This window comes from Talpa europaea (genome assembly GCF_964194135.1).
Source record: "Talpa europaea genome assembly, chromosome: 4".
Lineage (NCBI taxonomy): Eukaryota > Metazoa > Chordata > Mammalia > Eulipotyphla > Talpidae > Talpa > Talpa europaea.
This window is the reverse complement of record NC_140070.1, coordinates 22,948,867-23,020,955: the sequence shown is the minus strand read 5'-3', so window position 1 is coordinate 23,020,955 and position 72,089 is coordinate 22,948,867. Positions and strand designations below refer to the sequence as shown.

Sequence of the window (72,089 nt, the reverse complement as noted above, 5' to 3'; positions counted from 1 at the left end):
TTGAGTTTGAAATCTGTTTTATCTGATATAAGTATAGCTGTTCCTGCTTTCTTTTTTGGTCCATTTGCTTGTAGGATTGTTTTCCATCCTTTAACTTTGAGCCTATTTTTATCTTTTGTAGCTAAATGTGTTTCCTGGAGACAGCAAAAGGTTGGGTTTTGTTTCTTAATCCAGGCTGCAACTCTGTGTCTTTTTATTGAAGAATTTAGTCCATTTACATTTAGAGTTAATATTGATATGTTAACATCTGTATTTGCCATTGTGTTTGTCTTTCCTTTGATTTTATTTATTTATTCTTTTAATAACTTTTTTTTTTTTTGGGCCTTCTTTCATTGTTATTCGTCCCTCTGAGGTTCTGGCTTTAGGACTCCTTGTAGTATTTTTTGGAGTGGGGGTTTAGTTGCAATGAAATTCCGGAGTTTCTGTTTGTCTGGGAAGGTCCATATTCTTTCTTCAAAGAGGAAGGAGAGCTTTGCGGGATAGAGTATTCTTGGTTGGCATCTGTTTTCTTGGAGTCTGTTGACTATGTCCCTCCACTCTCTCCTTGCCCGTAGTGTTTCTTCGGAGAAGTCTGATGTCAGCCTGATTGGTTTTCCTTTGAATGTTATCTGTTTCTTCCCTCTTGCCAGCTTCATTATTTTTTCCTTGTCCTGGATTCTTGGGAGCTTTACTATTATGTGTCTTGCTGTATTTTTCCTTTCGTCGTGGAAGTTTGGTGTTCTTCTTGCTTCTTGTATATCAATTTTCAGCTCCTTCTTCACATTTGGGAAGTTCTCTTCTATTATCTCTTTGAATATTTTCTCTGTTCCTACATCTCTCTCCTCTCCTTCTGGTATTCCTATAACTCTTATATTTCCTTTCCTCATGGAGTCAGATAGTTCCCGAAGTCTTTCTTCGTTCTTTTTCCTTCGTACTTCTCTTTCCTTCTCTGTTTTGGTTCTTTTTATTTCTGTGTCTTCAAGATTACTTATTCGTTCTTCCATTTCATCTATTCTGCTTTCATTGCTTTTCCCAGAATTCTTTAGTTCTTCCATTAATTCTTTGATCTCCTGCATTTCTTTTACTTCCCTCTTTAGGGACTCAATTTCTTTCTTCTGACCATTGTTTTCCCTCTCTAGGGACTCAATTGCATTCTTCTGATCGTTGATTATTTTTCCCTTATCATTGTTTTCCTTTATGACTTCTGTCAGTTTTTTAATCACGGCAATTTTAAATTCTCTTTCTGGAAGGCTCAGAAATTCTTCCAAGTTATTGTCGTTGCAATCTGGGGGCTGGCTTTCTTTTTGTGGTGTGCTTTTTCTCTGGAGAGTTGCTAGGTTGCGTGTGGTTCTTCTCCTCCCTACTGTCTGTTTTCTAATTTGCCGTATGCGTTGGGACACTGTGTTGTTGGGACTGGCCGGCATCTTGGGTGGGCTTCTCTGTTCCCCTCTGGTTCTTCCAGGAGTCATCTGTCAGTTTCAAGCAGCCTTTACTGGAGAAAGGTCCCTGTTCTAAAATGCCGATGTGGGACACACTCCCCTGTGCGCCTGGTCTGCCCCGGCGGTGGGTTCCTGCTCCCCTCTGGGCTTGGACTGCAGGCCAGAGGGGGTCTGGCGTGGGCGAACTTCCCCCGCTCACCTCTGGCTCCTGAGGAAGCCTTCTGCAGGTAGTCTTTACTGAAGAAATGTCCCTGTTCTAAAATGGTGATATGGGACACACTCCCTGCGCTTCTGGTCTCAGGCACACTATTCTGCGCGCCTGGTCTGCCCCGGCTGTGGGTGCTCGCTCTCCCTGTGGGCTCAGACTACTTGTTCAGAAGGGGCCCGGTGTGGGCTAACTCCCCAGCTGGCCACTAGCTCCTTCAGTAGCCTGTGCTGGGGTCAAGTCGCTAGGTGGCACCAGAGATCTCTCCTAGAGCCCTTGGGGAGCTGATTTTCCACCCCGTGGGACAGGGAGCAGAGCGGGGATGGTAGGGTACACCTCAACGGCTTTGGGGTGCTGTGTCTGCCTTGTGCCCCACCGTCGTGGGGAACCCACGCCCCTAATTTCGTGCCCCGGGTCTCAGTTCCAAAGCCCTCAGTTCCAGGACGCGGGCTGTAGCCCAGATCAGTGGCGCGGGAATGGCGCCTTTTGAATCCCGCTCCCCTGCCTGGGCGCCTTGTTCCTGCTCACTCAGGGAGGGCCTCCGCCCGGGTCTCAGTTCCAAAGCCCTCAGTTCCAGGACGAGGGCTGTAGCCTAGATCAGTGGCGCGGGAATGGCGCCTTTTGAATCCCGCTCCCCTGCCTGGGCGCCTTGTTCCTGCTCACTCAGGGAGGGCCTCCGCCGTCTCCCCGCAAGCCTAGGTCGCAGGCGCGGGGACCTGGGCAGCTGCAATCCGAGCGCCGCTTTCGCGCAAGCTTACCGGGCGGCTGGGGCTGTGTGCTGGTGCTGGTCTCCTCCTGGTGGGCGGGGCTCTCTTTAATGGCGCCTGGAGCTCACCTCCGCGGCGGATCCTGCAGGGTTCGCCTCAGCTCCCGTTCACGGGGTGTGGTGGCTGAAATAGTTCCTTTCCACTCACAGTCCCACTTGCTGCATCCGTTTTCCTTGTTGGGCGTTTTGGTTTGTTGTTTCCCTCGTCTCTGCCGGTCGGAGAGTGCCGCCTCTGTGGGCGGGGGAGGGGAGCAGGGTTCTGCGCTTCCCTCCCTTCTCGTCCTCTTTTATGGCAACTTTCTTCTTTGGGCAGTTTGCTGGAGTCGTCCGTTTATCTTCCGTGTCCCAGTTCTCACTGGGACCTGCCGCTTTTCCTCCCTATTAACTTTTTTTAATGGGAGATCTTACTCGCAGCGTCTCCTCGCCGCCATGTTGCTCTGCCCCTCTGCCACCATTTTTCTGTAATTGTCATTCTTTAAATCTAATAGTGAAAACCCCTTTCTCTGCCAGAAAGCCCGTGACATACTAACATCAAGGTACACTAGTCAGATTTTGTCCACTGGTTTAGTATATGACAATCAATGTCTAGTTTTAATCTTTTTAGCTATCGCAAGTCTCATTTGGATTCCAAAACTCAGTTCTGTGATAACAAGTTTTTTAAAATGGTCTGATAGGTTTTAAACCAAATTCCTTAAAGGGACAAGTATATTTTATGCCTTTTCCAACAACCCATTCTCACTTAGAGAATATCACATTCCTATCAGGTTGCTTTTCTATTCTCTCCCATTAGATGCACTCTAAGGAATCAATGAAGTCAAAATTTTCTAAGCTCATTTGCAGCCTTTTCTCATTTGGGAAATCTAGTTAGGACATGTTGGTATTGACTTCTTTGGGTACACCGACATCTGTCAGTTTCAATAATCAAATAGGTAAGTATGATCAAATTATGTTATTAGAAGTTATCGCAATAGTTAGTAATCATCTTTTAATATTAAAAAGTTGAGAGCATCCTAAATCAAAATTTCACAGAAAGATTTCATTCAAAACCTTTCCTGCCTTATGACTATATACTCTTCTGCTTCAGATTTCTTTAGAGCCTGATTATGGCAGATTATGGCAGCCATAATTCATCCTGCCATTGTCCCTGATCTTAGACATCCAGTAGGTGGCAAGCTTTTTAATAGTAGCCTATGTGACCACAGCTATGAAAATTTCGGAGGTGGTCTAAGAAGTGTCCTCATAGATTTGTCTGGTGTAGGTCTTGCACTTTGCAATGGACTTTTCCTGACCACTTTACAGTTCCAGCAATCTCTTGGGGTCTTCTTACCTAGAATAATGTCCTGTAATTGGGGCTGGTAAAATGACTCAAACCTCATGTACCTGGAGTGATGGGAAACTCACTAATTCTTGTCACTGCCACTGCTTCTTCTGGTATCTTTGCTACCATGGACTAACTCAACAAGCTTTTTATCTGCTCAGTCATTTGGATAAGAAACAGTTTAAGTCATTATAGTCACAGCTGCATTTGAACTTCCAGAGACATATGCCATACTTGCCATGTGATCACGATCCTTATTTGGTTCTCTACTCCAGATCCTCCTTTAAGGAGATAGAAACTAACTGGGTTCAATATCAGACAGTCCTGTCTGCTGTGGCCAAAGAGAAATGGTTATGTAGTTATATATATATTAAAGGTGCACAGGGCAGAGCAAAAAGCAATGATTTCAGGTCCAATAGGAATGCAAATATCTTATTTAATAAATTGAAGAAAATGTTGTGAATAGTGAAACTGATACTTTTTAAGCAACTACCAAGTGTCTGACATTCAGCTTTATTCCTTCTGTTGTGTAATATAGTTTAGAGAAAATAACCTTGCTTGTTCCTTCTTCTTACCAGTTGCTGCCCCAATTTCGATCCATAAAGTAAGTAGCTTTCATCCCCTTGGGAGAAAGCAAATAAAGCTGAGAAAGAGGAAATCAATTGATTTCCTGAAGGGATATGTTCAAACCCCTATGTGCCAGGAATTTTGAAAGTCAAGCCTTATAAGAGCCAAACTTTTTGAGATCATAAAGAATTTTTAAGCTACAAAAAGCTAAGCCTCTGGGGACTGCTGAACTTAGAGTCTTGAGGATACAGTTGGGGAAAAAATACATGCTGAGATGAGTATTTTCTCACACAAAAGGAGACAAAGTTTAGTAAGTGAGTGAGAAGTGAAATCTGGGGGGAAGAGGCTAGAATTTGGAAACTGAGTAAGTGAAATGGCTGAAGTTACCCTACTTTCTCCTTAGCCAAGTTCCAGATGGGGTAAATGCTGAGTGCAGATGGATTTTGGTAGATATCTTGGATTGTTATCAGGCAGAATAAGGGGCACGGCAAGGCCCCCCAAATTGCACTTTCTAAAGGGGTTTGCATTCCACTGCATAAAGACAAAGCATGTGGTTAGTGTATATGACCTCTAATAGAATGATTGTGCATAGCGGGGGAAGAGAAAGAATATAGTTTCCCAAAGAAACACCCAGAGTAACCCATCCCCTCGTGAGTAAATGCCCAAACAGAATTGGCCCAAAACAGGGCTGCTGGGGCCCAAAATCTTGTCATAAATCTAAGGTACTTTGTGTTGGGAAACCATGGGAAACGTACAGAAGGGGCCAGGTCAGTCTGCAATGAAAGGAGCAAAATTAAAACAAGATAAAGCCTGCCATTGTCAGCCTCCCCATGTGCCTCTTGCCCACATGCTTCGACTCCATGTGTCTCCTGCAGATGCCCCAAATCCCTGGTGTAAATCCACAGTCAAGAAGCAGCACACACTTTATCTTCACCGTTCTCTCTGCCACAAGAGTCTCCCCTCCTGTGTCTCCTTTCCAGTTTCTCTTCTGTGTCTCAAGCTTCCCCTTGCTGCTCAGCTCTATCCCTCCTTAGGTGGGGCAGGGAATGTGGAATCTTCCTTTTTCATGGAGATGCCTCTGTGGTAGGAACAGAGGAGACAGGTTTTCTATGGTACCCGGGAAAAAGCAAGCCTCAAAGAACTCTCAGTGTACATGTTCCCAGCCAAGTCATGATCACCTAGCAATGGAAAAGTGGAATCAGAGATTTTCTTTGTCAGAGTTGACCACAGATACTTTAGCTTAGTTAGTTCTCTTATAATTTTGTACTAACACTGACAAGTTTTCAATTTTTTTTCTTTCCTTCACACACACACACACACACACACACACACACACGCAACAACTGAGAAATTAAACCGAACTTACAGGATAAGGAGAATTCAAAGTGTTAAATAACAAAAATCTTAACTAGTTAATTTAAAAAATTGAACTGGTTCAAGAATCAAGCAGCTTAATATCTAGGAATTAGAAAGATATTAAAGAAAGTTATTCAGAATGGAAGGCATTTAAAATCAGAAAGGGATTTGTTTAAAAATGAACAATGATGTAAAAAATTTAAAAAATTAAAAAAATAAAAAATAATAATATTTTAAAAATCAGATAAGGATGGGACAAGGTCATTAGCAAAAGAATAATATATTACTTCAGGGAGAACCACCTTCCTTTAGGTGAAGGTCCTTATGATGCAGTCTATCTTGTTAATGTTGACCTGGAATTCCCAGATGACAAGTTTAAACTTTCACTTCTGGGAAAAATTGAAGTTACATTTAGGTATTAAGTTTTGGCAGGATGGGATTGTAACAGGGATGAATAACTCCATTTTTGATCTGCTTTATCTTTTATTTATTTACTTACTTTAACAGACGTGCCCTTAGACACTAGACACGGAAGAGGCAAAGTAGAGGGAGATGTAGATGTTATCGCAGTGCATACCAGAGGGTTAGAGGGTGATGAACAAATACCAGGACACTGAAACGTAGGCCTGAGAGAAAGTAAGGGAAAAAAAATAGACATATCTGCTCTTCAAAATACACTGTTTATAGAATCCCCTCCAAAAAATAAATTATATTACCCCCTAGAAAAAGAAGAAAAGGCACTGAAAACAATCTGTAACTGACTATTTACCATAAAAACAGAAAAAGAAAAAGAAAAAGGAAAACCTCATAAGCTTTTCCATAAATATACAGTGACCTCCAGTGGAGGAAAGTGAGAAAGCTTTCAATTATTCACAAAACTTGGGGTGTTTTGAAGAAATGGATTCTGAATAAAGATAATACTTTCCAAATTCTAAGAAAGTGCTAATGAAATAAAATAAATATCCTTTGAAGATGGCATAGAGGGAGAAAGAGTATAGGATAAATTGGGGTGGGCGGGGGTGGGGGTGATACCGGAAACTTGCCACCACCTTCCCAAAGGATCTGGATGCGCCAACCATGAAATCTGGGCATTTATTGCCACAGATGGGAAATGGACAGAGTTGAAAACAAGTTGTCCATTCCTACAAATGGTTAAGGAAATCTTATTACACAGGTCAGGCTACTGAAATCTAAATTTCAACAGGTCCCAGAGCTCTGTGCAATAAATAAAGCCTACAGAACCAACACCAGCAAGAGTGGTCAGGGTCACAAAACAAACAGCTGATACAGAGAAAGAGGTGGCAAGTGGAATAAAAATATTAAAACATCTGTAAAGAAAGTTTAAATATGAACTTTCAAATATTGAAAACTACAGAGAAGAAAAAGACCCCAGTGTAGCTTTTATAGGGCAACCCCCAAAGGAAACGCACCCAAATTAAAAGTTTGCCTTATTAGCACTATAATTAAAAAAAACAACAACATTATTCAACTATACCCCTACAGCCGTACATCTAGGTCTGGGTCTGGATTGGGCTCAGGGATCAGAGAGAAGCTGGAGCTTGACTGGGAATGGAGATCTAAGCTTGGGTTTAATTGTACCTAGTATGAACAGATAGAGGCCCAGAGACTTGAGCATGGGGCTAGAATGGAACTGGGCCTGGTCTGGATCAGAAGGTGGGTCTGTGTTTAAGTCTGGAACTGGGTCTCTGTTTAAGCCTGGGCCTGGGTCTGGACCTGCGCCTGGGATTGGAGCTGTCCCTGGGGCTAGGTTTGGGTCTGGATCAGAGCCTGGGGCTAGTCTGAGACTCTGGCTATGTTTGTGCCTGAGTCAAGGTGATAGGTCAAGTCTACTGATAGGGCTAGGTCTAGGTCTGGTGCTAGACTTAGGTGTGAAACTGGGTTTATACCTGTGGCCTGATCTGAGTTATGCCTGGGGCAGGGTTCAGGGTTGGGTCTGGAACTGGGTTTGCAACTAGGACCGGGGCTGGGCCTGAATCTGGGTCAGGGTCTGGGGCTGGGACTAGAACCTAGGACTGGGACTAAAGCTGGCAATTTTGCTAGGTCTGAGCTTTGGTTTGGGTTTAGGCTGAACCTTACGTTGGGGTTAGAGATGAAAGTTTCTGTCTATAAAAGGGAGTCAAGGCTACGAAAGAGTTGCAGAGGTATTTCTGACAGCATCCATGTATTTCAGGATTCACACCTAGACCACCTCTGATGTGATCACCAAACTATTAGTGACTAAGATTTCTCATCAGCAAAGCCATTAGCAATTTTATTCTCAGACATCCCCTTATTTTTTTTTAAATTAAATTCATTCTTTTTTGGAAAAAAATTATTTATTTATTTAAACAAGGGCTGGGGTACAGGTCAGAGGCGTGGAAGGCCCTCAGACATCCCTTTAAATACAGAAATCTTAATACCTGAATTAAATAAATGATTATCAAGAGAAGTAAATATGAAAAATACAGTTTTAGTTATGGCAGAGTCTTAACAATTTGGTTAGAAAATAGTTAAGTTTTTAGGCCTTTTAAAAAGCAAACACCATCTACAAGTAACTTTGTAAAAGCAACCAAGTAAAAAGCAAACATCAAAGAGATTAAGTCCCTAGATTTAAAATCTAATTTATAAGAAATTTAGTAATCAGAGGAACATGTTAAATGGTAGTCATGGCTTTGTTACCAGCAAAATTCAGGCCACAGTAAAATCTATAGGACAGATAACCTAATTTAGTCAACTAATAAATTGCAATAAATGAAAGCAACGGAGAGGATGCCTAGCAATTTTAGAGACATTACACAATTATAATGTGTGATTACATTAATTTGAAAAGGTGAAAAAGTATTTGGTTTACATACAACTACTATACATTGTGTATATGTATGTATATACAGACACATAATACATTTATTTCATGTATACATATCACATGTTTTGATAGAGCAGAAAATTTTAAAACTGGAGATTGATGTTTGACAAAATTAAAGAAATATTTTAATTTTTGATGACATAATTGCAAATCATTTTCAAACCTCAAGTATTTGTTTCTTTTTCACTGAGGCATTATCTGAGTTCTGCTTTAGACAAATGTATTTCACAAGTTTCTCAGTTTCCCTAGATTGTATGTTCCTTTAGTGGTCGGTGTCAAGAGCACATAGGCTAACCTTAATCATGCAGCTCTGCTGTTGTCATCAGCATTAAAACATCCACACGTGGGTAAGCAGATGCTGTCCCCAGGAGAGAACCTATAAAGTCACATGGCAGATGTCACACTCAGAATTCCCTAACAGTGCAAGTGAGGACACAGGACAGTAAGCCATTCTACATACACTGACAGCGATTTAAAAAACAAGTTCTTATCTTTAGAGAAAAATATTAACATTTATGGGTCAATTGATACAATATCTGGCATTTACTTTAAAATAATACAGGAGAGGGTACAGGCAAAACAAAATCTTCCATCAGTTGATAAATATTGAAGCTGCATCATGGAAAGCGTGCATTATGCGCTTGCATATGTAAGGTAATTTGTTTTTTTATTCCAAAATGAATACTTAAAAGTTTCAGAAAAATTGAAAACCAAATAGTCAGTATTCTTCCATCATTATTTATAGACCACAGAATTGAGAGCAAATATTTACAAATGTTTTTAGATACACAAATCATTGTAAATTCTATCTTAGGGAAGAAGGGCTTCTTAAAAATGAAATAATTTTGAGTTGTGAAAGACCAGATGACAAACTGCATGTGTTATTCTTTGAGAATTTTTGAGTTGTACTTGTTGAAACTATAAATGACTCATGTTTCTGCCCCCTCCCCCCCAAAAAAAAACCACTTCAGCCCTGATTTAGTGATTATTCAGTGAATAATTATTTATTTTTCAGCATATCCCAATTACTGGACACAACAACAAAATTCCTTCCTTCATGCCATGTAATCAAATTGCTGCCTTTCATTCCATTCACTCATTACATTTTGTTCCCATGATTGTCCAAATCACTTCATTGTTTGTTTAATGATATGATGTTATAAAGATTATTTTGCCCTTCATTTCTCTAAATTTCAAGACATGTTATCTCTAATTTATCATGTCCTTTAAGCTTATAAAAGCCCTTTAGGTATTGTTATTATTATTATTATTATTAATTTTTATTATTGAGGTGACATTGGTTTACAACACTGCATATGATTCAGGGTGATAGGCTCACACTTCCTCAGATGTGTATAGCCATACAACACTCACCCCCAGAACAGCCATGTCCCTTCATCTTAAAATATTGGGTCCCCTCCCCCTTTGTTCCCAACCCCACTCGCCCCCTCTAGTAAGCTCAATGCTTCAGTCATATTTCTCAGCTTTGTTTTGATTAATTTTTGCTAATTTCCTTATTTTGTTTCTCCTTATCCACATATAAGTTAAATCATGCCCTATTTGTCTTTCTCCTTCTGGCTTATTTTACTTAGCATAATCCCTCCCAGCTCATACATATTGTTGAAATGGCAAAATTACATCTTTTCTTATAGCTGAATGGTATTCCATGGTATATGTGTACCAGTGTACCACATCTACTTAATCCACTCATCTGTTGTTGGGTACTTAGGTTGTTTTCATAACTTGGCTAGTTTAATATTGCTGAAATGGACATAGGAATACACATATCCCTTGGAATTACTGTTTTAGCACTCTGGGTAAATACCAATGAGCAGAATTGTTGGATTATATGGTATATTGATTTTTAATATTTTGAAAAAGCTCCTAATTGTTTTTCACTGGTCCAGGGGCTGAACCAGACTACATCCCCAACAGTGTATGAGGGTTCCTTTTTCTCAAAATCCTCTTCAACACTCGTTTCTGGGATATTAGATATGGATCAATCTCACCGGAATGAGGTAGCAGCTCTCTGTGGTTTTACTTTGAATTTCCCCAGTGACAGCTGGTGTTGAACATTTTTTTCATTGCCCGTTGGTCATTTTCCTGTCTTCTTTGTAGAAATAGCTATTTAGCAATTCTGCCCATTTTTTTATTGGATTATTTGTTTCTTTTTGTTGAGTTGTATGAGTTCTTTGTAGATCTTGAATATTAGTCCCTTGTAAGATTTGTGGTGTGCAAATATTTTTCTCCCATGTAGTGGCATGTCTTTTCATTTCTATGATAGTTTCTTTCACTGTGCCGAAGTTTTTCAGTTAGATGTAGTCCCATCTGTTTATTTTTGTGCTTATTTCCTTGCCATTGGAATAAAGTCCCCAAAGATATCACTGAAGCTAATGTCATGGAGTGTTTTGACTGTTTTGACTGTTTTCTTATGAGTTTACTTGTATTTCTTTGACTTGCCTTTCTGAGTTTTCTGCTATCTCTTTAAGTATCTTTACGGTAGCAGTTACGAACTTGCTCAGATTGGTGATATAGTCTTCCATTCTTTGTGTTTGAATTCTGGAGTGTTGTTCTCACCTTGTGATGTTATGCTCTGTTGAGGTCTTGTATTTCCATGTTATATCTTTTTCTCTGCCCATTTCCTACTTGATCTTTCCCTATTCTACTATGTTTATTGCCTTTAACAGTAGTTTATAAGGTTACACTAATTTGCTTTACCTGTATGGTGGTGCATGAGTGCCTTGGGGAAGGAAATTCTATGGGGACTTAATCTGAGGGGGTTGGGGGAAGCAAATATTGTTTAAAAATAAAAAAAATAAAAATAAATAAAAATAAATTGCTTTACCTGTAGGTGGTATTGCAGATCTGATACTCTATTCATCCTTGCTGGCTTCTGTGTGTACTGGGATCTGTTTTGTAGTTGCTGAGTGAGCAAGGTGCAGGAGTGGCTTGGAAGCACCCAGATGTTGGAATTGATGTGTTGTGGTGGGACTGGCTCCTGTTTGTGGCACCTCCATTATCCCTCCTTTTTGTGGTTTGGGATGAGAGATTCAACAGTCCCTGTAGTCTTCATGTGCCTCACATGGTAAGCACCAGTCTTAAGTAGGAAGAGGGAATTCAGAATGCCTGCTCTGCTATTATCTCTACTAGAGACCCAGTCTGTGCAGAGAACCTGGCTCCCCACAAGGCTTTCCTCTTTTTTAAGAGTGTGGGTCTTTACAACAAGTGCGGCTCATCCTCACCCCCAGGGAAATTGGCTGAGCTGAGAGCCCTGACACTGGTGTTCTCTACCCCAGACCACAACCTCCTCCTCTCTCCACCCATCTTCTGCTCAATGTAGTGTGAATCTCCTCCGTGTTGACCTTGTTGAATTTTACACTGGTCTCTGCTATCCAAAGGATAATCAATCCCACCCAAACACGGGACTGTTTCTCAGACCTGTGTCCTCTGGCCTGCAGCTCCAAGAGCCTTAGCCAGCAGGGCCCAGGCCCTGCTGTTGGCTGCTGCAGCTCATAACGGATGTCCAGGAGTGGCTGAGCTCTTGCTGCTGGTGTAGGTATCATTTTATCAGCTTTATCGTCACTATTCTGTAAAAGGTCATTATGTCCTCCAAAGATACAGAAAAGAAAAATTAAAAAAAAGTTTTAAAGACTTTATTTTCCTAATTGTTAGAAAACAGAGCCAATATTTCTTTCCAGCTCATGAAATATATCAGAATGCCTTAAATGAAAATAAAAGTAATAAAATAATACAATATTCTAACAAATTATTACATTTAAAGTAGGGAGTATTTTGTGTAATAGAAATGATTTGAATAATGCTGATTTGAAAATAAGTTGTACCTTTGACTCTTACTTGATTCTATATGTGATTTGAGTATAAAAATTTATATTTATTAATTTATAGCATTTACAATTGTAAGTAAATTTGTGATTGACATAGTAGTGAGCTTTACTTTCTGTTAAATGTATTGAGTATGTGGATATTTATATTTCCCTATAGCAAATGTATATATACATGTCATATATATTGGTTCACCAATTTGGGAACACAGATGGAATCATTGAATACCAAAGCTTGTACTAGTGCATACTCCACTACTCAGCACGTCTAAAGTCCTGCCCAGGTGTGTGTATTTTTGTAAAGCCAGTAGGACATGTCTCACTGAATATGAATATCAGTGAATATGCTCATGAATATGAGCATGAATATACACATATACACATGAATATGCTCATCCAGCCATCCCCTCGGCTTTTGCAAATTTATCATACTAGGATTGTTGAACAGGAAGATCTGACTAACCACTTTGTTCCTGATGGGTACTCTTAGATCTAGCATTTAAGGTTCCTGTAGCACCACCAACATAGCCAATAACTATTATAGAATTTGCATTAGAAAAACAGTTCCATGACTGTGTATGGGAGAACTTTTCGTCTGTATTTTTATCTTGCACTCTATGTGGGTGTTGGGTAATATGTGTGAAAGGAAGTTGTGCAGCATAGTTGAAAGCTATGCTGCTTATTCCCCCAATGTTTTAAAAAGTTTCTAATAAAACACCCCTTCTTGAATTAACTTATATCTACTCTTCTCTGCAGAACTCAGACATGAAGCAGAAAAAAATCCAAGTGACCCACATTGGCTGCGCACAGAATCACACATATCCTTTTTAAGACTTTGTTCTGGACAAGAATTGGCTGAACTTGCCTGCTTTTAACTATGGGTCCAGAGAGTTCCTCATACCTATAAAAGGCATGCTGCACCGCCCCACATTTTTCCATGCACATTCTTTATTCTAGCTGTGGATTAACTGACGCTAAAGCCGAGATAATAGTTTCTTATGCATGCATTAGAAACTTGTAGATTATGCCAATATTCTAGCACAACAAAATATTTCTTACTTAGTTGTTATCCGTTAAAACCCACAGGAAGTCTGTACAATGTAATAATGGCAAGCTGGGACCTCAACTGTTTCAGCAACTGCTTGTAAGTCTAAGAAAGTATCCCCTCATATTTTCCCGTGAGAATAATTTTCAAGATTAGCACAAATGAATTTAAATGCAGACTTTTAAAATATGTATTTTTATATATTTTAACTTAGCATATTTTGACTATATAATTCTGAAATTAGTTTTCATTAAATTAATTAGAAAAATCTTTTGCATTCTCTGAAGTTAAATCTTAGATTAAATAAAGTACATAACTTGGGAGGAAAAAGTTAAACATGTTATTTCCATATCAATGTTTTACTGCTGGAAAATTCTGACCCACGGTAGTTTTGAACAGATTTTTTTTTTGTTTATATCTTAGTAGATTGAATATTGTGTTATTTACCTTCACTTCAAAAGACATTGTCATCGAGAGTTCACATCTCTTTGGATTTAGAGCTAATTTTTAGACAGTTCTGACACTTGCTTTGAGGGCTCTAATAGTGGCTTTTTTAAATCCTGTTTCCTTAATAGTATTTTGGGGACAATATCGCAACTTTCTTGGGAGAGCTAACGAGTTACCATGACAGAGCTATTAATCTTATATAGCACATTCCTTGTTTCTTTTCTGTATGTGAAATACCACACACATCAGTATGACATATTGTTCTACATGAATTTAAATATGACATGAAAATTAGTATGATTTATTATCTTTAGGAAACAAGTTAAGTCAATATTTTTACTGCTAGATTTAACACATCTAATTGAATATTATATACAGGACAAGAGCAAATTTTGCATTTGAATACATTGCTATTTTCAATGGAAAGTTATCAGAGTAAATTTTCCAATAAAACATTTCTATATTATTAGCATTTTGATAAAATATGAATATAACTCATTGATTCTGATGGTAAATCTCACTAAAATATACAGTGTTCTGAGTCACAGAACTTAATACTACATCACAAAAATACTATTATAGCTTCCTAGAAACATCACATGCCTGGTCTATTCTGTTATGATATGTTATGTATTCTTAGTTTTATTCTATCTTGTGAAAATAATATTCATGGATTCCATACCATGTGATTAAATTCAAGATTATAAAAGCATCCCATATCTTATTCTTATAAATAAAATGTGACTGTCACTCAATACCTTATCCTAAAAGTCATTTTGCATTATCCTAGAGTAGTCTTCCTTAGAAATTTTATAAAATAGCACTGGGATCCAACCATATGACAGATTATGAAATAAATATCCTTGGACAGATCCTAAAAATTCTATGCAAATTCTATGCAATTGTGGTTTACTGCATCGGGTTAAATCTGTGGTCTCTGAAGATTGTAGTACCACTTACTGACTGTGTAACCTGGAGCAACCCAACAAATTCTCTAAACCTTGGTTTCCTCGCATGTAACCTTGATAGGTTTTGGTAAGTATTGAATGAGTTAAAATTTACAAACTGCCACAGCAACTGTGTCTGACACATTTTAAATGCCAGTTAATGCCAGTTAAGTGTTTGCTTTGCTATTACTATTTCTGGTATTGAAGGTTTAGGGTGGAATTTAGGGCCTGAATTTCTTCCCCATTGTGGCTCTGACAAAAAGAGTAATTCCATAGGAATCCATAGCAAAGGAAGATCAAAGCTTGAACTCAAGGCCAAGTGAAGTTTATCCAGGAATTTGAACATGTGTATCTAGTCAGAGATGTGACAGTTGGGAAACCTACACTCTTTACTCATGGGGATGGTTGGCTTTAGGACTAAGAATTTCTTTCTAGTGATGGAAGACAGGTATGAGAGGAAAATATTTATTTTTTATAACTATATTTTAAAACATGCATTTGCATATATAATGCATAAAATGCAAATATATGAGTTGTTTTATATCCTGACATATTCAATATTTGTAGTTAATAATGTTTATTCCTAAATGACTGACTAAACAAGTGATAGGGTGATGACACTTGATAGAAGAGAAGTGCTAGAAAGAAGTGAGAAGGAACTCTGCTGGGCTTAGGTTGCCATCTTAGTAGGAAGTGTATGTGTGTGTGTGTGTGTGTGTAATATTTTCCTCAACTGTAATAACTAATCACTAAATTCCCATCACTCTTATGTTATTCTAGTATGCCTTACTCCACTGCCTTCCCTCTTCCGAGATAAAAGAGATATGTACATGTATATATAATGTATATACATATGTATTCAGTATTCTTTAGATAAAATAGATTACTTATAAAACTAGTGGTGACAGAAAATAGTTTGATTATGCAGACTGCAAAGGAGCACTGAATCCAAACTTGTTCTCTAAGGCACTCATTCATAATTGACAATCATTTGAAGTGTTTGGTGCTAGGTGTTATGCTATGAGGGTAATAAAAAATTAGCTATGTTTTACATTCACAGAACTTGGCGTTTACTGGAACCTAAACAACTATAATATAAGATGAAAGAGCAGGCATTTCATAAAACCAGCACTTAAAAGTAGCCTGGAGACTCAGAAGTGGACATATTTACTTTCAGATTATGGGAGGAGATCTAAAGGAAGGCTTTAAGAAGGAGTGACAGGGGCCTCCCTGGTGGCACAGGGGTTAAAGTCTCAGCCATATCAAGCTTTCACCAGCCACTGAGGACTGAGTTCAATCCCAGGCTAGGGAGCTGACCCACATGGTGCAGCAGACCTCTTCCGACTTGCCTGCTATTCCCCTCAGCAGTGTATTTCAGTAGATCTGCCTAGTCTGCTCCCCACTCTATCTCTGGTGAATCCTCTCACCTCACCTCCCGCCCCTGCACCTTTGGCCTATACCCCAGTGCTTGTATGCATAAATAAAAAAAAAAAAAAAAAACCTCTAAAAAAAAGGAGTGACATCTAAAATAGACATACAAATAGAATTTTATAATGTGGAATACAGTGAATAATGTTCTGAATAGAATGAAATGAAGTAGCTCTCTTGACCGGTGGGAGAATAGGTGGATTCAAATTGCAAAGTGCTGGATGGGACTCTGAAGACACCAGAGGACCCTTAAAAGACAATTTGCCTCATTGTTTTGAAAACCATAAATTCAGGTAAGATTTCTACTATTCATTGTTTGTGATTCTTACAATTACCTATAACAAAACACAAGGGCATCGGTCTTAGAATTTTAATGCACATTCCTTTACTCTTTTAAAGATTAAGTTTCCACAGTACAAATTTGAGCAAGACAAGAATTAAGAAATGGGCTACAAAATTATGTAACATTTTGGTTACAAGATATGTGTAAGAGTTTATGGCTTTACACAATATTTCTCTCTACTATTAGAGTCCATCACTACCTCCCTTGGAGTAGAAGTGGGAATTTAAAACAATGCACAAAATACAAATTATACTTAAATTTTATGTTGTTGTTAAGAGAGATTAATAAATACTTCTTTCCCAAGGCCCTTTCAGTAGTCCTTTCTAATGAGGCAATTCAGGAATGTCTGTTTTCAGTTTATTATCAAGCAGTTATAAAATGACACAGAAATAAAAAAAATTGATAAAAAATAGGTATGAAACATATCTTACAGTTGAATGTTAGGTAAGAGAACAAATGTTTTATGAGTAATGCATTTTTATGTTCCAGTTGCTGCAATATACAAACATTTAACTGAGAACATTTTGGGTTTTTGTAATATCAGAATATAATGTTGCCAGAGCATCTCAAAGCAGGCTGATGCTTATTTTATCCTTCAGGTCATTTACCCCTTTTAGTTAAACATTTCAACAAAAGGAGTTTATGGACATATTTTTTTAGCATATAATAAGTGAATTATTATTATGTGATACTTGTCTGACTTTGAAAAGCTAATACAACACTTGTTTTTTGTCCTAAATTTATTTTATGCCCTGAAATGGTGTCTAACTAAACTTCTTCAGAAAAAAATATATAGATATGCACATAAATATTCCTTATAGTCTACAAATCACAACGTGCATTTTATTTAGAACATTTCCTCCAATGCTTTATATCCTTTTCTGTGAGAACAAGGGCTCACTCCAGATTTAAATTATTCTCTCTCTGAGATAAAATTGTCCTTGTAAATTAACCAAGTGTGGTATGGAAGGGCAGGGAGAAAATATTATGACTTTCCCTCCAAAAGGAAAAATTAACCCAACTAATTTGGGCATTAGCATTTCATTTCCTCTTATTTGCTGGTTTTATGATATTAATATATTTTAAAGTTTACTGTTTAATCAAAAACAGCAAGGCTAATGAACTTTAATATATTTCCATGCACTGAAAATCAAATTGTGATAATAAAATGCCAGATGGCAGAATCATAACAAATGCAGTGTACTCTCTTTTCCTTTGTCTTGTCTTGCTTTTGGGTTTCTTGATAGGCACTTTGTGTTCTATAGCTGAGTTTTTTTTTTTTTAACAATAATTCTTGTTATTTCTATTTACTATTTTGATAAATTTATTTATATCTAAATTTCCTGCAATCCAAGCTCAAAAGTATCTCTCTTTTTCTTGAACCATCTTTTAAGGTTCTATTTAGTATGGTTTTTTGCACTATAAACCACACAACAAACAACAAAATAAGCCCTGAATTCATTATATTGTTTTCTTGTTTGCCACTGCTATTATTTACTTTAAGTTGTCTCAAGAGCTAACAATGGTAAAATTAATAGCATCTGTTTAATCTTCTGCTATTCAGTTCTCACATTATATTATAGAATCATATGAATAAGAACAAAAAATGTTTAACACAGATTTCTTTTCACGCAATTTGACCAATGATTAAAATGCTGTTCTTTTAACTTTTATTCCTCTTCCCCCTAGGATATTGAACGCATCTTTTCAAACATTAGATGGTGCTAACCCAATGCATTTCCGTTTTGAGATGAACAAATCAAATTCTTCTCACGTCCTTCTTTTCACACACCTGGATCCAAGTCTTTAAATCAGGGTCAGATTTGTGACCCTCTCTTATATACATCTATGAGTTTATCAAACTCGAACTGGCCTATAGTTGCATGTGTGAGAAACAATGTCTCCGCAGGATCTCATTTTTCTCTGAATGAAAACATTAGTCCATGAGGACATCATCTAAAGCATGTAAAAGATTTGAAGTAATGCCTCATTTTATTGATGAACATCTCCCTGAAGTGGTCTCCCATAAGGAAATAGAAGACAGGATTGATGACACTGTTCAGAAAGGCCAAAGGTCGAGTCACAATGTATAAGGAGTTGATGATGGCCTCTGCGCAGGGTAACTTCTTAAAGCTCCGCAGGCGGGAAGCTATCCTCATGTTCCTCATGACATGGTAGGGAGTGAAAAGCACGGAGAAGATCACGACCGCCATGATGACTAAGTTGAGAGGCTTTTCAAGGGGCAAAGCAATGGTAGCCTGCCTGTTCCTCTGCTTTAGGAAGAGAGCCATCTTGAAATAAAAAAAGCACATCACAAAAAGAGGAATAAGGAATCCCACGAGGGTTAGACACAGGCTATAAATGAGGTTGCTTTTGGGATCCCCAGAACTTGCGTAATCAGTACAGATGGTGCCATTGACTAATGCAGGACTTAGAAAAGGAAGTATGGGCAGTAGCTCTAAAGTCACTAGAACCCAAATGGCCAAAGAGAATATGATAGCAAGTTCCTTCTTTTGCAGAACGTGTTCCCGGAAAGGATACCTCATGAGCATATATCGATCGATGCTGATCAAAGTGAGGAAAAGAATGCTGGTATAGAGATTGGCATGAAGGATGTATCGGTTAATTATGCAGAGCACGCCCCCATATAGCCATTCTTTCAGGGCATAACTCTTTATCAACAAAGGGAAGGTGCAAAAGAAGATCAAATCAGAGATAGAGAGGTTAAAGAGATAGATGTTGCTACTATTCCAGTTCTTCAGGCAGAAGAGATAGCCAAAAACAACAACTGTGTTCCCAATAACTCCCACAACAAACTCAATCCCATAAAAAATGGGAAGGTAGTAGGTTTCCAGGGCAGACTCTGTGGCCAGCCAGTTTTTACAAGTTGTATTCCATACCTAAAGAAGAGACATAAACATATGAATATAACAAACTACAATTAAAGACAATATTGTGCTTAATGTGATAATAAAAAGTTCCACTTGAAAGTTAAACTGAGAGTAGCTTACATCACTAAATAGTATATCTGCACACCCATACTTATGCCACTAATATATAATTTCAACAAATATTTACATTTTTTTCAATTTCACATGTGTATTGGAAATGCACATAGGATTAAAACAATGAACAATTTCTTCAGAATTAAAGCTCTGAATTAGAGAGGGGGCAAATAATTGTAACAAGCTCTGAATTATTAATTTTTATTTATACAAGTTAGCAATTTGTTGCCTTATCTCCTGGAAGTTAAAACTAATGAGAGGCTGAATAACTTCACATAGGTCAAGAAAGTGGAAACTAGATATGTTTTGAATAGTCATTACATAAAATATGGTTATTTTTATTGCTCTGAGAACCTCTGAAGTATGTGCTGAGCACTGGGGATAACAGCCAATATAAGTAAAACAAAGTCGCTAATCTCAGAAAATTCATTCTCTCAGGAAGAATTAGGGCATAAACAAGCAAAGGCATGCAACAGAATGACAAAGGGTGTTCCAGACATCATGAAAAGTACATGCAAATGCCCTGAGATAGAAACACACATGGAAGATGACAAACAGCAAAAAGGTTAAGGAGAAGTATCCCTGTTCTCATTGTACTGGAGGGGTGCAGATCTTACCCCTGGGGCCCTGCCCCCACTGTAATGCCAGGGTGTGGGATCCTCCATGTTTTCTTTCCCCCTTAGTGGCCCTTCCCCTTAGTGTTTCCCCATCACAGAGCCATGAGTGAAAAGCTGCTTTGGCTTTGTTCAACCTCAAAGGCACTGACACTGCAACCTGACAAAGTGAAGAGGTGTCTACTTTCATTGTTGTGTCTCCAGGACCCACCATGGTCTCCAGCATATTGTAGTTTCTTGACAAATTCTGTGAGTTAAGTAGAACTGATTCAAACCCAGAAGAGGAAACTGGGATTGTTAGAACTCTAGTTTTGCTCTTATAATAGCATTTATTTTGTTTCCATGTTAATAAAGAATCATGTTTATTATATTAAATTTATAAACTACAAATTCATTTTAAAGGATATTTAAAAAAATTTAATGTGGAGAAGCTAAAAATATTAGCAATGATAACAATGGCTATTATTTACTGAAAGCTTATCATGTACAATGTGTTTGCTCAACACCGGCTAAGGATTAATTCCATTTAATGCCCAAGATGACATACTGAGGTGACACTGTTACTACTTTCACTTTACTTGTGAAGTCACTGAGGCTTGGAAAATTAAGTATTTTGCTGAGGTTATACACATAGTAAAAGACCTTATCCAAACAGGGGCCATGAAAATAAATAATCATTCACCCGAACCTCAAGTGCCTTACTCACCTGCCATTTACTCTGGCAACGAAGTCGGACTGTGGTGGGGCCAGGTATCTCAAAAACTTGACTTTCATAAAAATGTATGGGATCACTATTGTTAAATATGCCACTTATTTCTAATAAGGGAAAGTGAGGCTGAAAATAAAACTTTCTAAAAATCTCCCTGACAGATTGCCTTTGAGCAAGGCATTTTGGTACACAGAGGCAAAGAAAAACAAATGCACCTGCGCTTCCTTGGGGGTATGCTTGCCAACAATGAGCAGAATTCATTATGGTGAAGGCATGTGGAAAACTCTTATCTGCTTTTGACAAAGTCAAGTGATTTACTCCAACTAAAGATCATTGGTATTTTGAGTGGGTTTTATTTATGAAAATCTGTCATGGAATTGTAAACATGTTATGTTCAATATTTTGATAAGCTATTTTTAATTACTTTAAAACCTCCTAAGTTCCTCTGAGCTTCTCCCCATATCTTTCCATGGAAACCTGCCACTAAGTCCAACAATAGGAGAAGCTAGGTAGGTGCTTCCTCAGGCAGCAGATGGCACTGCCAAGGAACCAAGCTTCACTTTGTTTTTGGGATTATCTTATTCTACTGCTCTCTTCATTCCCAGCAATAAACCTCATTTCTCAATCTCATATGCTGTACAATTTTTTCAAACCTCTCCCACCTACTCTTCCCTACTCATCATTAGTAGATGTTTTTGCCTCTATCTTCTCTGAAATAAAGCTCATTTGTCAGATATCCACTCTGATCCCTGTCTCTGTATGTGTCCCTCTGCCAACAGAGGAAGTCTGTTCTTCTGGTCTTACTCCTGATTCAACTGATTCTCAAATTCCCATCATCCTATGTGATACACTTCTTTATCCTCTCTATTCAGACTTCTCCAACTCAACTACATCTTTTCCATCAGCATTTAAACCTTCTTGCCCTGTCAATCTTAAAAATAAGGACAAACCTCCCTGGTTTCTCATGTTTCCCTCCTTGTCATCACTTGACATATAAAAAGGCTATTTTCACTAATTGTTTTGACATCTTGACATCCATTCCTTTCTCAGTCTACTCCAATTTGGCTTCAGGCCCGCCGATCCACCAAAATAGCATCTATAGTTCTCAATCTAATAGCTATTTTTTTCTAATTTTATTTGCTATCTCACCTGTTTTTCATACAGTGACTTTAGGAGCACCCTCTTCCTTTCCTTTCTGTTACATAACAATCTCCTAATTTTCCTTCTTTCTGCAAGCATTTCTTCCATGCCTTCTATGACATGGCAATCTCCTTGCTGTCTGTCCTCTTTTCTCTCTGTAAAATATTTTGGTGGGCTAATCCTTCTTTGCCCAAACTTTAAATGTTAGAGTTCTTCAAGGCTCAGTGTGGGTTCCTTTTTTATTTTGGAAATATTCAAAAAGCTGGTGCTCACACTCAAATGAATATTAAGGCAACAGAAAATTTTCTTCACTTAAGAAATTCATTTGTTTCATTTTTGAATTTCCTCCTGGTCATAATTCTTACCTTTCTGCCTTATCATTTCTTACATATACTGATGGATGTCAGTAGCTTATGTGCAGCAGAAAGGTTTGACTGCCTCTGAGAGAAAATACTTCATAAAGACTGAAGAAGTCAGATTAACAATTGCACCACAAAGCAAGCTCAGAACCATGTTGAAGTCTTAGAGAATTCTTTTGCCTTTGAGTTGTCTACAGAATGAAAGATTAATGGAAATAGGGATAGAGAATACCAGGAATGGAATAAGGAAAATGAATGACTGGTCTCCTTTGTCCTACTTCTCCGAGTGACTGTTTCATTTTTTTTCCAAATAATGTTTTAAAGTACATATTATATAACACTCACTAAAAATACAGATAGGCAAAAGATGAAATTGTCCATAAACCTAGCACTCTTAATACTTAGATAGCTTCCTAGACTATAAATAACATTAATTTGAATTTATTTTTACATGAATGAGAGTATATATTTTGTGATTTTTTTAGTCTTCTTTGTTTAATTTATTTCATTTAAAAATATTTTTTTCTAAGTTCATAATATGAATAAATTGTGGTTTTCTAAAGGCAAAACTGTTTAATATTTGCTAGTCAATTTAACCTCACCAAGACCCACAATTTAGATTCTCAAGTGGATCCAAATTAGATTCCAAATTACAATTAAGTATGTTTTTAGTGCAGCCATCACCATTCCACAAATTGATGAAGTAAGCTACCTTAAGAAAAATTCCCAATTAAAGGAGAAACTGTCTCATGAAAAGTTCATATTCTCTCTTTTGCTTTCTAGTGCTTACAGACTTGATTTTTAGAAAATACAAATTATGGTACATAGACTATGGCTGATTTGAATGAATTTCTTAAAACAGATTTTTAAAGCATATTGCCAATTCTGATGAAATTTTAAATTATATATATAAAAATATATCTAAGCCTAATAGAATTATTAAACTATAAAGTGTTCAATTTATTCCTGTCAACAGATCAGTAGTGCTCATTTTAATCTCTGTAATGTTTTAATGTTTCTTTCACTTTAATTGTAGTCAGTCTTTAAAAAATGTACATTTTGAAATTCAAATTAAATTAAGTAATACTCATAATGATTATTACTTTAGCTAACTGCTTCTTTCATTAATAAACAATTTGCATGAAAATATATATTCACAGTGAAAAAATACAGTAATTTAATGTTGATGATTACATTACTTATATAATTAAAAATTACACTAAAAATCAAGGTACAAAAGGTGATAACGTGGTATCACATTGGATGTTTATAAATTTCTTTAAAATATTTAAGAAATTATAGAAAGTTCAGGAAGTTTCTGCACTTTTAATAAGAATAACAATAACAATAATAACAATAGTTTCTGCAATTTTCCATCTTTTCTTGAATGATGTAATTTTTACAAACATAAATGCTAAATTTAACTTTTAGGTACCTTAAAACTCCCTCTAACACATTATTTTCTAGACATGAAAATGTACATGATAAAGTATTTCACATAATTTAGGAACTTTAAGTTTTTTTCTGTAAGTAAAGTAGTTATATTTATTTAAATTAAATCCAAGTACCATTTCTGCTGAAATATAAATTTCCAAGACATTAGCAAATATAACAAATCTCTTTTAAGAAAATTAATATAAGCTTTGGCAATGAAAACAATGCACTTAATTTGGTAAAATATAAACGGAGAGGACATCAATGTGACTTCCTTATAATTTCTTCTACTGTTCTACATATGCTTAGGGATAACATTCAGACAGTTCATTTAAACATCACTTAAAACCTTCATTGCCTCTAAGACACTTAAAAGGAACGCTAACTAACGAGAAGTCTGGTATCACTTTATATACTTGTGCAGTGTAAGTAGCATTGTACTTACCATTGTGCTGGAAGGACCGAATCCTTTGACAGAAATTCTTTGCTAGCAACTTGATACCGCTTCTGACCCAGTGCCGTGCAACTAGACATAGTTATAGTCACTGCAGTCTTATTTACATATCATGCAGCCAAGATTAATAATTCAAAGTCCAAGAATAATTCATTTGAACCTCTAAGTCAGACGTTCAAATAGAACTTCCTGGAAAATAGAGGCAAATTACTCGTCTCATGGAAAATACATTTAACAACTACTGTTGAAATTATTTTAGTTCACTCTCAAAGTAAAAAAGCTCTCGTTTTTTTTTTAAATGCTCATTTGCATATTCAAATGAGGACAGATAAGGACTGTTTGTGATGGGTATACAATTGCTTCTGCTCTTTGTTTTGCAGATTCAAATATTCACAAATTATATGCAATAGTGTATAATCTGTTGTGCTTTTACAGTGTGCTAGGCACTGCACAAAACACTTTCATACAATTAATGCTTCTAAAAATCTTCTGAGGTTATTATTTAAAATTTTTCTCACTTTACAGAGTGAAAAACTGTGGTTCAGAGAGGTTAATTGACTTTCTCAAAGTTACAAAACCAGTATGGAAAGGAACTCAAGTTTAAACCTAAAAATTGCAATTCACCTGCCCTGATTCCTGGCTGCCTACAAGACTGAATAACAGTACCTGTGTGCACACAGCAGAGGGACTCAAAGTCCAAGAATTAACGTGTATTTTTCAAAAATGCAGCTCTTTCCCACTTTTAGAAGGAAGAAAAATGTAAAACATCACTTCATCTATAATTTTAAAAGGACAAATAACAAAGCATGTGATGATTAGGCTTATTGATTTTAAGTAATAAGTTACCACAACACCCTCCAAACACGGCTAGCCACTGGGTGCGTTTCACATATCTCTGCCACCATTTTAAAGGGAGATAAGGGTGATTCCCTTTGTGGGTTGGTGAGAGATCCCCAGGGCTTCCTCTTTCTTCTCCCACATCCTGACTACCAACTTACTGTGGACTGCCAAGATGAAAAGTGGTCTCTACTTCTCCTTTTCATAGTGCACATAATCCAGAAGCATCTGGGAACCTAGGTTTTCTCCAAGTCTTACTTCATCAACAGTCCTATTGCTTCAGGAGAAGGTAGAGTGATTCTGGGACAGGGACTTTAGTAAAACGGCTCCAATATTGTTGTTCTTTTATTACTGTGAAGCTTTTTTTTTCAGATCTACAGAAGGAAAGCTGCATGGGGCGTCGAGGCCAAATTCACAGTTGGAGGTTTTCTCTGAGTCAGTGCTGATCATGGATGTGCAACATTTTAGCTTCACAGGACCTCACACTTCAAAGGATCACACACTAGTTTTAATGATCTACTGTTGCCTAATTAAAATTCTTAATTTTTTCACAAGAGGAGTGTGCTTTTATTTTGCACTGGGCTCTGTGAATTATGCAGTAGTCTTGCTTGTGAGAATATAAATCTCCCAGGAAATGATTTCTATTCAAGTTTTTGGCTTTTTATTATTATTATTATTATTATTTTGTTTTAGTAACAATGTGACATGTTGAAATTTATGATTTGAGGAACAATGAAAATTTGAAAAGCAGCCAAGTTTGTAATGTAATTTACCGTCTATGAGGTAATATAGCTGATGGTTAAGAGAACAGGCCCTAGAGGCAAAGTAACTCCTTTCTTATCTTGGCTGCACCACTAATCAGGACTCAGTTTTCTTGTCTGTAAAGGAGGGATAGTATAAGTGCCAATCTCATCAAGTGTTTACAGAAGTGCTATATAGTTTACATATATAGTATATTAGACAGTGTACTATAGCATATAGAATAGGCATATATTAACTGCTAAATGAAGAGATGTTTGTAATAAATTGGAAGACATCTTCAGAATGATCATGTCAACCCAAAGCTATTGAAGTTAGAATATCAGCTTATCAGAAATGTTCATTTAAAATGATCTTTTTTTCCTTCACCATCACAATCCAAGTTTATTTTTTATATATATTTTACATCATTCTTCATTTTTGTACAATGTACACTTTCTCCTCTCAGGTGTGGTCCCCGTACAATTCCCACCACCAATTCACCTGTGCACCATCACCATAGTCTCTTGTGCTCTTCCCTCCCCTGTTTTTGATTCTTCTTCTCCTCCTTCCCTACAGAATGTCTCTGATTTATAGTTGTCTGTTGATTTTGATTTTTAATTTATTATAGTTTTTTATCAATTATTTGGCTTCTCTACATTCCTCCAATATGTGAAACAATCTGATAATTTTTCTTTCTTGCTGCCTTATTTCACTGAGCATAATCCCTTCCAGCGCCATCCATGTTGCTGTGAATGGCACAAGTTTATCTTTTTGATTGCTCAGTAATATTCCACTGTATATATAGACCACATCTTCTTGATCCAGTCGTCTATTTTTGGGCATTTGGGTTGTTTCCATAGCTTACCCAAAATGATCTTATAAAAGTCAGAATAGTGAAAATATTAATGAATTTTCACCCTGACTTCACCTTTATCCACTGTATACTCTGAAAAGATGGCATAACTTGGTTTCCTCATTTGGAGAAGGGAATAAAAAATAATGACTACCTCATAGACCTCATAATGTTTATAATATCAAATGAGATAATATGTGGAAATGCAATGGTTTAGGAATGCAAGAGCAGCTCATGTAAACCAGGAACACTAATCAGGAAATTCCGGAGAAAACCAAGGAGTGGAAAAGCAAAATATTAATGAAGCCAATGTTAATAATATCAACTTTCAATAGTATTTCTGAGCACTCTAAAGTCACAGTGTGTATGTTAATTCCTGCAGCAAGGATGCAATGCTAAGCATACTATTTGTATCTTTGACAGATGAAGAAACCTAAGCTGAGTAAAGATTACACAGTTATCCACAATCACACAGTTAGTAAGTGACTATGCTATAATTTGAACCCTTATTTGTTTGATTCCTTGTCTGACTCCTAAACCCAAGACTTTGACTTTTGTCTGCCCCTCTCATGTTAAAAAAGAAAATATGACATTGAATTCTAAAATGACTAATTGTGGATAACTCTTACTTTAAATTTCATGTTTTAACCTCATAAAATTACATTTTAAATTACTAACACTAATTTTAACTATAGGTTGTTAGAATTACTGGTTATCAAATTTTATTATTAAATCTGCTAACAAAATAGAAAATAATATTTTAGATTAGTAACTAGACACATTGAAAATAAATAAGTAAATGTTTATGGGAAGTTTCTACTAACAGCATCTCTGGGCATGCTTACAAGGAACATTATTTTTCCTTCAAGAACACAAATCTGTGTGAAAAACAAGCTGGTCTAAAGGTTACACTAATCTCCAAGGAATCAAAAGCCCGGGAAGAGGAGGAAAATTAATTAAGGATATTTTCCTAAGTCCTTAGGGGCAATAATATTAATATCCAAAAGAGGTTGAATTGAATCAAGATGATTGAGAAGCCTAATTTGGTGTTGGTGTGCTGGGTAGACAGTTCTAAGGTTACCAGGTTATTTCTGTATTCAAAGAATGGTTTTAAACAGGAAAAAAAATTAAGAAAACAACAGAAAAGAAAAAATAATAATAGCGAGTATATATGGATTGTCTCTAAACTCCTCCATATCCTAGAAACCTATCGACCAAATTTACTAACCACAGAGTGTCCATAGAGGAGAGGCATGCAGGCTGAGTAATCTGTTTCCTCTTTATATAAAAGGCCTTGTCATGTAACAGTGACATTAATAATGTCGATTTGTAAAATGCTGTTATTCTTATCAAGTAACTGAAAAACTATAATAGGTTTATTTCTAGACATAATGCCAAAAATTATTTTCTGCTGAATTAAAATATCCTACTTGTTAAAGATATCTACAGCTGAAAAATCCTCTAAGTTCTTTAAACTATTAATATCCTACAGTTTTTTTATGATCTATAGTAAGCCTTAATCACAGTTGTTTCCCTACAAAATAAGGTTGTTCTCCTGATAGGATATTCAAATGTTTGTGGAAAGTACAGAGACAGTTTTCATTCTTACCATTGACAGACTAAGGCATAGTCTTTTTGATGGAAATAGAGAAAGTTTGCTTGAATGATTGGAACAGTTTATTCTTTTGGCAAATGGCTATTCAACTACTCAGTTTTCCCCTGTCATGTTTATTGTGTTTCATTTACATTTGTTTGATTCTTGGAATATTTTGCTTTATTTATGGAAGCAGAGCAAAAAAAAAAGAAAGAAAGAAACATGTGACTTATTGTTTTTATGTACTTATCAGTACTCTTAATTGCATAGTAATCAACTACTTCCAACATTTCACCCCTTGCTTGCTCTAATAGATCATTTACTCTTGGAATAAGAACAAGAAATCAGTCTACTGAATCTCACTGAGCATGTTAATAGTTGAATTGAGATGTTTTTAAAATTCCCTGGCATACAGGAAATACATATTAAGAAAGTTAAGTGCTTTGTGACTGTTATAAATTAAATTACAGAAATTACCTGTTCCCATAAGTAAAACATTTTATGTGTGATACTTTTGTGTTAGTATCTTTACCACTGGAACATACTCAGTGATGCAACTATTCATTTTATTTTTTTTTTATTTATTTATTTTTTTTTTTTTTAGAGGCATGCTTTATTTATTTGTTTGCTGGTCTGTTTGCTTGTTTTGTTTATACATGCACTGGGTACAGTCAGAAGTGCGGGAGGGAGGGTGAGAGAATTCACCAGAGCCAGAGCGGGGAGCAGAGCAGGCAGAAGGACCGAAGTACACTGCTGAGGGGAGCAGCGGGCGGCAGGAGAGGTCTGCGCGCCATGTGGGACCCTCCTCCGGTGGCCAGGGAGCAGCCGGGGATCGAACCGGCGCCGCAGAGGCTGCGCGCAGCTTCGCAACCCAGCGCTCAACCGCTGCGCCACCGGGGAGGCCCGCAACTATTCATTTTAAAGGATGTTTTATGCTGACTTACCACACTGCAAAACTAATTTGATTTCACTTTTAGTTCAATATTGTAATACAGTATCTGAAAAAATTTCCAACTGTAGCAATTCTGACAATTGCAATTAACAACAGAAAATGTTAGGAAAATATTTCATCATGGACTTTTAAAACATCTCCCTAACTCATGTGTATTATTTTTGTATCTATAAGTTAGGCCTTTTTCATGTTAATCTAACTTTAAAACCCAACAGCACTAGTATTATTTGAAAAATTGCTGCCCATCAAAACTAGCATGGGCTGTCAGATTTGAAGAAGTGTTTAAGAGTAATTACATAGAACTCCCTCATCCTAAAGAAGGGCAAAGGCATTAGGCTAGGAGCAGCTAGGAGGGATAGGATAGGTGTGAAGGTTGACTTTGAAATGAGAGCTGTTATTTGCCCAATGGAGATGCCAGTCTCCATGTTGGAAAAGAAAAAGTGATAAGGAACTCTCCTTAACAGCCCTATACACACACAATATCCTGCTGGAAAAGGAAGCTTTATCTGATGAATTCCTAGATAAGGGTTTGACAATCTATTCTAACGAATAGACAGCCAAATTAAAAACAAATAGGGGGCCTTCCTGGTGGCGCAGGTGGTTGAGTGCAGTGCTGTGAAGCTGTCCGCAGCCTCTGCAGCTGGGTTCAGTCCCTGCCAGCCTGGGAGATACCCACATGGCGCGGTAGACCTCTCCTGTCTCATCTGCTGCTTCCCTCAGCAGTGTATTTCAGTTGGTCTGCCTGTTCTATTCCCCACTCTGTCTCTGCTGAATCCTCTCACCCTCCCACATATCTGGCCTGTACCCTGCTTCTTGTATGCATGAATAAATAAATCTTTTTTAAAAAAATAGGCAAATAACATAAATCTTGAGAAAGGGGAGCCAGCATTGGACCCTTGATAACACCTCTACTTTCAGGAAAGGGTTATGGCAAACCTGCACTAGCCAGGACCTTCTCTCTGCCAAAGGACCTCAAAACACAGAAGTTTGTCAAAACCCATTGACTCTTGGGCCTCCCTGCTGGTGCAAGGGTTTAAGCACTGCACTATGAAGCAATCCACAGCCTCTGCAATACAAATTCGATCCCCAGCCGGCCAGGGAGTGACCCATGTGGCACAGCAGAGCTCTCCTGTATCACCCACTGCTCCTCTCAGCAGTGTATTTCAGTCAGTCTGCCTGTTCTGCTCCCCACTCTGTCTCTGGTGAATCCTCTCACCCCTTGCATCTCTGGCCTGTATCCCAGCTCTTGTATGCATAAATAAATAAATCTTAGGGGAAAAAAAAACCCATTGACTCTAAACAAAACTCTGCATTTGTACAGTCTGACCACAGTGACATTCACCAGCATATTAATTTGTTTTGCCACTGATAACTCCTATGATGCCCCCCATACCAAGCAAACTTTGTGCGTAAAAATGACTTTATTCTTTCATTCTTCCCTCCTTCACTCAACATCCTTCAAAAAACTCTGTACATATATTTATCAGGAACTGGAGTGAAGACAGAGTATAGCAGAGATTAGAATTCAGGGAAAACAAAAATGAATTAACTTTTCCTATAGATTCTTGAATGTTAAATACAATGCTTTGTGAGTGAAGGAAATGAGTAGCAATTAGACAAAGCTACTTCAAAAAGCAATATTGGATATATTTCTTCTTACTAATTTCTAATCTGTCTTTGTAACTCAGTCAAAAATATTTCATTGTCTAACTTACATCCTTCTTTTCAGTAATTTGATTAGCAAATACACTGATCACTATGCGCAAAGCAATTGGGCAATGAAAGGATACATAGGTAGACAACCTGACCTTTAAGAATTTGTGACTTTTTTACACTCAAACACTTTTGAAATTCTCAATAATCTCTCATCTCAGACTTCATTTATTTTTTGTTTTCCTTATCATTTCAGCTTGTCTAAAATAAGACGTTTATTTCTATTTATTCTTAGAAGATTAAAATTCTATAATATCAATTAAATGTCTAGTTTTTCTATAATCCCTGACAATCAACCTTTCTTATAAGTTGTTAACTCAAACATTTAATAATGTAACTTTGAAAACTTTACACCATTATCTCAGTCTTGATTTTCTCATATATGGAACAAATTGGTGCATTCAGTGTGGATGACAATTAAGAAACGTGAGGGCTAGCCCTTGCCTATTTTCTTGCTTGAGTATGTAGTAGAAATTATATATCAACATGCCGCAGATTCTGCTGTTCCCAATTTTAACCTCAGGCTATTTCTTAACACAGTGCCCCCAAAAGTCCTTATGAATTAAAGGTAATCATTCTCGGTGTAGCTAGGCCAGCTTAATAGACATTCTCATTTAAATACAAATAATCAAATTATACCATATTATAACATCCTCTTAAAAATGTAGTACCACTATGAATTTTAAGGGTTTTTTTTTGGGGGGGGGCCAAGATTTTTCTGTTCTTAATTGTCTCCATATTGCCCTGCGTACCTAGAAAACTCCTAGTCATGAACTTGACCACAGTTGCTATATTAGTAGGTTCATTTACTTCAGTTTTAAATGTCATTGTATCTATAAATTGCTTCCAACTGTTTTTGCAAAGGCAAATTTCTAAATAATAATTAATGCCTCATAATTATTCTGTCGAACTTCACCATCTTATTCAAGATTCATAGAATACCAATTTCAACTTTAAAAAATCAGAATGTTCTCATGCTGATTTAGAGTCCAACACATAGTGTAAAATTTTCACAGTTCAAAAAAGATAAACATGCAATTTGCAGCAACATGGATGGAGCTGGAAGGGATCATGCTCAGCAAAATAAGCCAGAAAGAAAAATAAAAATACCAGATGGTCTCACTCATAGCAGGAATTTAGAAAACCTAAATAAGGGACCGGGAAAAAGACTATAATAAAGTAAAAATCAAAATCAAAGAGCAACTATAAACCATAGATACATTATGGGGGGCCAGGGGAGGAGGCATTAGGGTCAAAATAAGGGGTGTGGGAATTATATGGGAACTATAACCAAGATGAAAATGCATACATTGTGCAAAAATGAAAAATGATGTAAAAATATATTAAAAAAAGAAAAAAAATTTTCACAGTTCATTTTTGTAACGTGGATTTGTAACTAATGCAATGACTTTTTTCACCTGTGGCTATTACACAAGCCCCTCTTTTAAATAACTGAAGAATTAATGCATACAGAACACGAAGTTTACACATATTGTTTGCTAGAGAAATGAAAACCCAGCCTATTAGATTTCTATCTGGGGAGGGAATGCAGGTAAGAACACCCTGTAATGTAAATGGCACCATGCTTTGTGAATTGAAAAAGAGAATGAAAAAGGAAATAAATGACAGAAATGGGGGCAAAATGCTCTGTCAATCTAAGCCATTAGACAGTGCTGACATAGGGGAAGATCTGGACATATAAGTATATGCATGTCAAAGTCAAACAACAAATATTAATGGAAATAACAAGAACTTTTCCAATGGTAAGAAATAAATTCACTACTGATGATAAAATTAGCAAATTTCAAGGAAACTGGCTTACCTTTCTCTCACTAGATTCATCACACATTTGTTTTACTTAAGAGTTTGCTGCTTCTATTAATCTTGTGACTGTCCCATTCGCTTACACAGATTGGAAAGAATTTGCCAGAATTGATATGCTTTTTGTCAATCTATGTGTCAATTGTATACTGTGTCTTTATAAAGTTGGAAATATAGCTTTTCCAGTTGTAATGTTTATAATTTCCTTATATGTTCACTCCGATAATCTAGTATCTCTCAACCTGAGACAGAAGATTGTGTAACACAAGAAAGGGATAGGAAAATATGTATGTAGAGGAAAGGTTAATATTAGGCAATAAATAAATCTCCCCCTCATTAGGAAACCAAAGTAAATAGAGTGAATATAGCCCCCACAAATATGTTGGAATTTATGTAAGAATATTTATTTGCATTTCACACCTTCTTGTTCAAAGTGTAGTGTTTTTCACTTAAATATTTAAGATCATTGTAGAATCATGTGCATTATGAGAAATAATTAGGGACATTTTATATAATCGTTACACAGTTTTTTCCAAAGATAAGATCTTACAAAAGGATAACACAGTATCATAGCCATGATCCTGGCATTGATACAGAACATTGCCATCACTACAAGGATCCCTCAGGTTGCCCTTCAGCCATACTCACTTCCTATATACTTCTGCCTTCTTAAACTCTAGTAACAACTAATTTGCTCTCGTATTTTCTATAATTTTATTATTCTCAAAATGTGATATAAATGGAATCATGCCATATATAAACTTCCAGGAGTAGTTTTTTTCCAGCCAACATAATTCTCTGAAGAGTCACTCACCCAGGAATTATCTGGTAATAGTTAATGATAAGTTGCACATATCAGCAGGATGTTTCTTTTTGTTGCTGCATAGTATTTCATGATGTTGATATACCACTGTTTAATTATTCAACTGTTGAAAGACAATGAGCTATTCTTAGTTTTTGACTATTAGTTGTTATAAACATCTGTGTACCAGCTTTTTTTGTAAATGTAAGTTTTCATTTCTCTAGGATAAATGCCCAGGAGCAAAAGTTCTGGGACTTTGATAGCTGTATGTTTAGTTTTTTAAAGAAAACTGCTAAACTGTTTTCTAACATGTCTGCACCATTCTATATTTCCACTAGTAATACAAGTGATTAATTTTTCTGCACTCTTACTATCATTTGTGTTGCCACTATTTTTATTTTTATAGATTGAATTGGCTTGAACTGGCTTTTCCATAATGATTAATGATGAGGATCACATATTGTATGCTTATTTTCTGTCTGAATATCTTTAAATTTTTTTCTTTATTATTAACATAATATTGGTTTAAAACACTGTATATGACCCAGAGGTGTAAGTTTCACATCTCACAGATGTATGTTATAACACTACACTCACAAAAGCTATAGTTCTCTACCATAGTCCATTGGGCGCCCTCCATCCACATTTTGCTCTCCACCCTATCCCTACCACTCTAGTAGCCTCTGTTCTGCAGTCAGATTTCTACAGTTTGTTTTGGTTTGCATTTGCCTGACCTTTTGTTTAATTTCTCTATGTTTCACATGTCAACAAAATCATCCAGTATTTGTCTTTCTTCTTCTGACTCACTTTATTTGGCATAATCCTCTCCAGTTCCATCCTTGTTGCAAATGGAGTGGGATTGTTGAGTTTGATAATTTGTTTTAAATATTTTGAGAAATTTGGGCCTCCCCTAGTGGTGCAGATGGTTGAGCACATCACTATGAAGCTGTCCGCAGCCTCTACAGTGCGGGTTCAATTCCTACTGGCCAGGGAGCTACCCACACGGTGCAGCAGACCTCTCCTGTCTCGCCCACTACTCCCTTCAGCAGTATATTTCATCAGTCTGCCTGTTCTGTCCCCCGTTCTGTCTCTGGTGAATCCTCTAACCCTCCCGCACATCTGGCCTGTACCCCGTTCTTGTATAAGTAAATAAATAAATCTTTAAAAAAGATATTTTGAGAAATTTCCATAGTGTTTTCCATAGGATCTGGACTAGTCTATATTTCCACCAGCAGAGAATGAGGAATCCTTTTTCTCCACATTATCACCAACACTTGTTGTTTCTGGTCATCTTGAATGAATCTCCAGAATTCCAAATAATTCCTGGATAAGTGACTTCAGAGAATAATGCTGACTGGAAAAAACAAACAAACAAACAAACAAACAAACAAACAAACTACTCCTGGTTTGTTTGTTTATTTCACTCTGGTCATATTCTCCAACTCTGTTCTTCTCACTGAATTAGAAGATGTCCTTGTCCTACACACATGATTGCAATAAAATAATTTTTAAATTTCTTGATACAAATTTCTTAAACTGCCTGTCTAGGCTTAAAGGGAGAGAAAGTTATATAAGTGTAAATGTTGGATATTGATTTAATTCCTTCTTGCATTGATCAGTTAGATATAGAATAATAAAATATCTGTACAATGGGAAAGCATGATTCTTGGTGAGGATCATTAAATTTGAACTGATAATGATTCCTCTTCAATGTTTATCTGACTGCTTAAGACATTAAATGATAGGGCCTCCCCTGGTGGCGCAGCGGTTGGTTGAGCGCTGGGCTGCGAGGCTGCCTGCAGCCTCTGCAGCGCCGGTTCGTTTCCCGGCCTCTGGCAAGGGTCCCACCAAAAAAAAAAAAAAAAAGACATTAAATGATAAATGGCTTGAAATTGTGTAATTTGTTTGAATTCTGAAATTTAAGGATATTATTTATGTTATCACAAAAATAATTTGCCATACAATCTTCAGAGGAAAAATTATGTAAGTCTAGATTTGCACCTGTATTCAGTTTAAAGATACATACTGTTGTTAAGTTTGATCATAAGAGCAAATAAAATATTCTTTTGATGGTGTTTTGATGGTGTTTATAGAACTGACTATCATTTATATGGTTGTGTTCTTAAATTTCTGCCAGTTTAATTTATCTCATTCCAAACATGTCTCATGAAGAAAAAAATGAAATATACAATGAGTTGTCTAAACTTTGGCAATTGACCAATACAAACTAGAAAAAGGACATTGAATTATTGTTCTTACAAAAGTACCCATTGAAAAGAGAAAGACATGCCCCTCAGAAAACATTATTATTTCTGTACCGCCATATACCTATCCTGGCATTGTCTTAGAGAATAATATTGATGAGTCTTTACCAGGTCCAAGGGATATAAAAATTCTGTTTTAAGAATTGTCACTCTTAACGTCAAAGAGAAAAATTAAAGTCATGCTTAATTCCAAGAGGTTCCTAGACTAGGGTAAATCCACCATTTTATGTCCTCTATCAGACAGTGTTTAATTAGTAAAAGAGATAAATGCTAAGGATTTTCTACTGATCAAATGATGCCCTCCCCACCAGATGAGTAAGGCCAGTCACATGATGGCAGATAGTGAAAATATGGATCATAGACCCAAACCACCTCTCAATGGCCTTTTTCCTTACAAAAATGACATTAGGTCATATTTACTTACAAAACAGAGGAACTTTCAAACCTATAATAAATCAGAAAGATATTTGAAAATAGCTAATGAACATGTCTCTAAAACAATGTTTACATAGTATCTATGTAGAGAGGCCAGTACATAGTTCCCATGTACCAGAGGTCAGTCCTTATGTGGGGTAGCCCCATGGGCTTAGTGCTTTTCAGATTATGTATTGGAGTTAATTATACTAAACAGAATAAACTTAATTATAATGTTTACTTTTTGGACCTGTACTTTTCCTCTGAGATTTAAAAATCCCAGAGAGACAATGTTAAAAATTTTTACAGACTAAAATTCACAACTCTTGATTATGAAGACTATAATTCTGAATAGGCAACATTTTATTATTACTGGTAGAATAACCTAATGAGTTTTTCTTAATATTAGCAATCATATAGTAATATAAGCCACAGTTGAATTTTTTGATAGTTTAAAAGGTCTTTTAGTGCTTGCATTTTTATGCTCTCTATATTTCTTCCTTCATAAGGTTTATTTTGTTTCGTAGTTGCTATGTCCCCATGTACTATGAGAGCCAGTTCTCTGACCTCTTATATCTATAAATTCCCACAGCTCACAGATCAGTGATACTCTCTTTCCAAGGCCATGAACTCTGCTGCTCCCATTATCCTCTTGAATCTGAGTTCCATATAAGGCAAGCAATTGAATGGGTTGTTTGAACCAGTGAACCAATGATACATATTGTAAATTATCTGTATTTTGATTAGGGCTTTAGAAAGATATGTGGACTTTCTTATAATAAGTTGCAGCATTATCCACAATGTTAATATTAAGGTGTCATCTTACAGATATACTTGAAAATAAATTAATAAATCATAGGCTTACATTTGCCCTATTATGGATAAGTACTATTCCATTGTCCTGAGGTAAAGACTGTGAAATCAAATAAAGTCCCTACCTTAAAAAATTACTGTGTGGTACTTACTTTGGCAACACATACACTAAAAATGGAATGATACAAAGAAGATTAGCATGGTTTCTGTGCAAGCATGATTCCTAAATGTGTGAAGCATTCCATATTTTTATGTATATGGCCTGAATTCATCAGTCAAAAGGTGTAGAATAATTGAATAGATTTCAAAATCAGCCCAACTTTTTAGAAATTGAAACAAAAACAAATCTTCCCCAAAACAAAAGCCAGGTATCAGATGGTTTTACAAATGAATTTTATCAAAACTTTAGAGAAAAACTAATACCCATCTTGCTCAGATTGATTTTAAAAAGAATATTTTTTAATATGTGCCATTTTAATATGTGCCATAGTTATTAGGAAGGAATGTTTCCTAATACATTTTATGATGCCAACACTACCCTAATACTGAAGCCAGATAAAGAGAGCACAAGAAAATTATAATAGACCAATATCCCTGATGAACATCAGTGCAAGATCTTTAACAAAATACTAGCAAATTGAATTCAGCAGCATATCACAAGGATTATAAATCAAGATCAAGTGACATTTATCCCAAGGATAGAGGATGATTTAATATACATTAATCAGTGTAATACATCTTATCAACAAAAGTAAAGATAGAAATTATATGATAATATCAATAGATGCAGAGAAATAATTTGGTAAGATTCAGCACCAAGTTATGATAAAAACTCTAAGAAAATGAAAAAAGAAGACACTTACTCTAATATTATGAAGTCCATGATATCACAAACCAACAACTGTTATAATACTTAAAGGTAAAAAACTGAAAGTTTTCTCTTAAGATTGGGAACAAGACAGGATGCCCTTTGTTGCCACTTTTGTTAAACTTAGCATTAGAGGTTTTAGCCAGAGCTATCAGTCGAAAATTGGAAATAAAGAGAATTTGAGTTGGAAAAGAAGAAATAACTATCATATTTACAAATAATATGATATTATATACAGAAAACCCTAAAAACTCCATAAAAATATTATTATAAATAATAGATGAATATAGCAAAGTTACAATATCAACATGCAAAGATCCAGAGCTTTTTTATATGTTAGCAATGAACAGATAGCAAAACACTGAGAATAAATCCACTTACAATTGCCTCAAAAAATTAAATTCCTTGGAATTAACCTAAGGAAGTGAATAACATATACAGTAAGAACTACAAGATGTTAGTAAAGGACTTATATAGTGACATAAGGAAATGGAAGGAAATCCTATGCTCATGAATTGTTAGAATCAATATAATCAAAAATTATTATCCTCCTGAATATGATATACAAATTTCACACAATCACCACTGAAATCCCAGGGATATTTTTCAGAGAAATGGAACAAAATATATTGAAATATTTATGGAATTTCAAAAAACCATGAACTGCAAAAGGAATCTTGGGGGAGAGGGGAAGGAGAGAAACAGAAACATTACCTAACTTCAAACTTGCTATAAAACCACTGTTTTTATAAAACACAATATGGTTTTGGCACAAAAGCAGATACATGGATCAAGGAATAGAATTGTAAGTCCAGAAATAAACCCACATACACAAAGCATATAATTTACGCTACAGTAGCCATGAGCAGGCAATGGGGAAAGGACTGTATCTTTAATAAGTTGTGCTAGGAAAATTGGAAAGCCATACATAAAAGAATGAAGTTGGATCACTATGTAACTCCATACACAAAAATAGTCTCCAAATAGATTGAAGATTTAGATCTAAGATTTACAATAATAAAACATATAGAAGAAAACATTGGCAATATGTTCCTTGACATCAAGATGCGCTTGGTAATTTGACCATGTAGGGCAAGGGAAAATAAAATAAAAATAAACAGTTGGGATTACCCCAAGTTAAAAGTTTTTACACAGTAAGAGAAAACACAAGAAGATTAAAAAAGATGCTTTATTGAATGGGAAATATATTCACACAATATATAACTGATAAGAGTTAATAATTTAAGATAGGCAGACAACTTACATAATCCAAAGATAATAAAACAATTAAAAAATGGGCAGCAGATATGAACAGATGATTCACCAAAGAGACTATCCAGAAGCACTTTAGATATGAAAAAGTGTTCATCACTACTTCCAATATGACAGGTGCTGGTTAAAGACACAGTGAGTTATCTCACACCCATGAGAACGGCACATATTAAAAACACTTCTAACAGCAAATGCTGGGATGGATGTGGAGACAGAGAAATCTTACTACTCTGTTGGTGGGAATGGATAATGGTTTAACCTTATGGAAAGTAATCTGTATATATGTTAAAAGACTAAAAATGCAAATATTAGCAACCCCACTCATGGGCATCTATCCAAGAATATAAAAACACCAACACAAAAACTGCATGTTCTATAGTGTTGATAGCAACATTATTTACAACAGCTAGAACATGGGAATAGCCTAAATGTCCATCCATGATGATTCGGTTAGGAAATTGTTGCTTATTCACACAATGGAACATTTTTCAACCATAAGGAAGAAATATATTTGCCATTTTCAGCAAAATGAAGAGAGTTCAAGTGAATTATGTGTAGTAAAGCAAGTCCAAATAAACAAATACTGGACATTTACACAGTGATGATTTGAAAAAGCAAAATATTTACAAAAACCAGAGGACATTAGTAATTACCATGAGGACACTGAGGTGAAGGGGAAAGGGGAAGGGGAAGGTTCAAGGGGACACAAGGGATAGTAGTGGGCAATAAACTGAGAAACAAAAACAAAAAAATTATTAGATATCCTTTTTAAAAAAAATAACAGAAAACCTTATGACTGTTAATAGAACATGTTTGCTACACATTGTCAAAACTAATGAAGGACTGAGTTACACTGTTTGTCCATTTCTCAATAGGATTCAACATCCTAAAGGGGGCATAATATTTAGTAACCCAGGCAAAAATCTACTATTAAAACTGAATGTATACAACACCTTCCCCTTCCTCAAGGCTTCTCTCAGATGTCCTTATGGTAGGGAGGTTACTATCATCCCCCTTTTGAAATCTCTCAATCTCTAATTAAATGTAAATGTTCTTTTTTTTAATTGTTTTTTTTTATTTTTATATTCCCCATACAATTGCAACCCCAATTTTGATCCTAATCCCTCCTTCCCCCCCACAAAGAGTGTCTCTGGTTCATAGTTATTTGTTGATTTCGATTTTTTTTCTTTCTTATAGTTATTCTTTTTCCTGGTCCATATTTAGGTTTTCTAGATTCCTGTTATGAGTGAGACCATCTGGTATTTTTCTTTTTCTTTCTGGCTTATTTTGCTGAGTGTGATCCCTTCCAGGGCCATCCATGTTGCTGCAAATTGCATGTGTTTATCTTTTTTGATTACTGAGTAATATTCCATGGTGTATATGTACCACATCTTCTTGATCCAGTCATCCAGTTTTGGGCAGTTGGGTTGTTTCCAAAGCTTAGCTATTGTAAACAGTGCTGCTATAAACATAGGGGTGCAGGTGCTCTTTGGAATTGATGTTTCTGTGTCCTTTGGGTAAATACCTAGGAGTGGAATTGCTGGATCATATGGCAGCTCTATCTTTAGTAGGTTGAGGAATCTCCGCATTGCTTTCCATAGTGGTTGGACCAGTTTGTACTCCCACCAACAGTGCAGGAGAGTTCCTTTCTCTCCACATCCTCGCCAACATTTGTGGTTGCTGAAATGTAAATATTCTTATGGTACTTATCTAATTTGGCCAGAGAGAAATAGAAGGTGAGAACTTGAACTGACTGATCCAGTTATTTGTACACATGCATTTGATTGGAATCAAAACAGGAAAGCCAAACCATTCCCAAACAAAACAACAAACAAACCACTTTGGATCATTTATATATTTATATTTATTAGTGTACACCCAATAGTCTTGTCAGAATAAATAAGCAAAGGAAAACAAAACAAAACAAACACAAACCTTAATATGTCTGAAACTATCGGTGCCATCCACATACCACAGAAGAAGCGTACTCTTCAACATCCTCTAAGATCCACATCCTCTAAGAATGTTGCTGGACTCTTGAAGGGAGTCTTCCCCTGTCCCACCTGTCCTCAAAGACTGATGTTGGAGAAGTGGAGTTCTAAATACAAGACTTAGAAAACTGTGAAGCTGCTATGTGACTCTTGGTTTCTTAGCACACTACATATCATATCCTTTGATGTTTTCTTTATTAAACTTTATATGGCATTACGGTAGAAGAGCTTGCAGAGAAGCAGCAAAAATATCTGCTTAGTGATGCACTATTGTTGGGTTTCCAGGAGAGGGGGTTAGATTAAGTGACATATAATTTTCTAAGCCATGAAATAAACATGGCCTTTCACATCAGGGCAACTTTAAAACGAGAAGCACACGAATTTGAGTTCAAAGTACGTGATTCTGATAGGAAGTTCTCTGCACAACCACTACCTTAAGGTTGCTAAAATAGATAATCTGTGATGTTTCTCATTGACCATATTGAGTAGTGACTGAAATTAGTTATTTGGGATTACAGAAAACACCAATTTAATAGTTGTTTTCACACATGATATTGTGGTCATGGCATATTGGAGTGCAAAGGAGGCACAATTCATTTCCCCCATATTGTAAAGAAATTTTAGGTACAGAGGCAGGGTTTTATACCTAGTCTTCCTGTTAATTTAAGTTTTATTCTTTCAATTCATTTTATTTTTTACCCATCTTGGGGGATATTTCAGATTCAGTTCTATCTTTTCCTCATTATTTACAATAGAACAGTCTTTATCCTGCACTAATATTTGTTCATGATAAGTGTATTTTCCAAATCTTCATGTGTATATTTGTGTATATTGAGTGTATGGGTGGGGAAGAGTGTAAATTGTGTAACTAGAGCAGAACTTTTGCTAACTTTAACTTGAATAATAAGCATCTAATTGTTGCATATTTGTTCTTATGACATTTATGGCCAAAATTATGATTTGCTTGATGTTGATCCTTGGTCAGATTCATCTAGAAATCTATAAACCATTTTCTAATGTCCTACTTTCTGATTCATTTCGCAGCAATATATTTACAAAGACTGTTGAAGCTGTATATACAAAATGCTTCCCATTCAACAGTGTATGTTGAATGATTTATGGTTTTTGTTACTTATTTTCTAGAAAAAATTACAGTTGCTTTATTGGTCTCTATTTTGTGCTCTTAAACTTCCTTCTCATTAACCATTTCAAAATTTATCCCTCTCCTAGCACTTTTTTATAACTTTGTTAGGGCACGTCATACATTCTGTTATACAATTTTAGTTAGTTTATTATTTTTATTGTTAAAGTTCTGGGGGGCCTATAATAGTGAGGACATAGAATTAGAACTCAACAAATGTTACCCAGATTAAAGGAAAGTTCTATGAAACTAATCGAACCTTATATTTTTCTTCTTATTTCATATTTTTAAAAATATTTTCCTTTATAAGTTTCAGAATTAAACTCTTGGATATATTCATTAAGAGTTAGTTCTGAGGGAGATAAGGTACATTATCCAAAATTTTTATATCAAATGTAATATAAGATTTCTAGCAACTTTTGTGTGGATTCTTATCTCTATGGTAAAAAGAAAAAGACATATTTAAATACATTTGGTAAAAATCCTGCTTAATTCCTTAATTAAAAACAAATTTGGTTCTACTGGTATTGCTTTATAAAGCCTGAATAAGAAATTATGTTTAAAATAACAATATAGGGCCTCCCCTGGTGGTGCAGCGGTTGAGCGCTGGGTTGCGAGGCTGCCTGAAGCCTCTGCAGCGCCAGTTCGATGCCAGGCCGCCGGCGAGGGTCCCACAAAAAAAAAAAAAAAATAGTAAATTTCACACCGCAAGGTATAGCAATTTATTGGTGATTATTGCAAAAAGTATTAATGGTGACTACTCTCTTACTGGTAGTGAAAGAAATTATGAGAAATAATTGGATATGGGTAATATTGAAATGGGAACCAATTGGATTTGCTGCTGGAGTAGATGTGAGATACAGCCCCTCTAGTTTCAGGGTCTTTGGTATAAGGGGTACATTGGTTGAAAGGACCATGAAGGAATCCGCCCTTGATGAGAGAGAGGTTTTAGTTTGAACATGAAAATAAGAAACTTTCTGAGTAGACTCCAAGGTAAAGGGGAATTTGCTATTGATCTGTTGTAATTACTGGAAGAAATAGTGGAAAGATTCAGGAAGGTGAAAATGAAAGTGTGGATAAGATAAGATAATACTGGAGCAAGATAATATGCTGAGTAGATGACAGGCTGAGCCATGTGTGTTAGCGGGAGTCTCCAGCTGCTCATCCTGATGGGCTTAAATAGGGTAAAGAATGCAACTTGTGTTAAATAGAAAATCTTGGGTGCTAACACTTGCTCCCAAATGCTAGGTAGCTGCTGAAAGTACAGGCAAGCGTATAGTATTCGTGGATGAGAAAACACTAGAATGTATTTCCCTGCTTCTAAGTTGTTTCATTATAGAACTACTTTTTATTTTTCAAAATTAAATGCTATCTCCTGACTTCTTTTTGAAAGGTAAGTATACACATTCTTTTAGACAATTAAATACAGTTATCTTCCTTTCATCATAGTTATTTATCATCCCTACAAAATTAGGGCATAACTTCTGTTAGGTCTCCATTAAGTATTTACCCTATTAAGAAACTGTATCATCTAAAATATATAAATATTACCAACTACTGAATTACTGAGTTGAGCAGCATATGATGATATTTTTTCTCTTGCAACTTTTATATTTCTGAGACTTTATTATCTGATTTTTTTCTTTTTCCCTTTTCTTTTGGTTTTCTATGTTCCTGGCACAAACTAGCCCCAAGCTCTTCAGTGATACCTAAAAAGCACCTTTGAATTCTATTTCCATATGATCAAACACATTTGCTTACAAATCTCTTCCTGTTTTTCTCTCTGGAGATATCTTTCCTGCACCTTCTTCTCTTTGTATTGAAATATGGACTTACTCACTAGAGCAGAGAGTTAGACTCCTAACTTGCTTGGCCCTTTTCCAGAGTGACCCTATTTTTCTGTGCTTAATGCTGTTATCTTGGTTTCTTCATATCTGCAGTAGAAAAGCAAATTCTCAAGAAGTTGCTTTCTCATGAAGAGTAACTTCCTGAAAAATGGTGCTTGGAAAGTACAGTTGTCTTTGTTAGTCTTCTTTTTCAGAAGAAAAAAATTAAAATTAAATTTTTACTTGAATTTCCAAATAAAGTATTGACCTAAGATGTAAAAGACAAGATATGTAGATAAAATAAGAACTATAAAACGGTTATACATTAGATCATTGAAACTACATTTATTTAAAATAAACTTTATTTTCAACTGGGAATGAAAAAATATTTAAAAATAAAAAAATACCAAAAATGTTATTATTGAATAGAGAAGGTGACAGGAACAATAAAAGAGGAATTAATGGGGGAAAAGGAAATAACCTCAAAAATAAACTACATGGAATATTTCAAAATTTTCTAGTGATGAATAATTTTTGTTACAAATATTTCTCCAAGATATAAAAGGAGTGGTTTGCTGCTTGATTTCTTCTATCAAGGAAAAAATACATTTTTTCTCTCTGCTTTGACCAGAGCAAAACCAAAACAAAAATATTAGTGCTGGTGTATTATTAAGATAGTTACATAGAACTGAAATAATAGCTTGGGTAATGCTTGAAAGTTTTAAAACGTAAAATGTTGAGAAATATCTTAGGAAATAGAATTTCATCTACAACTTGCTAGAGATTTTACTTGAAAGGTTATTTGGGAAAATTTATTATTTTAAGTCAACATGCTATTTCAAAATAATTGGTAAACAAAATTAAGTTCTACCTCTGAATATACAAAGAAAACTTTAGATAATATCTCTGTACACCCCAAGCTCCAGATCATAGGCTTTTAAAGAAAGCACACTTTCTGGCTCACTCCCAGATCTTGCTATACTGCTTTTATCCTGCGGTTTGTTCAGTGATTGGACCTATCACTTAAATGGCCTGATTTGAAAATGTTAACTAGATAATCAGACTTCTGTTTGAAAAACCTGCATAGCTGAGGTAACATTAAGGGCAGAAGCCAAAGCTATACATTAAGGTTTTCTATGAAGTAAAAGGAGTTGCTGTGTCATTATTTAATTTTAAATCAAAGTCCAGAGCTAAAACAAGGAACCACCTCCTGAAAAAGAAGCCTGGTTCCCAGTGGCTGGTGTCTTTGGGTTTCCGTAAGTATGCTCTATGCAGGTCCTGTTCTTAGTTTTCTATAAGCCATTTTCTGAATTTTAATAATCCTTCTCCCACACTCCTTTTTTTACTTTATTATTTAGCTGGCTTGAAGAGCATTTTTTTTAGTTTAACCAAAAGATCCCTAATGAAACAGTGGACAAAACTGATTAATCATTATATGCTTAAAGTATCTGACATTTAAGAGGATATTAAATATTTGCTGAATAAATGAATAAATTATTAAATAGAACATCTGTTATTGATTAAAGTTCCAATGAGGAAATAATTTTCCATCTCAGAGGTTTTTAAAATTGTAAAAAATAGGGAGAATGATTAACTTTGATTGATTTTGTACTCAGTAATAAATTACAGCTAGGTCCAAAAAATAAACATATAAAAAGAGTTAGCTTTGCTTTTATAAAAAGCTATAAAAACTTTAGTCTTTATATCTGAATATAAGTTGCTATTATGTGGCATCATTTTGATGTTTTAATTTTTGGTATTAAATATTTGGTAAAATCAGTATTTGGTAAAATTCTCTGAGGGACAGATATACATCTTATTTAATAAAATACAGATAAAATTATGACTTTCTACATTTTTCTCAGAGGTGAGAAGAGTCCCTGTGAATAGAGAATGCTGGTGTATTTGTAAAAGTTCTATGCATTTGATTTTAAAATACTAAGTTAATCTCCTAAAAATTGTATTTTCAAAGCTTGCTTTCATTAGAGATTCGAGATATGATTAAGCAAGAAACAAAAGAAACGAACTTTATAAAAAAATACATATTATTTGTGGAGACTTTAATATTAAACACTTGTTATAACCCTTTTCATAAGGTGGGTAGAAGGTTTCAGCCTCAGAGAATTGATAAGCAAGAGTATTCTGATGGTATTATGAGTATTCTGTGTTCACGGCATTCATGACAGATGATATGATTACTTATTTATGATATAACATGGCTTCCTTTTCAAGAATAAAAGTATTTAATATGAAAATATATGATTACTTAAACAGTTAAGAAAATTAGCAGTTTAGGTGACCCACAGGCTGCTAAATAAACAGTGAAGTTTGAGACACAGCTCAAAGGGAGGAGAGAAGGTATGCTGTAGATTTCACAGCTAGCAGGTCCAGGACAAAAAACAACAGGCCCCCCTCTCTCCAAATACCTTCAAGTCCACTTATGAAATAGTGTCCTCTCTGTGGCAACGTTAGGCCATCGTATTCATAATAAATGGCTTCAGGAAGGCGACGCCAGCTGTTGCTTTTAGTCCTGTGGACCATGAAAGCAGGGAGGGAGGTTTGATTTCTCTTTTATTTGTGTTAATGTCATAATAAAACATAGTGTACACTGCTGTTTGTCTTTGACCTCTAGGTCAGTTGCATTTTTTCTACAGAGTTGTTCAGCTGGTTATTTTCCCATTATTGGAAAAGAGGAAAGGGTTGATCCAACTGAGATGCACAGTTTTGGGGTTTTTCCTAGTTTATTTTGTGTGTGTGTGTGTGTGTGTGTGTGTGTGTGTTTTGGCTATGTTTGACCAGGAAAGAATATATGGACCCGTAAAGGGTATTTTTTAGTCTTAAAAGAAGTAATATACATAGCTCTTTAAAGAAATATATATAGCTCTTTAAAATTAAAAACAAGGGTCTGATGTTAATTTTTGCATTTCCTCACTCCATGCCCAGAAATAAAAATCTATATGAAAAAGAAAAAAAAACGAATAGTAGGATATGACATTTTACTAATAAAATGTTTATTCAGTTAGAATTTTTAGTTATAATTATTTAATGAAATATTAATGATTTCTTTTGGTAACAGCCTAATGATCATGTTTTGCTCAAATGATCAGACCCAATTAAATAACTCGATCAGATAAGTAACATCAATATGGTAATTGAATATTTTGCCAGCTAATTATATTGACTTTTAAAAGTAAGAAATACCACATTTGACTATTTGAATACTACCTTTTTTATTAATCTTAACAAATTTGTGATACTTGAACTATTTGTTAATGGAGGCGATTTGAACCATTTTGGGGGGCAGATTATTTTAGTTATAATCTGGTTAAAAATAAAGAAGCACATGACAGAAGCCCATTAGGTATTAGGCTTTCTATTTACCATCTATTTTCTTCTGCCTGGAGTTATTCTAATTGATTAGAACAAAAAATCTGAACTATCTTTCCCTCCTTCAGAAGATGTTCATTCTGAACCTGATTCGCTGTTATTCTGCCTTTTAGGAGATGCTTTTATATTCTTTCCATTCATTCAGAACCTTTTCTTTGAATAATTCAATAATTTTCAAGGCATACTGGAATGACTTTAGTAATTGTGGTTATTCTTGAAATACTTAACATTCTTTGTTTCAGTATCAACCATATAACAAGCATGTTTTATTTTGTGGTTCTATTCTCCTCCCAGTTCATGACATTCCCTCTCCCACATTTCCAAGGGACACTACAGATTACCAAAATTATGCTAGAATTTTGAGCAAGCACTTCTCATAGGTTGTCAGTTTTCTTTCAGAAACATGGTAGCTTTATTTTTAGGCTACACATGCCTTATAGTCTTCTAAATCAGTTTGCTCCTTTTGAAATGCTGACAGGATCTGAGCAATCAAAATTAATAAGGAAAAATCTACTTGTTCTTCTTTTGCTATCTTTGCTATCAATTGTCTCCCTGTTGCTCTATTTAAAGTAAGTCAATATAATATTTTAATATAAATATACAATGCTGAAAGGAATTACAAAATGTGCCTCAAATTTGAGCACTTGTGGACTATCAACAATACCTTTGAGGACTACAGTTTCTCGGACTAGAAACTTTTCTTTCTCCTTTTTTCTCTTTTCATTTTTTGAATTTTCTTTTTTATTGAGGTAATATTGGTTCACAACACTGTGTATGATTAAGAGGTATAGGGTCATACCCATCCAGATGTACGTGGAATTGCTGGATCATCTGGCAGATGTATTTTCAAGATTTTGTAAAAGCACTATACTGTTTTCCAAGGTACTAGATAATTCTACATTCCCACCAACAGTGTAAAAGTTTCTTTTTTCCAATACTATTATTTCTATTTTTTTGATTTGGGCCATCCTCACTGGGAGGATGTGGTTTTGACTTGCATTTCCCTCTAAGTGATGAACAGCTTTTCCAATACCTGTTGGTTAGATATATATATCTTCTTTAGAGAAGTATCTGTTTAGCTCTACTTCCCTTTTTTTATTGACTATTTTCTTGTTGTTGTTGAGTTGTATGATTTCTTTGTAGATTTTGTACATTAGCTTCTTGTGAGACATATGACATACAGTTTTTTTCTCCTATTCAGTAGGGCGTCTTATCATTTTAATGGTAGTTTTTTTCCTTTTTAAACTTTTTTTAAGATTTATTTATTTATTTATTTATACAAGCACTAGGTACAATCAGAAGCGCAGGAGGGTGAGAGAATTCACCAGAGTCAGAGCGAATAGCAAAGCAGGCAGACTGAGGAAGTACACTGCTGAGCGGAGCAGCGGGAGGCAGGAGAGGTCTGCGCGCCATGTGGGACCTCACAGGGTGGCCGGGAATCGAACCAGAGCTGCAGAGGCTGCAGGCAGCTTTGCAACCCAGCACTCAACCGCTGCACCACCAGGGAGGCCCTAATGATAGTTTTTTTAGCTGTGTAAAAACTCCTGTTTGATGTAGTTCCATTTGTTCAATTTTGCTTCTGTTTCTCTTGCTGATAGAAATGATATCCAAAGATATCCCTGAAACCAATAGTATGGTAGGTTTTCTCCTATAAGTTTTATGCTATCAGATCTTACATACACATCTCTGGATCCTCTGTAAATAGATTTAGCCAACATGATAATTTATATCATTTTTAAATTCAACTAAACTCAAAGATGAAAGTTATGTAATAGCCAACATACTTGAGTATATTCAAGTGAAGTATTTCACATAAACTATTTTAAAGTATCAAGTCCCCTATTCACTTGGCCCTAGTCTCTGATTCCAAATTACTGTTGAACTTTATCCCATATAATGCCTTTTACATCCCAAATAGTCACAACTTAATCTCATTGCCAATTCTTTTGTTTGATTAAAAAATGTTTAAATTTGTTATTTAATTCATATAATAAATATTTTTAAAAATATAAAATTGTGGTTAGATCTTTATGTATACACAATGCATCATAACCTAGGGATAAATGGAAAGAAAGAGCAGATAAATACTAAAATCTGAACTGTTCGTAGTTGAAAAATAAACCCACAGGTCATCCTGTTGAAATGACCGTCTCTTCCAACACCTATAAATTAGGAAGGAGGGTTTGAAGGAGAGGAAATATATTCTGTAACCTTCATATCTTTCACAAGCATAGAATTTTAAATCTCAAGACAAAAGCTGATAAATAATGACCTTTGCATAGGAACAACCACATTTCAGTGAAATCAATTTAATCTTCAGTAGCATAATATAGGAGGTGGCTGCCAGAAATTGAAGAATGTAACTTTTAGCTTTAGTACCTAGAGTAACAAAGGCCATTAAATTTCTTTTTAAGGCCATACACTTGTACTGGCATGCCTGGCTTTTCCAGAAGTAGTAAAGAACATGTCTCTCCAGGTCTGGAAGGTTGGAGAGACAGCAATAATGGGGCTCCTTAAAGAGTAAGTCACTTTCTGAGGACTCATGGGATCTCCTTTTGAGGTCTCCTTTCACTTTCCAAAGTGAAAGCTTGTGTTAAAGAGAACAAAACAGAGTGTATGTTTCCCTGATAAAAAGTCAGCTATTTAGGATTTTATTGGAAGAAAGGATTCTCACTTCCCTTCAATGGAGTCAATGGGAATTCACTGAAAACCAACAGTCCTAGAATGAAATAGTCTATTATGCAGTTACCTTGTCAAAATATCATTAGAAATAACTCCAGCCTTATCAAGGGAAGAAAGTGAATTCCAGTCCTGGGAAGAAATTCCCATTTAGAGTACTGTTTACTAAGATCAGGCTCCACGAGAAACAACATTAAAAAAATAAAAATAAAAATACTTGAAAAAGATATGCCAAAATATGAAGCATAGGTATAAATTTTGTGGCACATCAAGAAGATTGGGGGGGTTTCCTGGCGTTTGGTGACAAAAAACTGTTATGATTGCTTGAGCTAAAATGCCAAGTCCACAAATCTGGATTTAGAGCTAATGTTTGAGTAGAAAGAAATGTTCAAAATTGCCAACAAAATTGTGAAACCTGGCAGAGTAAGATTGGCAAGATCTGATTATAGTCAAAGAATATTCATTTAACTCCTTCCTCTAGAAGACTTGAGGAAATGTCTTATAGGTAGCCTAAAATACTTACTTTTTAGTAGAGGTAGGTAGTTATCAAATAAGTTAACTATTTTATTCCTCCAGCAAAGTAGAATTAATTCTTTGCTCCTTCCAAAATGTTAGGGTGCCTGAGGGAACAGAATTTGGCACACCTTAAATAAAGCATACAGCTAATTTTCCTGCTTGGGTTTTTTTGTTTTTTAATAAATAAGAAAAACAATGGGCACTGTTTTTTTTTTTTTTTTTTTTTTTTGTGGGACCCTCGCCTGCGGCTGGGAACGAACGGCAGCGGGCAGCCTTGCAGCCCAGCGCTCAACTGCTGCACCACCAGGGGAGGCCCCAATGGTCACTGGTTTCTAAGGAGTGGAGACAAAATTAGAGTGCACTTTGACAGACAACCATGATTCCACTTCCAAAACATAAGCCAACTTTTGATATTATTACAGTAATAGTCATGATTTCATAATTTACCATAAATGGTTGCCAATTTGTGTAATAAATTTTAGAAAAATTTCCAACTTAACAGTATTTTTTTTGTCTGTATGAAAATGTTTATTCTTATTACCAGAAACAACTCAGGTGTACCCAAATGGGTCAATAATTAAATAGACTGTGATTCAGGCATACCACGGAATACCACTTAGTGATCAAAAAGAACAAAATATTGATACACACAGCCTGAAAGAATTTCTAAGGAATAATGCTTAGTAAAAAAAAAAATTACCCCCCAGATTTATATATTATGATTCCACATATATGACATATTTTAAATAAGATTAGAGAAATAGAAAACAATTAGTGTTCGCTAGGTATTAGGGATTTGGGGCTAAAAAACTCCCAAATTCCAGTAAAAAAATTAGTTCAAAATGGATTAAAGATTTGGATGTATACCTGAAGCCACAGAATACTTAAATGAAAACATATATTCCCAGATAGCAATCACAAAGATGTATTTGGGGGTGCACTCCAACTGCAAGGGAAACAAAGGCAGAAATAAATAAATGGTACTGCATCAGACTAAAAAGCTTTGTGTAGTGGAAGAAACCACCACAAAAATGAAAAGGCACCTACAGATCAGGAGAAGATATTTGCACACTACACATCAGATGAGAGGTTAATTAACAAAGTATGTAAAGAACTCATACAGCTTAGCAACAAAATCAACAACCCATCAAAAAAAAGTCAAGAGACTGAAATAAACACTTTCCCAAAGAGGACAGGTGAACTACAGACACATGAAAAAATGCTCAACATCACTTAGTATAAAGGAAATGCAAATCAAAACTACAAAGAGATATCGCTACACCCCTGTGAGAATGATCTATATCAGAAAGAGTGAAAATAACAAATGGTGATCACGTGGAGAAAATGGGACATTCATCCACTGTTGGTAGGAATGTAATTTGGTGCAGCTTCTATAGAAAATTATATGGAGATTTTCCTTAAAAAAGTAAAAATGGTAATACCATATGATCCACCAATAACACTGTTAGGCATGTACTTCCCCAGAAATGAAAACATTAATACTAAAAGATTTATATACTTCTATGTTCATAGCAACATTATTTATAATAACCAAGTCATGGAGCCAATCTAAATTCCAAGGCCAGATCACTGCATAAAGAAATTGTGGAATATATAGTAAATAGAACACTACTCAATTATTAAAGATGATGAAATAGTGACTTTGGGAACAAAATGGACGGATCTTAAGGTCATTAGGCTAAATAAAATAAATCAGAGCATGAAAAACGGTTACCAGATGGTTTCGTTCATTTTGTGGAATTTAAATAACCAAAGAAAACAAGCTGAAAAGCTCAACAAGAATAATTTATAGACTCTTTGAAAAATATACTTGTGACATGAGGAAATGGGAGTAGGGGGAGGGGTTAAAGATGGAAAGGATAATGGTACTGGAGATTTGGTGGAGGATGATTAAACACGTGCATATAGAGGTTTGAAGTTGTAGTCCCCAAATTATAAAGTTATGTAAAGGACTAAGAAATAAAAAAATAAATTTAAGATGTCTACAAACATTCAAATATTCTCAAGTTGTCAGTTATATATAAGATAATCTGAAGATGTGAGTTGAGGGTTTCAGAATATAGACCATTTAAAGCTACAAGGCTAAGAGATAGCATCAGAGAAAAGAATACAGAGAGAAGAGTGTAAGTCCAGAGACCTTAGGCACCCTATTGATAAGAGATCAGAGAACAAAAATACAGTAAATGAGACTGAGAACAAGTAGCCCAAGAGGTAGAAAGAAATCGAGGAGTATTTACTGATAAGTAAAGACTGTATTTCAAAAAAGAGGTGACTAGTGTGTCAAGGCAGATGAGAGCTGAGACTTTACCCTTGAGTATAGCCAATGCACAGGTCGTTATTAATTTCGTCAAGCTAATTTTAGTGGTTCATGAAGAAAGGACTGATTGGAGTGTATGTGTGAGAATAGAATGAGGGGAATTAGAGATAGCTGGTATAGAAGATGCTTATCAAGATTATTGTTATAAAAATAAATTAGCAAAATAGGGAGAAATTTGAAGAGGAAAAGGACATTAAGAAAATTAGGTTGCTTTTTTGTTTAAGATATATGGAGAAGAATTTTATCTGCGTGTTAATGAGAATGATCAGTTGAGAGGGAGAAATTAATGATGTAGGATTGAAAAGAGAACTATTGGAGTAACACCCTTGAGAATCCCCAAGAGAATGATACCGAGTGCACAAACAGAGAGAGGTGTATTTATGTGGGAGAGCAATGCTTATGTCATCCATAGTAATGAGCTGAGATAGACGATGTGAGTGAGGATATCAGTGCTTTGGTTAAAGTACGGTGAGAACTTGTGGAATTTTTTCCAATTGTTTTTGTTTTTTCAGTGAAATAAGACTGATATCATGGATGACAGAAAAGTTATAGGAGATTTGAGTAGCCTTAGCAAGATCAGATACGATCAGATGATTCATTTGCCTAGAAAAACAATAGTGTAATTGTGGGAGTCACTAAGGGCACACATGAAATTTATAGTCTTGAATTAAAGTGAGAAATTTTATTATGCGTCTTTGCCTTTCTTTAAACACATACAGTTGCACAAGTTGATTTGCAGAGTAGGCAGGGAGACAAATTTATTCAGGCTGTGGCTGTGACTAATGAGAAACAAGGGAGTACATGATATATACAAGGGAGGGATTACTCTGACCACAGTACATATTTTTGGTGAGGGGATTTTATATGTGAGAAGTATAAGGAAGCATGAAATGTTGGCATGATCCATAAATTTTAAGTTCCATAATGTTTCAAATATTATTGAAATTGGTAGTGAATTGAATTGACATGGTAGTGAGCTACTGTTTGGCATTAAGACTATGGAGGAGAGTTCCTTTTCACCACATCCTCGCCAACATATGTTGTTCCTTGTTTTTTGATATGTGCCATTCTTACAGGTGTAAGGTGGTATCTCAGCGTGGTTTTGATTAGCATTTCCCTGATTATCAGGGATGTTGAACATTTTTTCATATGCCTGTTGGCCATTTGCATTTCCTCTTTAGAGAAATGTTTTCTAAGTTCTTCTGCCCATTTCTTGATGGGATTACTTATAACAGCAATATAGGGGAACCAAATAAGACATCAGTGTAAAAAAAATAATAACAGTACAAAACACAACAAAGCAAAAACAGACAATTACAAATCAGAGACATACTGCAGGGGAGGAGGAGGGAGAGGAATCAGAGGGAGGGAGGGAGGCGCACAGGGGACTATGTTGATGGTGCATGGGTGCCTTGGGGAAGGAAATTCTATGGGCACTCAACCTGAGGGGGTGGGGGGAAGCAAATATTGTTTTAAGAAATTAAAAAAATAAATTAAATAATACTTAAGCTCGTGAAAAAAAAAAGACCTTGGAGAGGCAAGGTTGTTGAGCATGGCACATTGCACAAGACACATATCTAGGGCATGACGATGAGAGTGCTTTATTCAAGGAGAGAACAAGATTATCGGAGGACAGCATGCCAAATAGCTGAGTTCAGGGTGCTTAAAATATTATTTAAATAAATACTGAGGTTATCAATGCTGTCATGAAATATTGATAGTGAGCTCAAAGGTAAAAACTTTTGAGACATGAGATGGAGTAACCCAGGGTTTGGCAAATGACTGCAAAGAGGAATATATTTTTTGTATAGTTTGTTGCAAGTTTTTTTCTGTATTTAGGCATTGCCAGTCACATATATTCTCTTCCTCCTCCTCATCACCTTTTTTCCCCCTTTCTTTTCCTTATCCTATTCATCTTTTCTTTTTTTCTTTTTTGATCATTAATTTTGTTGTTTTGGGCACTCATTTATTTTTTTGAATTTCCTTTTTATCTTTGATCAACTTTTCTGCATTTTCTTTTAATCCTTTTTCATGGCAATTTTGAACACTGGAAAGTTCTTCCATGTCCTTGCAGTTGAATTTTGGAGATATATTCTCTCTGTGTGCTGATATATTGCCTTGAGGACTTATGGTGCCATGTGTTTATTTTTCTTTCTCCTCATTTTCTAATTTTCAAGGTTATGTTTTTTCCGAGCATCCCAAGGGTGTAGAACTTCTACTCTTCTAGTTCATGGCACTGTATGTCAGGAAGAACTTATCTGCAGCTGCTGTGTCTGGGTGTGTTTGGCGGGGTGCGTGCAGAGTGGTCCAGTCACTGGTGGAAGTGGTGTGCAGGGGTGCTGTGTGCCTGTGCTACCTTTGACAGCCCTCCTCTCTATGATTCTACACCTTAATCTCTACCCAGGTATTACTTTTAGAGCCTCTTCTCAGCTCAAGTTCAGAGAGGGCTAAGGGAGGTCCTGCACCATGGTGATGTTTGTCATCTTCACTGGGGACCTGCCCACCTGGCTGCTCCCAACACCACTGCATGTATCTCCACACAGTTAAGAGTGTGCTTCACTACTAAGCAGCTTTCCCCTTCCTGGCCTAACATGAGAGCATGGGCCTCAACCACTGGTTCCCGCCCAGTAGGAACTCAAACGTGATGGTAAACCTAAGCATTCTCTCTCCACCCACCTTTTGTTGTATAGAGTTGAATTTCCTGTGTCTCTTCTGTCATGGTCAATGTTTGTCTCATATATCCAGGAGGTGCCCCCAATCACAGGATCTACTGAATCCGGTGTCCCTCTGGACTACTCTAGAGTATCCTCTCAGGAACAAAGAGGGAACCTCCTCTGATGTCATCTTCCAACAGAAAAAAACCCTCTGTCTCTTTTCCTATTTCTTCTTTTATTCACAATATTCTACAATATATGAAGCCATTATCAGGATTACATAGAAACAGGCAACAGAACAGCTATCTCCTACAGTACTGAATTTGCTCACCCTTGAACAAGGCTGGAGGTGGGATAGTCTGTTAGGAGCAATATGTTAGCCCCTACATTACCTCTAGCTTTGGTGGTGGGAGGAAAAGCAGGGAAAGGAGTGTCTTTGAGAAAGTATTACATTTCAATAGTGGAAGTTTAAGAGAAAGAAAAGACTAACAATATTAGAGAATCCTGTCCCTCCCCTCCACCAATTCTTTTAGTGATGTGAATAAAGCTAAAATGAACATACTTACACCAGTTTTTTTTTTTTGTGGACCTGTTTTATTGTTTTGAAAAAAATACCTGAATATAGAATTGCTGGATCATTGGAATTTTGTTTTGCTTTGTTTTTTCCCAAAAGAATCACCTGTTTTGAAATTCCATCGTTACTCAATTTCACTAAAATTTGCCCAACAATAAACTTTCCCATTTGCGAAATTTCTTTTGACACTGTTTTAGAAAATAAAATCTGTAAACCCTACTAGTTGGAGCTGCATTTTTTTCTATCATTGATCAGCTGTTTCCACAGGCATGATTAGATTAGGTTTTCTGATGTCTTGAGTTTGCTTCGTTCTTAAAATATGATTGATAAATGTTTTGCTATAAATTTTCATGTAACCAACTAATATAATCATTTATAAGCCTGTGACTAATTTTAAATTCCAGAAATGAAAATGCTCCATGGAATCCATTCTCAATGTGTTTATGGATCACAGGAACTCCAGCATCACGAAGTCGGGTAACATACATGAGTCCATCGTCTCTTAAGACATCATATTGACAGGTGATGATGTAGGTCAGAGGTAAACTACGTAACTTCTTGTCATCAGCCAAAAGAGGGGCTGCCCGCACATCAAACAACCCTGGATATTTTACTGCTAGTTCAGAACTACCATAAATTGGATTCTTATAAACATGTCCTTTTATATACCTCTCAGGAAGCAAGGAACTCCAATTAACAAACTTGAGTAGGTGATGAGATTCCACAGGTACATGTTGATTGGAAAGCATGGCTTTCTCAAGGGATGGATCTGTGGTAAAATATTCTCTCCAGAACCTGACCATCGACGATCTGGACAGAACAGGAAAATGTGAATTTTCTCTATATGATGGTGAATCTACATCAAGAGGCTGAAGAGCAGGATAAATTAAAGACTGGATCTTGAGTTTGACCTTGACATCTGGATCATCTAGGAGCTGAGAAATAATTAGGATTACTTGCATAAAATATATCACTTTAAAATAATAAATAAATGGAACAAAATAATCTATATATTGCTTTATAATCTCAACAAAATTTAAGTGGCTAACTTTTCAATATACAAAATCAATTTCTAGAACTAGATATTATTTTGTTTTAATTTTAATTAAGATTAATTATTTTAATTTAAGGAAAAGCATCCAAGAAAAGTAAAGGACAGACATAAATATACTACCTTTTTTACAAAGAATGAGGACAAAAAATTGCATACATTTCATCTTTTTTCTCTTTTGCTTAATATAAGAGTTTTTAAAAATATACTAGTATACCAATGGACCCAACCATGGAGTGAAAGAATCGTCTAATAGGGATTACTGATTTACTTTGATGCTGAACTGATATACTGTTTTAAGTGACTTGGGCAGACTTTCTGTAAGAAACATTTTATTAAAATCATTCTTTTCCATACCAGGTAAATGTGCTAATATTTGTTAAGAGCAGTGGTCTGCAAGGAGTCCACAAATACCAGAATGGGCAAAAAGGGTCATTGATAAGTTAGAATGGAATATTAGAAAATATATTTTAATTATTTTTTTAAATTGAGGCAACATTGGTTTGCAATGTTGTTTGTATTTTAGAAGCACAGACTCTCCCCCTTTAACTGTTGTTATCATACTGCACACACCACCAAAGCATCACAGCCCACTCCCCATTTAATCATTGTCCCCCTTTACCTGCATAGTTTAGTTAACATATATAAATGCAGCTTTTTATATGTTTCAAAGTGTACATTATACTTCAGAATGTAAATAACATCTACATTAAAGTGCAGGTATTATTGAATATACTCCCACATAGTTTGCAAATCATATTTATTCACATTATAACTGTAATGTCAAAGTAAAGCATTTTGGATACACTGGAGACCTTTTTAAAGATAATAACAGGCTTCCAGATATAAATTTATTCCTGTAACTCTCAAAAACAACTCAACAAATTTGTTAGGAAACATTTTGCCTCAGATGAAGAAGTGGTTGAGTACAGAGGCTAAGCAGCCTGGCCAATATCAAGAAAATCCAAGTTTCTTCATGTCTAATCGAATGCTTTTCCTGCTATATTAAGAAACCTACAATAATGATTCCCACAGTGGCCTAGGAAGTTCAAAACTGCTGTCCTACATTGTGGCTGGAACAAAGCCCAAACACAACATTCTTCACTTCTGAGAAAGTTATCCAGCAGACTCCAGAAGCCAAAACATGTTTTTAACGTAAAAAAATTATAAATATAAGAAACAAAACAACAATAATGTCTTAAATTGTACAAAATGTTTTCAATTTGTACTTTATAATTAAAATCAACAAATAAAACACAAACTTTCACACCTATAGGTCAAAAGTAGCTTCCTCTCCAGATACCAGTGCTAAATGTGAAAACAGTTCAGACTTTAAATAATCAATAGCAATTTTAATTCCCTATCCATAAAAACAAAACTTATTTATAATCTCTTATGGAAACTGCATATTATTCTTGAGAGATTAAATTATCCAGCCTTACAAAAAGGGAATATTTTGAATATTTTATACTATTTTATATGCAGCATAGGCATCTTGAACGTGCTGATAATTTTCTAAAAGTAGTGTGATTATTCTGCAACAGGGAAATTTCCCATTGATGATAACTGGATCTGTCTAAACCACTTATAGGCTGATAAGATCATTATCTGATCTCCCAAATACATGATCTCATCTGACTAGTATAATATTTTACTGAAATATATAAATTTTAAATCAGTTATATATCTAGAGAATTGTCATTTTATTATGTAATGAAAAACCTATGACAGGAACAGAGATTGATATTTTGATATTTTAGTCATTTCTTCTGAATATTTTCCTTAATATTTCCAATGACTAAAACCCTTATATTTGCATTTATGTTTTAATATATATGTTTATACACATTTAAACTATGTCAAAATAGATCATCTTTTAATAAATAGAGCTGCTTATAAGTAGATTTATTTATTTAAGATTTATTTTATTTTTATTTATTTATACAAGCACTGGGTACAGTCAGAAGCACGGGAGGGTGAGAGAATTCACCAGAGCCAGAGCGGGGAGCAGAGCAGGCAGAAGGACCGAAGTACACTGCTGAGAGGAGCAGCAGGCGTCAGGAGAGGTCTGCGCATCATGTGGGACCCTCCTCCGTTGGCCGGGGAGAAGCCTGGGATCGAACTGGCGCTGCAGAGCTTCGTAACCCAGCGCTCAACCGCTGTGCCACCGGGGAGGCCCAGTAGATTTATTTTTAAACACAGAAATGATGAGCGTCATACCTGTTGGGTTACTGCGGCAGCTAAATTCCCTCCTGCACTATCTCCAGAGACCGCGATTCTTTTGGGGTCCACACCATATTGTGCAAGAACTTTTGTGCGTAAGAACCATTTTAAGGCATTATATACATCTTCAAATTGAATTGGGAAATGATATTGAGGTGCTAATCTGTAACTGTGGAGAGAAAACATGATTTTTATGTCATTTATATTTTTACTTTTTATTAAAGTTTACTATCTATGTCAGAAGTGTATCTTCAGCACACAGCGCGTTTAGTTTCCAAAATGAACACAATCATAAACCAGCACCTGGAACGTGAAATAGACCATTGCCAGCACCCTACAGTCCTGTCTTAATCTCTCTTCCATTTACTTTTCCCAGCCCCTGAAGTAGCCACTAACCTGACAAAACTGAATACCTATTTTATTCCCTAAATAAATGGAACCATAGAGCGAGAATTAAGTTTCTGTTTTTAATTGTTCAACATTATATTTTTGAGCTTCTTCCACATTGCTACATGCTTCTGTCTTCCTGTAGAATACTCCATGGTGTGTAAATACCACAGTTCCTTTATCCATTAAAATGTTGATAGACATTTCAGTTTTTGCAATAAATATTCTAGTACATGATTTTCCATGAACTTATGTATAAATTTCTGTGGACATATACCTGTAAATGTTACTCATGATGAGAGAACTATGCATCTATGTTAAACTTACTTGCTATTGTCAAAAGTTTTCCAAAGCAGTTTTACCAAGTTTATTGTCAAACCAGATCGTTATGAAAGTGCTTACCCAACATTTGACATTTTGTCTTTCTTATTTTAGGTGTAATATTGGGTATCTAGAGGTATATTCTTATCATTTTAATTTATGCTTTCCTTTTCCTGTATTAAATTTTAATTTGTTTATTGGTGATTTGCATATTCTTTTCTATAAACTGTCTTTTTCACTCTTTCCATATATTTCTATAAACTGGTCAGTGTTTATATGTTTTGGATGACAGAAAAACCATGTATTTGTGTGTATGTATGCATATATTTTAAATTTTGTATTAACTCTTTTGATAAACATATGTTCATAAATTTTAATATTTATAAGTTCATAAATTTAATATAACTACTTCATATAGTGTAAATTTCACCTATTTAAATCACGCAATTCAGTGAAGTTTTAGTACATAGACAGTTGTACAACCATCATCACTATTAACTTTAGAATATTTTCATCACCCTAAGAATAAACTCTATACCCTTTAATAATCACTTCTCAGTTCCTTTTATCACCTGTCCCTACCCCAGCACAAGGCAGCTACTAATCTAGTTTCTATTTTTATAGATTTGTTTTCTCTGGACATATAAAAGGAATCATGAAATAGGTGGCCTTTTGTGACTGGTTATTTTCAGTTAGTATAATATTTTCAAGATTTATCCATGTGGTGGGATCCCATCTTACTGACAAATAGCATTCAATGTGCTATTGTATGGATATTTTATTAATCTATCCATCAGTCAATGGACATTGGATTTTTTTCACTTTTAGGCTTTTATGAATGATATTGCCATGAAGTTACAGATTTTTGTGTGGACATGTTTTTATTTACGTTGCATATATGCCTCAGATTGAAACTTCTGGTAACTCTATTTTTTAACCTTTTGAGGAACTGCCAAAATGTTTTCTAAAATGGCTACACCATTTTACAGTCCCACCAGCAGTATGGTGGATTCCAGTTTCTCCAGGTAATTTCCAACATTTGTTGATATAGGTATATATTTCGTATAGTTATCCTAATGGGTATGAAATGGTATCTCATTGACGTATCTCATTTTGAATGATAATGATATTGGGCATCATTTCATGTACCTATTTGCCATTTTAATTTTATAGTGAAATCATCTAATATTTATAGAGTAATTTACTTTTAACATAAATAAAAGCATATCCAAAGGGAAAGCCTATGTTTATAAAAAGTTTAAAAGCACATTTTGTCTTTTAAGTCTGTATAAATTATTACTAATTTAAATGAATCACACATAGGTTTCTAAGAATGTTATTTGGCTGGCTTAAGAAAATCATTTTTAAAAAATAAACTAGGAATGCAAAACAGTATAAAATTGGATTTTGTAATTACTTTAAAAAATTTAATTACTACATGACTATGTTCTAACTTTCTAGTAGTCATTTAACTTGATAAATGGTCATTGACTGTTATTTTCTAAGTTTTCTTTCATTTTCTGAAGCTTATGTTTAAATAGGTATATGTTTAAATAGGTCCTGATACAGGGAGATCCAACAATTTACTTGAACTTTACTATCCCAAAGTGTTATTTTCAAATTTGATAATTGTTCTAAATGCTTCTTTATGCTGCTCATTGGCCTTATCATTTTTTTAAATATTTATTTATTTATGCATACAAGAACTGGGGTATAGGCCAGAGGTGTGGAGGCAGAGGTGAGAGGATTCAACAGAGACAGAGTAGGAACAGAACAGGCAGATTGAGTGAAACACACTGTTGAGGAGAGCAGCAGGAAAGCCAGGAGAGGTCTGCTGCACCATGTATCCTCGTTTATTTTTTAAAGATGATTTTCTTAAGACGGCAAGTCAAATAACATTCTTAGAAACCTATGTTGATTCATTTAAATTAGTAATAATTTATACAGACTTAAAAGACAAAACGTACTTTTAGCTCCCTGGTGGGGGATCCAACTCATGCTGCAGTGGCTGCGGACAGCCTCATATGTTGCGTCTTAACCCCTTGCATCACCAAGGAGGCCTTGGCCTTATTTTTTTAATGCAATAATGAATCTAAATATTTTAGATTAATATTTAGGTATTAGAGACTGAGAAAAGTCCATTTCAGGAATTTCACCACTTTGTCATCACAATGATAACCTGAAATAAGAATTATTTATGAGGTGCCTCCCCAGTGGCGCAGTGGTTGAGCGCTGGGTTGCGAAGCTGCCCACAGCCTCTGCAGCGCGGGTTCCATCCCGGGCCACCAGAGGGGGTCCCACATGGCGCACAGACCTCTCCTGCCGCCCGCTGCTCCCCTCAGCAGTGTACTTTATCACTCTTACTATTCTACTCTCCGCTCTGGCTCTGGTGAATTCTTTCACCCTCCGGTACCTCTAACTGTACCCAGTGCTTGTATAAAATAAATAAAAAATCTAAAAAAAAAAATTATTTATGAGGCACTTATATAAGTAATCCTCTGAACTGAGGCACGCATTCTTAAAGATTTTGACTTAAATAATGAGAGAAAATCCAGTCCAAATAATTATGTCCACAGCTGTACATTAAGTTTATGTGAAAAAAATCCTTTATTCTCAGCTCTTTCTTCCTTTATTTATGGTATGATCACACATCAGCCAATAAAGCTGAGAATCCTGGTAAAATCATCTGATCTGAAAACAAATCAACACAGTTCTTACTTGGTTGATATAACGACAGCATCAAGTCTGTCTGCTGTCCATCTTGACAGTAGATCATAATGCTGTGAAGCTGAAATAATGGAATAAAAATAGGATATTAATGAAAACAGACAAAAAAGAACAGGATCTTTCCTTTACAAAATCCTATTGTTTTCATGTGCTGACAATTCTCCACCTGCTCTACTTTAAAATTCTAGAGAAACAACTTTAATGCTGGACTTATCCATAAGAAACCACTCATTCACTACTCAGTATAATTTAAGTCTCATTGAGCCTCCTAATTCCTCCTCACCACTTAGATCTTTGGTGCTTCTAAGCCAGCTTCATTCTCTTGAATAAAGAATACAACTCCCTTACTGGAAGAGAGATTGATAAAGAGGTAAGTCACTTAACCAATGTGCTGTCAGTTGAGTGAGCAAATGAGATATAAAGAATTGTGGTAGCAGGCCCCCTCGTGGTGCAGGGGTTAAAGACAGCGCTACCAAGCTATCACCAGTCACTACAGCCTAAGTTCGATTCCCTGCTGGCTAGGGAGCTGACTCACAAGGTGCAGCAGATCTCTCTTGTCTCACCTGCTGCTCCCCTCAGCAGTATATTTCAGTAGATCTGCCTGTTCTGCTCCCCACTCTGTCTGGTGAATCCTCTCAATCCCCTGCACCTCTGGCCTACACCCCAGTTCTTGTATGCACAAATAAATAAATCTTGGGGGAAAAAAAAGAATTGTGGTACCATAGAGGACCACCTAAATGTGCATGGGAGAATGTACAAATATCTGAAAATAAGTGGGATAGAACTAAGCTCTCCTAAACACAACACTGGCACTCTTTGATTTATTACTTGCATCCATACTGCTCTCCTAAACATCTATCTAGCTGACATCTGTCTTTGCCTCTTTTATTACTGTCTAGGGGGAAGATTTATGCTATTTTTATCTGTCTCCAAACTTCCTGTCCATATCCAATTCTTTTACCATTGCTCTGAAATTTCTTCCTTCAGATTTCCTCTGGGATGTCTTCTATCAGTCAATACTTTTAGCCCATCTATTGCTCTAATGTATCTCTGCTAATTACCTTTATTTTCTTTGCTCTACTAGCTTGGTCATGTGTATCCACATTAAAAGTATTAAGATTAAGTACTCTTACTTAACTCTCATTTCAATTTACTCTTCTCTTGCTTATTCCTTTCACAACTAAACCACTCTAAGACCGATAATCATTTTTACCGCCTCTGCAAATTTCGCATTTTGCTTGCTGAAATGTTTCTATGTGGAAACACCATCAAATCTATCCTCAATATTTACATAAAAATTCAGCATTCAAGATATGTGATTCCATCCTAACTCATTTGACATCTCTACACCATTTAGTACTTATTAATCATTCTTTCTCGAAACTCTCACCTTCATTGGCTTCCATTTTATTTACATTTTTACCTTCTTGATAATTTCTCATTATTTTGCTCTTGCTTATTCCTCTATCAAACCTTAAGTCTATATCCTTAGGGATCTATCCTCACCCTCTCTGTCATCATATCATCCTATCGAAATAAGAAAATAATATTTTCTCTCCTCTGCATTCCCTCCTTCTGTCCCCTTCTCTTCTCTCTTCTCTCCCTCTCCAGCTCATATTCTTTCATATCAATTAACAAATTTTGCCTCATTTTAATGCTATACCATTTCTTATTTGGACTGATTTTATTTTCCCTTTCTGGAGTTCAGTGTTCTTAATATAGAATCCAATCCAACCTACATTCTCTCAGTTGACCTGCATCCCATTTTAATAGAATATAATGTCTTTAGTAAGTAAACATTGTCCTTCTGCTTAGATACTGCACTCTCTTTTGTCTTCAAGTAGCTTTGTTCTCTGAGCAACATTTTGCTCTTCATTGAAGTTTCAAATACCCCTTTATACACATGCTTTTCTCATCAATGTGGGTGGAGTTGAGAAGACAAAAGTTTTCTAATATCACAGAAGAAAGCAGAGAGCAGAGTATGCTCTTAGAGTCATTTAAATGAAGAGAAAACTTTTGTCTTCTGATAAAATTTTTACACAATATTCCACTAATAAGAAATTTAAAAAAAAAATAATTCACTTACCAGCACTTCCCAAACACCAGCCACCACCATGGATATAAAATAAACCCCTTCTCAGTGCTTCTGACTTTCTCTTGGGCATAAAGACACGGACAGGAATGTTGTTAAATGTTGTATCAGTCACAGTGACATTTTCATCTGAGGTTGGTGGGACTTCAAGAAAACTCATAAATATCTTAAAGGAATCCATAGAGTTGCTAATTCCCAGTAGTTGGACAAAGTTTGCCTAATAATGAAATCACACATTTCTTAGAATGCACATTCCAAATATCAGAGATTTATGAACATATCAGCATATATCATCCTCTAGTTTGCTCAAATAAAATGAATGAAAGTCTCACCCACAAACTCTCTTTGCTCTCTGAAAGTGGTGGGACTCACAGTGGTTAAAAAAAATGCAGGAGAGCCTTCCCTGGTGGCGCAGCGATTGAGCACTGGGCTGAGAAGCTGCTCACAGCCCCTGCAGCGCCAGTTCCATGCCCAGCCAGCGGCGAGGGTCCCACATTGTGCGCAGACCTCTCCTGCGGCTTGCTGCTCCCCTCAGCAGTGTTTTTCATCGGTCTACCTGTTCTGTTCCCACTCTGGCTCTGGTGAATTCTCTCACCCTCCCTTGCTTCTGAGTGTACCCAGTGCTTGCATAAATAAATAAATAAACAAACAAACAAACAAATAAATAAATAAATAAATCTTTAAAAAGAAAAAATGCAGGATCATCCATTTAGTACTTATTCCCCAAGAGTCCTTATTCCTATTAAGCTTTAGGGTTACAAAATGAAAATAAGAAATGCTCATTTCAAGAACCTCAGAGTTACTTGAGAGAGACAGATGAGTAAACTGTTGAAAACTAATACAACAATGTAAATGTTGATATAGAGCTTTGCATGTGGTACTTTGGGAACAGAGTACATCAAGGAATAACAAATGGAAAATCACTTTCAAACAGAAAGTATAATTTTGTCCGAGTCCAACGAGTAAAAGCTATTCTTAATATATGCCCAAACAAATAAAGGGAAAACCCTTACAGGCATAGACATTAGGTTAGCTTCTCTTTGAGGACATTCTTGTTGACACAGGGAGGTATTTTCTGAAGCTGGGTGTGGGGTGGGGGAGTAGATCTGGGTGTGGGTTGGGAGTGAAGTAATGGCGAAGAGAAGAGAGGGACCATCTGTCATCTGCATCCTGTCCCTTCACCCTAGAGCAAGTAATTGTCTTTAGTGCTTTCTGTGTCTCAATCTCAATAATATTAATAATGTACTTAAATATATAAAGTTGATATTATCATACTCGAACGTAAGACAAATGAACCCGGGGAGGTTGCTAAGTAATCCAAAATCATGCTTCTATTAATGACAATTACCAAGATTCAAAATCCAGCAGTTTAGTTCTTGATTTAATGTACATAATATAGTCTTTTAATAACAAATAGATCCTTAAAGATTGCCAGACGTTTGAGGGAAGTCAGCCAAACTAACCAAGGATAGCAATCTATATCAACAGAATAATTTAACAATCTATATCCAAGAAAATAAAGAGTAAAAAATCAGGGATGAGAAAATAAATTAAGACTTTTTGAATCGAACTATCCTTTGAGATATCTGAAAATATATTTCATTCAGAAATCATGGGCAGGCTGCAAAAAACAGTTATCAGAGAAGAAGAAAAAATCAAAAATAGAAATGACTGTTTAAATAAGTTTAAGGAAGTTAATAACAAGACTCAAAGAAAAATAATCAAGAACTTTTTATAAATTGTAGTACAAAGAGATCAAATATGATAAAAATATTTCTGCTTTCTAAAACTTGTAGCTCTGCATTGCACAGGAAACTAAATCAAACTTACTGCCATTACCCCAAAGCACAAGATGATATGACAGCTAACATAAATTGTAACAATCTCTCCATTATTACCAAATATCTCCTGTGATTTCTTGAGCTTATTTATTGCAGCTGAAACTTTTGAACTTGTTGCAGACTCTGCTGGAAAATGTTTGTCCTTCACACTGAGGGTGACAGGTTTCTTTTCATCGTTGGGGTCTCTGACCAGAAGTTTTTCTCTTTGCAACCTTTCTCTGTCCACAGATAGCATCCCTGTCCATGTGATCTGCCCAGAAGCCACTCTTTTTCCCCTGCTTACCTTCTGACAGCGCTTCTAATCTGAATTTATTCACTCATTTGACTCTAACTTGCTCTTTTTCTCCACCACTAGAATGTAAACCCTGGAGGCAGACTCCTTGTGTGCCATTCAGATTTTAAATTGTTTCATCGATGAATAAATGAGAAATATGAGATCACCCTGGGAGTTACAGCAGCCATTTAGTTTAAAGTCTAAAATGAGATTTTTTTTTTTTAAATGAAGGGAATAAAATAACCAAAGAAGTAACAGGACAATATCCCAAGGAGCTAAAGAGCTAGCTGCGCCTTTCATACAAGCCGGCACCAGAGCCGCTCTCACAGGCAGCCTCTTGCCGTGACATCTCACGGTCCTTCCCCCTTCCACTTCTGCTTATCATGCCTGCTGTGGCGAACCCTAGACCCAGGACAGCCAGGATGCCTACAAAGTATTTCTTTGAGAACTAATTTACATGTCCTTAACATACACTCTAGATCCCAAAAGGACTGCATAGAAGTCTCTAACAGGGCTGGAATCAAATCATTTGTTGATGAAATTAAATACCAAACCTTATGTAGGATATGATAACTTCACACAGCCACTACTCTCATAACATTAATTCTACCTAAACACAGCATTTTTAATAAAAGCTACATGAATGCCTCTTTGCTTATTCTTCTTGATATTTGTGTGTGTGTGTGTGTGTGTGTGTATCATTGTTCATTTTTTTTACAATGTTTGATTTTTCCTCTCAGGTGTAGTCCCCATAAAATTCCCACCACCATTTCACTTCTGAACCATCACCATAGTCCCTTGTCCTCTTCCTGCCCCATTTTGATCTCTCTTCCTCTCCCTCCCCTGCAAAATGTCTCTGATTTATAGTTGCCTGCTAGTTTTGTTTTTTTATTTATTAATATTATATTTTCCCTGATTCCCTCATTTGGTTCCCCTACATTCCTCCTGTAAGTGAAACCATCTGATATTTTTCTTTTTCCTTCTGACTTATTTCACTGAGCATAATCCCTTTCAGTTCAATTCTTGTTGCTGTGAATGGCATGACTTTATTGCTGAGTAGTATTCCACTGTGTATATGTACCACATCTTCTTGATCCAGTCATCTATTTTTGGGCATTTGGGTTATTTCCATAGCTTACCTATTGTAAATAGTGCTGCAATAAACATAGGGGTGCAGGTATCCTTTCAAATTAGTGTTTTTGTGTTCTTTGGGTAGATTCCTAAGAGTGGAATTGCTGGGTACAGTTTTAAAATGGAAACTCAATTTTTAGTAATTTGAGGCACCTCCATACTGCTTTCCATAGTGGTTGGACGAGTTTGCATTCTTACCAGCAGTGCAGGAAAGTTCCTTTTTCTCTACATCCTCTTCAATATTTGTTGTTGCCAGTTTTATTTTAAGGTGTGCCTTTCTACTGGTATAAGGTGTGGTTTTAATTTGCATTTCCCTGATTAAAAGTGATGTTGAAATTTTTTCATATATTTGTTGGCCATTTGCATTTCCTCTTTGGAGAAGTGTCTGTTTAGTTCTTTTGCCCAGTTTTTGACTGGAATGTTTACTTTGTTTTTGCTGAGTCATGTAAGTTCTTTGTAGATCTTTGTGATCAGTCCCTTATTGGTTGTATGGAGTGTAAAAATTTTCCTCCAATCAGTAGGGTGTCTCTTTGTTTTGGTTAATGTCTCTTTTGCTGTACAGAAGATTTTTAGTTTGATGTAATCCCAGATTTTTATCTTTTTCTTCACTTTCTTTGCTTTGGGGGATGAGTTTTTAAAGATGTTTCTGAGATGTATGTCATATAGGAGACTTCAACACCTCACTCTCACCAGTGGGCAGATTAATGAGACAAAAAATAAACAAGGACAATATAGCTGTAAATAAAGACCTATACCTCATGGGCTTAACAGACATCTGTAGGACACTGCACCCAAAAAGGTTTGAGTACACATTTTTCTCAAGTGCACCCAGATCATTCTCCGGGATTGATCACATACTGTGCCACAAGAAAAACATCAACAGATACATTAAGATAACAATCATACCAACTATCTTCTCTGATCATAAAGGTATCAAACTAGAAATAAACCATGAAAAGAAAACAAGGAACCCTCCCACTTCATGGAAATTGAACCCCACACTACTGGAAGACAATTGGATTAATGAGGAGACCAAAGAAGACATAAAAAAACTACCCTTGTAATGAATGACAATGAGGACACAACTTTCCAGAATGTATGGGACACAGAAAAAGCAGTAGTAAGAGGAAAATATATAGCAGGCCCACATCAAGAAACAAGAAAGAACTCAAAGAAAAAACCAACTCTCCCATCTCAAAGAACTAGGGAAAAAAAAAACCCAAAAGCCATTAAAAGAAAGGAAATAATAAAAATCAAAGCAGAAATAAATAAAACAGAAATGTAAAAAAACTCCAAAAGACCAACAAACCAAAAGTTTGTTCTTCAAAAAAATAAACCAAATAGACAAACCTCTAGCCAGGCCCACAAAGAAAAACTGGGAGAAACCCAAATAAAGAGGATCATAAACAAAAGAGGAGAAATTACAACAGACACAGCAGAAGTCAAAAGAATAATCAAAGATTGCTATGAATATTTATATGCAAACAAGTTCAACAATCTAGAAAAGATTGACAAATTCCTAGAAATATGCAATCATCCAAAGCTAGGTAAAGAAGATATAGAACACCTAAACAAACTAATTCCAAGCAATAAAATTGAAATTGTAATCAAAACTCTACCCCAAAACAAAGCCCAGGACCAGACCGCCTCACAATAAATTCTACCAAATGTTCAGAAATGAACTAGAGCCTATCCTATACAAACTCTTCTCGATACTTTTAATACAACTCTGACATATGAACTTGAAAGCAAACAAAACAAATAAGCAATATTTCTAAACAGTTAATAGCCAAAAGAGACAGCATTTATTTTAAATTGGAAATCAATCAATAAAAACAAAAGAACAATGAGCAAAATCTTGTAAAATTTACTTTCAATCAAATCCAGTCTTTCAATATGCAGCTCTGATTGAATAAAATTCCAAACTTACCAAATGTCCTATAGTATTCAGATGGGCATTTGTCAACATCATTCTCCATGGCTCCTCAAAATTATCTGGAAGAGGTATATAAACATAATATGCTACGAGGACTCCCAAGATCAGAAGGTACAGTGATTTTCTTCCCATGGTTCAGTGTCTATGCTCCTCCAGCTTCAAAAACACAGGAAGTGAACTTTGTTGATACACCAGAATAGTTTACTGAATAGCCAGTTTGCTTGGCGCCACCTGAAAGAGTTATCTTACTTTTTGAATAGAGCTGTTCACTTAGCTTTAAGCCTGGTATTAAAAAAAAAAAAGGTTTAAATTTCATTCACTCTGCAGGATTAATCACACTAAGTACATGTTCAAGGTTCAATGAGTTATAGGAAACTTGAGAAAGTTCTGTTAGCAACCACAATCTTATTTGCATTCTCCTAGGCAACCATGTATTGAGCAATAATTGGGAGAAAGTCCTTTAACCTAACAAAAGTGGTGTAGAAACATTATAATAACAACCTTAAGGCAGGTTTTTTTTTTTTTTTAAGAGTTTTTTTTTTTTTAATAGCGGCATGTTTATTTATTTATTTATTTATTTATTTTTATACATGCACTGGGTACAGTCAGAAGCACGGGACGGTGAGAGAATTCACCAGAGCCAGAGCGGGGAGCAGAGCAGGCAGAAGGACCAAAGTACACTGCTGAGGGGAGCAGCGGGCGGCAGGAGAGGTCTGCGCGCCATGTGGGACCCTCCTCCAGTGGCCGGGGAGCAGCCGGGGATCGAACCGGCGCCGCAGAGGCCGCGGGCAGCTTTGCAACCCAGCGCTCAACCGCTGCGCCACCGGGGAGGCCCAAGGCTGGTTTTTTTAAATGAAGGTAACAAACCAGAATTCACCCAGCAACCTGACTCAATGACACTTCTACTTGTGCACTTGATAGATTTCTGACCTGTACCTGTTTAAACACACTGGTTTCTGGTTTGCACCACTCTCTTCTGGTAATAATAATTAGTGTTTTATTATTTATTAGTAATATTAATTACTAATTATTAGCTTTAGTAATATAAATTATAAGTAATATTAATTAATATTACATGCTACCATCATTTAGTTCTCTTGAACATTGATGAAACTGACACTGTTCAAATATTAAAAACTAGAAGATTGCTGCCAAAAAAAGGTAAATGGACTCAACAAAGGTACACAGCTAATTTTCTTGTTTGCCATGGTAGTTTCTTCTTATTAATAGAGTATCTGTTTCTTGACTATGGAATTATGTCTTTGCTCACCCTACATACTCTTCAGCACAAGAAAGCCTGGAATTGTATTTGGTTTAACACCCATTAACTGTATATCTTTATTATCCTGAAATTTTTTTGGCTGATATTATTTAAAATTTGTCTTACTCTGAAATGTACTATTACTACAAACAGTAAAATAACCTGGTTATGTTTAAAGCACTATTTATAGTGCTTTCTACTTTAAGTTCATTTACTTGACTTAAGTACTCAACAGTCATAGAAAGCCATCCTTTTGTAATGTTACAATGTTTTGTAGTGTTAAAATGGTTAGGTTCGTTTCAATTTGTGGGAATATACTAAATTTAGTTTGATTTTTATAGTAGTGAACAATATACTTACTACATCTCTGATTATATCCCACTTTCAACACTCTTCTTTGTAATGCTAGGGTTAGATTTCCTCAAAGGGACTTGCTTCCCAGTAGCAATGGCATACGAGCTCTGGCATCTTCCTGAACTCCCAACAAGAGCCAAACCACTACCTGCTGAAGACAAAGAAATATATATCAATG

General features: G+C 35.8%; 2 protein-coding genes across 2 annotated transcripts; both read right to left on the bottom strand.

Annotated features, from left to right (window-relative positions):
• Positions 1-18,284: 18,284 nt before the first annotated feature.
• On the bottom strand, positions 18,285-41,221 carry SUCNR1 (succinate receptor 1; the record flags this gene model as incomplete). The annotated part of the gene is given in 4 exon segments (XM_084232576.1): positions 18,285-19,448; positions 24,255-24,296; positions 24,300-24,335; positions 41,180-41,221. Coding segments are annotated over 4 exon segments (1,068 nt in total). The 3' UTR covers positions 18,285-18,500.
• Positions 41,222-56,651: 15,430 nt separating this feature from the next.
• AADAC (arylacetamide deacetylase) lies at positions 56,652-70,428 on the bottom strand (the record flags this gene model as incomplete). Its single annotated transcript, XM_084231859.1, has 5 exons — positions 56,652-57,248; positions 59,585-59,756; positions 63,014-63,083; positions 65,109-65,331; positions 70,291-70,428. 5 exons carry the CDS (start codon positions 70,426-70,428, stop codon positions 56,652-56,654), a joined length of 1,200 nt encoding a protein of 399 aa, XP_084087985.1.
• Between the last annotated feature and the right edge of the window lie 1,661 nt (positions 70,429-72,089).